This window comes from Polyodon spathula, chromosome 8 (assembly GCF_017654505.1).
Source record: "Polyodon spathula isolate WHYD16114869_AA chromosome 8, ASM1765450v1, whole genome shotgun sequence".
Lineage (NCBI taxonomy): Eukaryota > Metazoa > Chordata > Actinopteri > Acipenseriformes > Polyodontidae > Polyodon > Polyodon spathula.
In genome coordinates this window covers 5,232,304-5,304,392 of record NC_054541.1, presented here as the reverse complement: position 1 = coordinate 5,304,392, position 72,089 = coordinate 5,232,304, and the positions used below count along the sequence as shown (strand labels likewise).

Sequence of the window (72,089 nt, the reverse complement as noted above, 5' to 3'; positions counted from 1 at the left end):
CTCCACAAGGAAATTCAAGATGTGACTTCAGTTAATCCGATCCCCACTGCGAAAGACATTAGGAAAATGCCTTATCTTAAAGCTTGTCTGAAAGAGTCTATGAGGCAAGTCACATTCATTTTCATTTTGGTTTACTTCTAAACTGTTTTAGTGCACTGTAAGTTATGTACAGTAAAGCTATACTTTTTTATGTTTTTCATGTATGAGAATGACAGCAGACAGTAAATAACCTTTTTCAGACAAAAAAGCTGGCTAATTCAGTAGAAAACCTTAATACAATTCAGCCTTTTTCACTAAGCAGAGGGGTATGGAGCCATCCCCACCAGTATATTAATTAAAATGACATTAAGCCAGGCTTGCTAACCTTTCAGCAAATGTATGCAATTGAAAACTTTGGAATAATACTAATAGCTAATAAAACATGATGACATAGTCAAAGTTACTCATCAAACTGAACTCTTGCAGGTTAACACCATCAGTTCCATTCACAAGCAGGACATTAGACAAAGAAACAGTGCTGGGGAATTACATGCTGCCCAAGGGGGTAAGTACAAGGCTGTTTTATAAACCGGCAATGAGAAGGCACATATCTGCAAATATGCAATTTTCTTTATTGTAAAATGGATCGATATTGCTCAAGTACATTATTATACAAACAGCACATCAATTATTTTGCTAAAAAAAAAAACCCTGATTGAAGGACACTATTATACATCACGTTATACATGATCAAATGTACAGCTTTTATACATTTCAACTTATTAACCCTTTTCTTTATAGACCGTCTTGATGATAAACTGCCAGGTGTTGGGATCCAATGAAGAATACTTTGATGATGGCAAGCAGTTTAAGCCTGAACGCTGGCTGCAAGACAGGAATTCTATCAATCCGTTTGCTCATGTGCCATTTGGCATTGGAAAGAGAATGTGTATTGGGCGACGACTGGCAGAGTTACAGCTGCAGCTAGCACTGTGTTGGGTAAGGATATGGTTGCTTATGCCACCACATTTTAATTTTAAAGGACATTCATAGTGGGGGGGCGACAGGGGGGGGGCGACGGCGACACTTGTGTATTACTTTTTCTATATACTTGTCTGGATGTGTCATTCAAATAAAAAACATAGAGATGTCCGACTGATTGATTGTACTTACAGAAGCCATGTTCACATAGATGGTTTGAGGAAAGCTTTTGTTAGGTCTGTATAAGGTACTCCCCCCCCCCATGTTAATATAGATTGTACTTGCTGCATTGCAGATCATAAAAGAATTTAGAATTGTGCCTACTGATCTCGACCCTGTGGAAATGAATCATTCAGGAATCCTCGTCCCCAGCCGGGAGATACCAGTTGCATTTATCAGACGATAAGGTACTACATGGATCACTCCTTTTATTACACTAGCGATATGGTACCCATTAAAATAGTTCATATCTCAAAAGAAAACAAAAAAACGGAAACCTACTGATAAAAAAATATATTTGTTTTATAATAAAAAGAACAGAATTGTAAAGTGGACAGTAATAAGCAAGATCTATTTCTGTGCATTATACAGTGCTCCCCTTCATAAAGAGACCCTTTACACCACAGAACCAGTAATAAGACAGCATGGTTGTGCCTCTGTCTCAGACAATAGGGCCCTAGATCTTTGTGAAAATGTATTTTAAGTCACCTGAACTTACAATGTTTCCAAGACTGATGTCCCACCCTGCCCTCGGAATATATATATATATATATATATATATATATATATATATATATATATATATATATATATATATATAAAGATTCAACTTGAAATGAAAGATGCCTAATGTTTGTTTTTACATATTGTTAACAGGTAACCCATGCAAGACGTTTTTACACTTTCTCTAAAAAAACAGAAGAGATACAGTACGGCAGTTCAGTGGCCCTCTGAAATCTGTACTTGGTTCTGGAATTCACTAAGGAAAAAATAAAGCAAAAACATACCTGGTGTACTACATTTGACAAGGTTAACAGGACCACAATATTGATAAGAATATAACAGTGTTGGACCAAAAAGCCACTAGCAGAGTAGGGTGTGTCCTCTACTTACAGATAGCACAGTTGGTAGGCTTGAGGAGCACTCTTAGACGATGCACTTTAATTCAGACATTGCCATTAGATCATGTTTTTAAAAAAAAAAAAAAAATTTAACTCACACTTTATTTAAAACCTGTTTTTAATGCGTAAACTGCTTGGAGAGTTCAAATGAAAGAGATAAAATAATAATTTAGCTTTGACTATAGATGACGGCTCCATAGTTCTTCACTTATTGTGCTTTGCAAAAAAAGGCACTTTTTTGGTTGTTACCATAGTAACCTCTTTACATCCTAGCAATAAAGGAATACACAGGATTTATGCTGGGCAATAATGATCAATGGTGACTGCTGTATTACAAATTCATGTTGTTACCCTAGGCCCAAAACCAACCATAACCCAATAACCCTAAAGAGTTAGTACACTTTACAGACGACATAACAATTAGCATATTTATTCATCTTCAATTCACCTTGTCACAAAACAAAGACTGTGTTGTGACTGCTGCTATATTTATTAATTACTAAATATGAACTTGCTTCTGTATATTTTTACTTTGTGTCATATTTAGAACTGTGAGAATATTTGTTTATTGAAACATATAATACATGTTTTTGTCTATCATATCCCTGGTTATAAAAAAAATGTAATTATATGTAAACATTAACATCAGTGTCTAAATATTAAATGCATCATTTCAAAGCCTCTTTGTATTATTATTATTATTATTATTATTATTATTATTATTATTATTATTATTATTATTATTATAAATAAAGCCTAGTCAATTTAATGTGCATAGATCTTAAACATTTTGGAGGGCTGAACCTACTGTCAGCCAATATGTGAGGTGAATGTAATTGTTGCTTATGACACCCTGTACTGTTTTAGTGTCGCTAAATAAATTCTACTGTATATTGGGAACAGTGTTCCAATTTGTCTAATATTGTCAATTTTAAAAATGACACCTGACTCACATGTGTTAGTCAAGACTCCACTGCACCTGCTTCCTTATCACGCGCTTTCCATTTCCAACACATTTTATTCACTTCAAAACTCTCTGCAGGTACAGTGCTTCCCTCTCCTCCATACTGATCTACTATAGACCTTTATGATTTACTTACTTGACAAGAGTTTCTTTCCCTTTTGCACATGCATGCCACTCTGCTCTACTGAAACCAGAGGACAGTTTCAAATCTATAAAGAAGGGCACAAACAGAACTGAGGGACATGGATGAAGCATGAAAGGGAGCAACATTTAAGACTTTCCTGCAGCTTAATAATTGGCATAAGTGTCCAAAGAGTTTGAGGTCTTGCCATAACTTATGAACACCCCTGCTTGCCAATCTGTCCTAGGGCTTTCTCAAGCAGAGAATGTGTGGTGGGTTTGTAATGTGGACACCGAAACCCAATGAGGACCATGTTTAGTCCAGCAAACTTATTTCACATGCTAACTCAGTCGATTCAAACCCCAACTACCAGAGATGAAAGGCAGGAGTGATTAGTGAATACTAAGGCTATTGAACCTTTAAGCTACTGGGATAAATACAAATCTTTTATCTGACAACTTAGCCAGCAATGGAAAATTCCTGTTACGATAATGTACACATTTTATCTCAGTGCAGGCCCTTCATAAAGATAGCAATGCCTGATTAACACTACTGCCCTTGGGGAGGGAAGAAGAAAAGTACAGTACACAATTCATAATCATATATTAATCTTTGTAGAGCAGTACATCAGAAGGGACTATGTGTTACTGAAGCAAGGCAAGCTGGCTATGGTCAGTTCCCTGGTTGGCTGGCGTTGGGTATGTCAGTCTGCAGGAAAAGTACATTGTCAGCGTTATTGTCTGTTGTTGCATTTACTGAGAAGTGTTAAGAAGTATTGTTTTTTTTTTATTATTATTATTATTTATGTCTCAATCCGAAATTCTAGGTAATGAAAAACTTTTGGCCATCGTTGTACATTCACACTGCACTCACCATGTTTTTGGACAGAGTTTCTAAACCTTTTTTTTTAAGTGGTTTCAGTCAGATGACTGATACTCCAGGTACATGTACACACATACACTTGATATATATCATATATATATATATATATATATATATATATATATATATATAGATAGATAGAGAGAGAGAGAGAGAGAGAGAGAGAGAGAGAGAGAGAGAGAGAGAGAGAGAGAGAGAGAGAGAGAGAGAAGAGACGAGATCTCTCTCTCTCTCTATATCTATATATATATATATATATATATATATATATATATATATATATATATATATATATATATATATTGTGATGGAGTGTACATTCCGATGCAAAATTGGTCAGCCATGAGGCCGTGGCTCTAAAGAATGCACACTCCATCTGGGTAACGGTTGTGGTGATGGGTTCAAAGAAAACTAAAATAATAAAATGTGACGACAACATAAACTGGGTAGTAAACAAACTGTGAAATAATGTAATGTGTTTAAAAGTAAAATTACAGTTAATAAATTAAGTTCCCATGAATTGATGTATTGGGTTAAATCAGAGATTTAGATTTATGTTATGTTTTGTTGAAAACAAGGTATTATGTTACAAAGGATATTTGAAGGTTTTCAGACCCTGGGGAGCATACCCATGTCAGGAGTGATCATCAATTGGTCTTAATTGTTTAATTACCTAATTGTGTAGCAGTTAAAGCTGGTAAAGTTAAGATGGTGGGGGAGGGGAGAACAAAGAGAAGAGACCAAACGCTCAGGTAACAGAGGACTTTAAAACTGAATGGATAGTTTGTTTCAGGGTAAGCAGAAATAGCCTGCCCCTGTTTAGTTTGGAAGGGAAAATAAGTGTTTAGTTTAGGACCCAAGAAAGGGTTAGGTTTTGTTTGTTTATTTTATTTTGTTTTTCTCAAATAAATACAACCCACAGAGGGTAATTGTAATACTGTTGTCAATGTTTGTTACTTAAACACACCTGGTAGTGTGTGGAAGACTATACTATACAGTCATAGAGTGCAACCAGAAGCAAGCAATTCACACACATATAAATATATATATATATATATATATATATATATATATATATATATATATATATATATATATATTTATAAAATCTATATCCGAATCGAGAGGAGCCAGTAGAGGTGGTTCGCCCCTGGGAGTCTTCCTTTGGAGATCTTCCGGGGACGCCTCACTGGGAGGAGACCTCGGGGCTGACCCAGGACATGCTGGAGTGATTACATCTCACAGTTGGCCTGGGAGAGCCTGGAAATCTCCCAGGATGAGCTGGAATCTGTTGCTGGGGAAAGGGAAGTCTGGTCCTCCCTACTCAGCATGCTGCCGCCACGATCCTCACCAGGAAAAGCAGAATAATAATAATGGATGGATATATATATATATATATATATATATATATATATATATATATATATATATATATATATATATATATATATATTAGTGGACCAGACTCACTCTCCATGGTTCATTGCCCCTTTAAAAGTAGACCCAGGACACAGGAACTTGTTTTCAAAAGCATTGACGTGCTATTTTTAATACACAAAAAAGAACAAATACTAAAATAAACTAGTTCCTTCTCAGAGTACGTAGTAAACTTTTCTCTAACTAACCCACTGGACGGCTAAGCTGTTTACTACACACACACACACAAAGCATTCCACGCTACAAACACAATCCAAAAGGTCTTCACTGAGGTTTGTTCTTTGTGACAGCCTCGCTTCACACACACTTGAGAACTGCCCAGACCAAACATTTTTGCTGGTTAAATACCTAAGTGCAGGCAGGTGATATCCATTATCATTTGGAGCCAGGTGAATCTCATTCTCGAAATGTAGTCTTTCGGAAACCCTCCTGGACTACATTTTTTCTATGTCTCCCACCCTGTGCCACTATATATATATATATATATATATATATATATATATATATATATATATATATATATATAAATAAACGGCATGTCCTACATAGCCTATGCAGAGGAAAACAGCAAGAATGGGTTTACCTGTGCCTAACACGTACATCTCTAATCGGGTACAAAACACAATCGATAAGACAAAAACTGAAAACCTATTATAGACTATATTATTACCGATGGCTGTTTCTTTGCCTGTTTTAATAGTACATTTCTCACATAATTTGGTAAAGGCTTGTGACAGAAATACAAATAAATCTCCCTCCCGACACTGTGAGGGCGCTAAGCAGCGAGAACAAAGTTCTTTGGGCGGGCTGGCCTGACAGTCCTTTCCCTGGGTCGGCAAGTCAGTCAGTCAGTCTGGAAGAAGGCAAGACTCTGTTGCAAGAATATATTGACCCGGAAGGGAAATTATGTAGCAGCCACAGATTGTAAAGGCACCTGCACTCGTTTACCAAGGGGTCATGTGTGACAGCATATAAGGGGATGGAGATTCGTAATCTGTTCCTTCGCTTTGGTTACAAAAAATAACCCAGAAGGACCTGTGCAGTATTTGTGAAATATTGTAAGTGTTTGTTTGTCTTGTCTATAATTGTTACTTGTGTTTTCATAGATGGCTAACACATTCCAGAGCTGTCACTAAGGGCCAGCATAAAACCCTGAACAGCACTACACTATTGTCATGCATTAAATTGTATCACCCACCACGAGCACTACAGCACGCACCCAGGACTGATGATCTGTGTTTATTGCTGTATATTGCTGGGAATCATTGTCGGTCACCAGACCTGGATTATAAAATAAAGAAACACTTTTCCAAACCGGATTACAATCTCTGTCTGTTTTATTCCTGCACTGCATCACCTCTGCACCTGTACACAGTAAACCACTTTGCCACACGTGGTGTCAGAAAACGGGATCATGGACCGCAACACACTGACAGAGCTGCTGGAGGCACTGGATAGCGGAAGGGAGACAGAGGAGAGAATGAGGGTGGAGCGCTCCACTGCGCTCATTGAACAGGTAGGGCTGATGTTTTCCACAGCACCAGCCCATACAGGAACATTAGCAATGTCGGCACCAAAGGCTCAGGCGATGAAGATGTCGGTGGAGGTGGACCCAAAGGATTACCTGGTCGCGTTTGAGCAGATGGCTACCACCACGTCATGGCCGTGGGAGTTTTAGGTGAGCTAGCTGGGACCCTGCCTGATCCTCGATCTGTTGAGAAAGGGGTGGGAGCAGTCCAAAAGCTAATCCAAAAATGTAGTGAAGCATGTGCTCCTACTAAGAGATCGCCTGGATTTGGTCGGTCGTTTGGCCCAGGACAACCTCAAATTGGCTCAGCACTGACAACAGCAGCATTACAACAAAAATGCACTAATTCGAAACCTTTGACCAAGAGACACGGTAATGCTGCTACATCTCTCATCAGAATCAAAATTGTGTGCTAAATGGCAGAGACCATATGAAGTGATTCGGGCTATAAGGAAGGTGAGTTATGAAATTAGACAGCCCGATTGCTGTAATGAACATGAAATTTACCATATAAATTTGTTAACCATTTGCAGTCAATTTATTCAGCACTTGTCAAGCTCGTCAGGTCCAATTTATTTCCACATGCACTGTTTATTTTACACGTGCTATTTAAAATATATATTTTTTCAAAGTAAAACAGGTTTAAAAGGCAGTGCATGGCAAAAGGACATCAGTACTGTATCTCCAGTCAAGCCCCACCCCTTGTTCGCTGTGTTTTTCACATACCTCTTTATAGACGTGCATACTGATAAATCGTCTCCTGATCACCCATTTTATCACCAAACTCCTCAATTATGCAATCCAAGTCATTATTTTATTACTATAACATCTCAAAAAGCTCTGCAAACGTCTGTGATATTCTTTGAACTCTGGATGCGGAAGCAGCTATCACCTTTGTTTGTGTCTGTGTTATATCTGTGGTGCATGGGGCTACTGTATTGCTCAGATATGCCCTTTTTGTTTTCGGCTCCTATCGGTCTCACTCGGCCATTGAAAGGTTTTCTCGGCTTTTTCCTATAAAAAAAAAAAACGACTAGAGATCTATGCTTTACATCTTTTTGATGATGTCGGACAGGGTCCAACATCGGACTGGAAAAGGAAAATTGTAATGTCGGACTTGGTCTGACACAGAACCGCAAAGGGTTAAACTGTATCACCCACCATGAGCATGACCATGTTTGTATATTGTGGGAGAGATACCTGTGATTATTGTTTGGGACTTTAAACCTGTTATTATTTACCCTGTGCATTACACATTGCTGTATATTGCTGGGAATCATTGTTCGGTCACCAGACCTGGATTATAAAATAAAGAAACACTTTTCCAATCCGGATTACAATCTGTCTTTTTTTATTCCTACATCACCAAATAGTAATAATTTTCAAATGCCAAAGACAATCAGAAGGATTTGCAATGCAGTCAGTAAAGCACTTTGTTCAAGAGGTGGAGCATCTAAAGAATGTGGTTAATTTAGGATATGCCCCCGAGCTTTTTGCCTTTTTTTTTTTTTCTTTTAACAGAACAGAAAATGTACATTTAAACTAAACTACAATTTGTAGTATGCATTCTTAACACCTGATTGTCATCTGAGTTTACGCTATTACTCCTTTTCCCCAGTGCAAAAACCACTTGATTGTGTAGCGCATGGTTCAGGCTTAGTTAATCGAAAGGCCGTGATTGTGCCACGGTTGGATGCAAGAACTATTATGAAATTTAATGTTGAATTTGTTTTCCTTAATCTGTGATTTAGTTTACCCTCATGGGGGCCCCCTTTGGCGTGGGGCCCTGGGCAATTGCCTTGGTTGCTCCCCCCTAAACCTGGCACTGTTTATAACGGCATGTGTGTGTCTCTATAGTATATTGCTGTCTTTAAAAAAGTAAAATTCCAGATTTGCTCCTGTTTTAAATGGTGGTGATATTTAAATGTATTCTTTAGATGAACTGAAAAGGCCTTAAGCACTGTATCTCCGAACACTGTTGCAATTTTTGTGTTTACTTCAAAGATTATGAAAAAATCAAATGTCATTGGAAGGTCATTGTTGTTAAACTGATGAATTGTTAAAGATTGCATTAGTCATGCTATAATTATAATATAGTCCTTGTTCAGTTTGAGTTGTGTCCTTTTTTTGGTTGCAGGCTGGTTGTGGAATAACAGTTTCTCTGAAAAGCCAAAAAAGCCACAGAGTTGACTATGGCCATTGTGAACCTGATGACTCCTGTAATCTCACCTGTCTTGTTTTCCTATGAACGTTGTAATTGAGGTGATAGGGAAAGGTACACAATTGCCCACATCCATCAGTGGTGTCAATTACAGAGGGTAGAAGGTTCAAAGCTTTTGACATTAGTGTAAACTAATGATTTATAAATACTACCAGACAAGGAGTAAGACAAGATGAGAAGAACACAAATGAGTATCTTCATTAGTGATCTCCCTTATAAAAGTTTACCACAGTGTTTTTTGCAGTTTTCCCATGCTTTTCCCATGTTTATACTATATGCACCATAGTTTGCCCAGGTTTGCCATGTTTTTTAAATATTCTTTACCTTACCTAGCTGGTCTTTACAATGCTTACCTATGCTTTCACTATTGCACTTTGCTGTGCTTTTATATAGGTAAACTTTTATAAGGGCTTATACTGTAGTCTTTAAGTACATAGAGCTAACAAAATAAGTCTTGCCTAACGTGCATTACCATAATTTGCAGATCTTACATTTTCCTATAAGAATGTTTTTTAACAAAATTTTGTTGAACATAATTTTGGCAAATACCTTTTTTTCACTTATTTCAGTCCTGCATGTGAGTTCATCCATAACTATCAAAAACTCAGTGGTACTAAACTTAGAAATGCTCAAATAAACTCAATCAATTCAATGACTAACATTTCGACTAGATTTGTTTTTTCAAAGTCTTCTTGAAGGCACTGAAGGTAACTTCTGGTCAAAACGTTTCTCATTGCATACACGAGTTCTTCTGGGAGTTTGCTTTCTTGTGAAATGAAAAAGTGGGCAGAATATTTCGTTTTTTCAGACTATTTCCTTTACTCTCAAACTCCCAGGAGCTTTGTGCTTTGGTTGGCATTTCCTATGACTGACGTATTTTCAACATCAATGGCGTTATCACCTCTTGAAGCTGAATACTATGAACTTCAGTACAAGTGTAGCATTGCAATGTCAAGTTGTGCATCTTTCATACAGGAAAACGTAAGACCAACAAAGTGATAGCAATAAACACCAGGTAAGAAATGTGTAGAAATAAGCAACCTGACCTTACTTAACTGTCTGCTGTCGTTAATATTACTCAACACATAGGTTGTATCCAAATGTGATTGAGGTTTTCATAAATAAGGTGGTGTAACAAATGCTTTGGTAATACAGCATTATGCATTAAGTAGTATGCACCAATAATGTGCTATTTATGACCCAAGATATCACCATTGCAACATCTGTCTAAGCTTCTTGCCAGACATTATCCATTCCAACATGTCTAGATCTCGCAATTGAGTAATAATTCCCTTGGTATTACACTTGGAAGGGGTGTTCAGTATATGTAGTCAATTTGAAGCTTCATAGAAAATGTGTGGGTCTTTACAACATGAGTCTTATGCAATTATAACAATTCATGCAAGTGTAGAATTACTTAAATTATTTTGGGAGCTCTTTGTACTTTAGATGGCTAACTGGACATTATCTCCAAAGACAGCTCAGTGAATAACCCAGGGCATGTTCAATATCAAGCAACTGAGAGTGAACCTGGACAAGAGGCTACAGTTCCCTTTTTCTATTTTAGACCCTTTTCAGGCAAGAAGTCCACGGTTTACCTGGTGGAGGTTTTGTTGGTACATTCACAGTTTGATTATTGCAAGGTGTGGGATTAGCAGGCATGAACCAGTGATGGATTACCATGGAATTTCAAGAGACAACAAAAACAACAATTCACATTTCTATAGCACAAGGATCCCAAAGCGATTCACACACACACACACACACCACACGTTTGTGTTTCTATATTTGTGGGGACTTCTCATTGACTCTCATTATATTTTTATTTACTAATTCTAACTCCAGTCAGACAAAATTCCACACAGGGTGCAAGTCGACAGCAAACTAAATATTTTGGCTTTTTTTTTTTTTTTTAATTTTTTGAAGGCATATTTCCTTCTTAAAAACGTGTTTTACAAAGTCACAATGTCTTTTTTTTTCAGGAGTTACTATCTTTGTGGGGATATTTTCTCAAATTGTGTCTGCACATTGATAGTAATACCCGCCCACACACACACACACACAATAACAATGAAAACATTACATTTCAAACACCCTAATATAGAATTTGATAAAAACAGAAATAAAAAGTAGATACAAAAAAAAAAATTGTTTTAATTGTAAAATGTGAAAAACTAAGATAGAAAGCTAGTTTGTAGAAATGGGACAATTAAAAGTGTCTAAAACAATAATGAAATAAAATTGGAATTAAAAAAAAAAAGTGGATGAGGAGGACTGAGAAGGGGTGGGTGCCTATTGACCCAATTAAATCACCCTTAGACTTCTGGGTTCAGTTCTTCGTAGTAAGACCTGGTCTGCATTATGGGGCCTGGGTTCCTCTCAATGAGGGTAGTTATTAGGTATAATAACTTGTGACAGAATGTCTTCCTGGTATCTTTCACTAAGAAACCAAACTCTAAAAAGGGTGATTACCATTGGAAGACCTAGTACAGTACAATTCATTATTTACTGGATTTAGTCTTTCAAATAGTTCGTTAGTTAGGTTCAGCAATTCAGAACTCAGTATCTCTGTACAAATTATGCTGACTCAAGACTACCGTAGTTGACGTGTGTTTTTACAGCGATAAATGTGTTTACCCTTCAAATCAATTGTAGTATATCTTCTAAAAACATTTTATTTGGAAAAGACATGTGTCTGAAATGTGTGCAGTGTGGTCTGCACACAGCAAGCTCATGAAAACCACTCAAGAGACAGGTAACAGAGTGCAGCACGCTGGTACTGTCCTCCTGAAAGAACTCTAGTAACCCCAGGAGAGGTTTACTGGCCAAAACTAGTACCATGTGACCTTGATACCAACAAATGCACATCAAAGCTGAATGAATTAATGTTAAGCATGGCCAAATGTTTTCCCTCAGATTATATTTTTGTGTAAGTCTGCATTTTTAGCCTTTGCGATATGAAAGCAGATTAACCCTTTGACTCGATGCTTGAAGCAACAGAGTCACACAATCATTTTTAGCTTTATACTAAAGATTATTTGGTGTCGATTTAATATGTTCTTCCATTGTTCAGCCCTCTGTGGACTCAGATTTTTACCAAATTACCAGAAAGTATTTTATACTACATTGGCTAGAACTGCATTATCACTTGACCGCCCACTAGCCACATGATAGCAACATGTAAGCATCTAATGTTTCTATTCATTTCATTTCATTCCAGTAAACCATGCGACCAAGGACCTTAAAGTTACTTAAACAAGTCTTCTAACGTAGAGTCGTGACAGTTATTTCTTATTCCTGTGTGTATGTGAATGATCTACACAGTAACACCACCGCCCTAAAGATTGGTATTAATCCTGCTAATGTTTCCCCACATGACTAAATAATACAATTATGATAAAACTTGATCTGGATGTACTTTAGCACAATTGAGAGTATCGTAATTGGGGGTATAAGGACTTGTTTCCATGTGTATACAGTGGATACAGGTCCACTTTTTCATGTTTCTACTGGCTATTTTGAATTTACAGCTTTGGACAGGCATAAATGTCAATGAAATGCTTTTAAAATATATTCAGAAAAATAACAGAGAAAACCGGCAGTTTGATTTTGGGAAAAAAAGGGATTTGGTGTCTGGCTGCACAGGAAGACACAGTAGAACTTCCACTCTCAGCGTTGTCAAACGTTCATTTCTTTTTTTGCCTCCTTTGTGATTACAGTTATCTGTTTTTCAATCACTATGCCTTGTGCCAAGGACACTTTCTCTTAACCCTGTGTTCTCGTGTATCAGCTTTGAACTTCTGATATGCCTATCTCTAATATATTTTCAAGGTTTATATGCCTTTTATTGAGAGGCCACAGAACATCCCTGCACAGACGTTGACATCCATAAAAGAAAAAGATCTGTTTGCACTGGAAAAACCCCACAGAACAAACACACCAAGTTAACTAATATTATTCATCACAGATCTTGTATTAGTGATGTTCTATTTCCTTGCAGGTCATGTTCTTTTCCATTAAGATTTCATTTGTGAATAAAAGGGAATAGGGAATATTAATTTGTAATAAATGGAAATTTCTGGGGCATATGTTAAAAGCATTTAACCCTCGTCTTTAATTAAAGGCTATGTTTTTAAAGGTGACACAGAACATCTTCATTGTGCTAATCGATCTGCCAGTGAACAACAATGGGATCTCATTCATTTTACAGTCATCTTTCTTGGATTGCATCAACAGCCTATTTTAAGAGGTGCCCCTGGTATATTCACAGATAGTTGGTTGATGTTATCCTTACTGATTCCCCAGTGCTGTAAAATGTTCTAAAAAAAAACAGCTTTGGCTTTACCCAGTGTGCAATAGGCTGATCAAACTGATCCCTTTAGTAAGTACAGTACTGAGCACATGTATTAGAACACCCCATTGCTTTTGTATATAATACAGCAGTGTGCACATGTATTCGAACGCCCCATTGCTTGTGTATATAATATAGCAGTGTGCACATGTATTAGAACACCCAATTGCTTCTGTAGTTTTGATTTGTTGTGCATATGAAATCAAACCACTGTAACTGAAAATGCTGTAAAATTGTCAAAATAGGCAAATTAGTGATTTCTTAATTTAATTGTTGACTTTATTAGGCCACATGTGCAATTAATTTAAAATAGTAAGAGAAAAGGTACACAGCAACAAATGGTAACATGCATGAGACTTTTTAGAAGTTGTTTAAGACGCCTGTGATGGGGTATGCTCCCCCCTGTATTGTTTTTGTATTATTATTATTTATTATTATTATTATTATTATTATTATTATTATTATTATTATTATTTTATTTAAATGTACTGTTTTGTGTTTGTTAGAAACAGTGTTTTGTTATTGTTGTTTGGCAGCGTGAATGAGGTTAAAAGTCTCTAACCCTGGTCCTGGAGAGCTACTGTGGCTGCTGGTTTTCGTTTCAACCAATCTCTCTGTTACATAATTGTAAATGGAAAATGCTGTTAGTATAGACTACCTCATTTGTGAGGTATGATAATTAAATATGTTCCGTTCAGTGAGGGTAAAACATTATTTCACATCTACCACGCTGCATTACTTCTCATGCCTTGCAGAAGGTCAACCTCCAGTGGTACATTAGTTCAGCAGTTTTCAGCCACTGTCACAAGTATGTGTAGATATTCATTGTAACAATAGTCACATGAGCGGTGCGCACATGCAAACGCAGCCCTGGCAAAGCAGTTGGAAAGACATTTTCTTACTCGTGACATTAAACTTACACACCCCAGTCACACACCCACACAGCCTCGTGGCAGCAGGCTTTAGTCATGCCAACTTTGATGCTGTGTAATTAATGCAGGGCCTAAAGTCCCATATCACATAACATATTTAACACTGTGAAAGTGTCCGTTCAAAAAAGGGGCAGTTGGTTAATGTCATGACTTTCACCTCAGGAGGCCTGTGTTACAAAACAACATGAGTTTACTGTCAAAAAGCTAATATCTGTGTAATTCTCCTAGACAGTAAAAGCTGTGACATGGGTTAGAGAAACAAGGAAAATACTAATTATAGTTTGCCCTGTTATTGATTGTAAGTGTGTATGTGTGAGTATACACATTTGTGTATCTATTCAAACATTAATGTGTTTGTGATGTCATTTACTACAGTTATATATATATATATATATATATATATATATATATATATATATATATATATATGTACACACACACACACTGTGTATGTATATGAGTGTGTGTGTGTGTATATATATATATATATATATATGTGTATATATATATATGTATCTGTTAAAGTTGAATTGCATTTGGTATGCTTTTTAAAGTACTTTGGCTGCCATCTAGTGCACTTCAATGAATATGTTTTTTAAAAGATCCCTTTTGTATGTAATACAAACCATCACAAGACATGTCAAATTATTATGGAAATGGAAATGTAATCAAAGGTATTGCTACGCACCCACAATAAGCATTACGTTAATGTTCTTCTCAAACAATGCTTAGAATTCTTGTCTTCCATAACAACCAATTTATTAGTAATAAAATATGCAGCACTTAATGTTTAATATCCATGCATGAAGATCAATATTCATGCTCACTAATTGAAAGTGACTTGTTTACTGTGTTAGATTTGAGGTTTTAAAGAAAGTGTATTAGTCTATGTTGAGCACAGCCTCTTAGTGAATAACTCTCTATGGATAATTCTCACTGAGGCTATGCTCCACTGAGGGAAGAAATGTGCACCTCGCTATTTTTAATAGAAACGGCTTCTTATTTCAAACCGTCGCTTCCGATTATATATATATATATATATATATATATATATATATATATATATATATATATATATATATGAAAATAATAAATTAGATATTAACGTATTTGTGTTTGAAAGGGTTAATTTGCGACTTGACAATTGAAAGAAAACCCCATACAGTTCTTCAAAAAGCAATAGAGAATTAAGCTAAATATAAAAGTTAATAAAGTACAGTATATTATGCTGCTTTTTTAAAAATCCAAAACAAAGTGCTATTTCAAATCTTGACCAAAAGAGGGTACCAAAAACTAGATTTTAGTTTCTTTGCTGCTTTAAGCAGGAGTGGGGGGCAGGCATATTCCAAATTCCTTCACACCATTATTTTGAGTTGCATTATAAGAGCAGCCTTGTAGAACAACATACTCCAGAGGAATGTGTGTATCCATGATATGAAAAAGTAATTCCCAGAACATAGCACATTTGCATTTTGTGCGTTCCCATCACAGTTTTTTAAAACATATGCAAATGATACCTTTCTTATCTTGAAGTGGACATCTAGTCAAACAATCACAGACAGTCTGAGCACATTTCTAAAACACACACAAACAGAATTGACAAGAATACACTGGACAACTCCTGGCTCTTGAGTATATAATTAACTCTCGTGTAGGTATGGATTTTAATGAGTCCAGGATTACCAGTATGTAAAGGTGTGTTTTTAAAGTGCATTTTAACTATTTAAAGTGAATGTAGCTAACAATATAAGTCAACAAATATTCTCTGGTTTGCTCTTCTATTAGCTACTGTACAATGTCGTTCAGGGATACCATCTATGAGTATGGGAGTGAGCGGTTTGTAGAAGAAAAGAAAGGCTTGCAGAGTAGCCAAGCGTACGACCAGACATGCATTCAAATTGAAAGATATGTTTACTATCATTTCTTAGAAGACTGAACATGTGAGACTGATGAAACAGGTGGAAGTGCACAACAAGTAAGAGGGAAGAAATTATTCTGTTTGCTATCCCGACTTTAACAGAGATGCTATCTCACCATTTTAACATTAGCGTTTTAGGTGTATACAAAAACACGAAATAGGTTAACAAAAGGAACACATTTATATTTGTACCCTTTGTTAACGTTACTGTTTTGCTTCCCTGAGCAAAAAACAATCAAAAATATGACATTTATAGCCACCTAGTTTGAAGCCAGAGGTTGACTTTTGTAGTTCACCGAGTGATTGAGCGTTCAGAAAGCTTAAGGGGGGGGGGGGGGGGGGGGGGGGGGGGGGGGGGGGTTGGGGGGGGGGGTGTTTGAAACTTTACCTTTATCTACTTATGGGGGGGGGGTGGGGGGGGGGGGGGGGTGGGGGGGGTGGGGGAAACGGTGGAAATAGATGCGATCTCCTAGTACTTATTATAAAGTGCAATAAGGGTTGAAACTGTAACTAGATTGCGCAGATCTCTCCCTAGGACTTATTATAAGCGCAAACATACTGCAAATTGCATTTTTGTTGTGACAATTCGCAAAGTATGCATTTTGTTGTACTAAGAGAAAATACGATAATGAAGAGATCTGCAATATACTAATTTAAATATTTGTTGCATCATCTTAGCAAGATCTCCAGGATTGCGAGAGTTGTGAGACATTTTATCGAATAAATAGCAGGAGTTGAGTTGTGGTTTTCTGTAGCAGAGAGTGCCCGAAGATAATGTCTATACACCACTTACCTGACACTGTGTTTTTCGATACTTGGCTACTACATTTGTGATTAGTAACTGAATCACAAACCACCTGCATATTAATAGAATAGGTATGTTCCCTATTCCTGTACAGATGTTCAGAATGAGCTGGAGGGGTTAGTGGCACATGTGTGCGGTCTATTGCTCTCAACACATTGAGGAAACCAAAAATGTCATAGATATTTGTTTTTAAGGCTTGTAAGTACACCCTGCTTTTAGGGAAACATAGGCATTTGGGTGTTTGCCTCAAAAAGGCATTGAGCACAACTGGCAATGCATGAGAAAAAGCGGACTGGGAAATGCCAGCAACAGCTGCCACAGCCCCCTGAAAGGACCCAGAGGCAAAGTAATACAGGGTGGACAATAGTTTGACCACTGCAGGGATAGCCTGGCATCTCTGGGTGACAGACTCCAGGTCATCTGTTAAATCAGACAGCAGCTCAAGAATTATGTGGCTGCCGAGCATGTACTTGTGCTGTTTGGTCTTCATTTAAATCATAGAGTGTGATGTGGGTACGAAATACCCTTTCTCTTCTCAACCTATAAATCACTCGTTCTTCCTGAAGCCGATGTCTCCTTCTTGATGCAATCACAGCGGCCATGCTTAGGCGATAGTGCTTTTCATGCTGTCTTTTAAAGGTTTGCTAAATGCGACTGTTTAAAGCATGCTTTCAAAAGTTCTTAACAAATTGATGCAATTGTAAGTGTTGCAATTACCAGCAGCTTTAGTACATCTCATTATAATCTCCACGCCATTTTTCCTAATTTTTGCAGGAACGCCCTAACAGCATTGCACTTGTTTAATACATTTCACCCTAGACTTCTGACTGGTTTGCGACTGGTTTGCGACCATTGCGACAGCCGCAACACTTTAGTACATCTACTGCTGAAAGTTTAAGTCATGCTAAATCTACTGTCTTTTTTTTTTCATTTTACCTCTCAGTAAAACTCATACACTTATAACATGATGAGACTCTTGACACCCCAAGCAAAGCACATGCACTCATTACAAAGAAACCTTTATCTACCTTCACTATGACAGACACTACAGATGCACTTTACCGTTATCAAACTCCATTTAAAACCATTTCGGAGTTTGTTGCTATGAGCTCCAAGTCATTCTTATAATTACTGGCTCTCAAAAGGTGATGGATACAAAGACAGCTTTGTTTACCTGGCTACATCACATCGCACCTAATGACATTTGAACATCTGGTACATGCTTTTAAGGCACTGAATCAGTGAGTGCACAGACAGGAAATATCCATATTCTTTATTGCTGCTCATCGATCATGACCTTTATACAATCTGGAAATGAAAAACAAAACAATGTGCAGTGCAACATCAAACCAGGCTAATGGTGTAGTGTAGGTTAGCTTGACTCTCACCCTGACAGTAACTGCAAAGCAGAAAACTCTTTGTATCTTGAAAAATCCAATTGGCTGATCTAATACATGGTTAAAATTAATATATCCATGTTTATTGGGACCAGGCAGTAGTTAATTGACCATCCACTTCACAGGCTAGCAGATAGCTTGATTGTTACATCGGATTTGTTTGTATGATCCAAGTGTAAAGGGCAGTGTTGTGTGATGAACTGCCGTTACAGATTCTGTCGGTGAGATGAGATTTAAAACTCTATAACCACGAATAAAGATGAGCACGGCTCTTTTGCAAAGTGGTTAAGGCAGTCGCTTAAGTGGTCAGATACTGCCAATATAAATATTCTATATTCATCCAGCTGGGGTTTGCTTTATTGACCTGTTTTTTAACATTACTACATAGGATTAAAAAGAACAAGATCCATGAAAAATCTATTTTATAAACTGAAGGGAAGTCAACACTATTTAGATCATTTAAAGGTACCTGTATATTTTCACAAAGCATAGTGAAAGCATGGTAAAGTACAGGCAGGAATGGGAAGCACAGATACAGTACATACTGAAAGCATGGTAAAGTACAGGCAGGAATGGGACGCACAGATACTTATGGTAAAGCATGGTAACCTTGGTAAATGTAAACATTATGGTCTTAATGAAGGAGTAGACAGTACACCTTGCACTTGCTTGACAATATGTAAGTGATTCCCTGGCCTAAAGATTACATTTCTATATCTGGAGACAGCAGAATCTGTCCAGGTTGCATCAAGATAAATATATTTATTTTTTCTTTATATTCAGTCTTGCCGAGTTTAATTGATATGGTTTTTGGAAGCATACCACCCCAATTTAAATTAACTAATGCCCACTTTATTGACTGAGCTCAGTGAAAGCCCAGGGGTCAGGACCGTGGAGGGAATACACTGTCATAAACAAGGGTGGGTACAGCAGCTGGAGGCCAGGGTTGAGGCAGGCCTTCATTGCCACTCAATATAATAACATTTCTGTGCTTTCAGGAGTGACTGGTGTGGGTGTGAGGCAGTTGTAATGCTGCCGCTGAAGAATTCGATCTCCGCCCTAAACAGTGAGGCTTTGAGGGGACAAAGAGACGGAACCTTCTAGAAAGTATGACATTTATGATACACTATAGACTGCTAAAGATATTCAGCCAATCTGAGCAACAGTATCACATACCACTACAAATCACAAAGAAACTACACCGAAGCCACCATATTGAGTTTCTACGGTGCTTTATTCTCAATATCAGTACAGTTAAGCCTCCTGCTCGAAAAATTCTAAACAGTGACATCAGACATAATGTTAACCGTTTCCATGCTTTGAATAAAAGTAAAACTACTGCACCTAGTATTAAAGAAGCAGTCAGTTGAGGGTTTAAAATGATGTTTACTCTGAAACATCAAGCAAATTCTCCTACTTTACAATTATAGCTTGTCCTTGCTTTCACCTCTGTTATTATATGTGTTGTTTGCAGGCACCATCTTCCCTGCCTTTGAGTTTCTCCCATTGCTATAGAGTCACATGTTTCTGTCACTTCTTTCGATTGTGTGTAAACAGCTTTTGCTTTCAAAGTTGCTGCTGTTCCCTTTGTCTCTTAAATATTGCCTTTGCCAAAAGTTGGCTGCTCTTCTCATACCATAGCTGCCATGGCATCAGACCTTGCAGTTGTCTCTCTGTCACTGTGTCATGAAAATTATCATAACAAAAACATGATAAAATGCAGGCTTTAAAAGGATCCCACACAGCTTGTTTACCCTTGCCCCCACCCTTATTAAAACTAACCCCAGTTAAGCTTGAACAGCCAAGTATTTGAAATACTAGTACATGGTAAACATGTACAGTAATTCGTCGCATATCCTACTGCACTTGTACCAGAGTAAGGGCTGATATATAAAAATTCGGATGAATGAATCCTGTTTTAAATATCATTATACATAGCTGTAACAATTACTATATTGACACAATTATTGTTTTGAGATTCAGCTTTAAATTAGGGAGCTCCTCTAAATCCCTTGTTTAGAAAGATACAGGGTATAATGCTTGTGACAAGGTAGCCGTCTGCCATGTGGGTGTGTGCTTTCACTGCTGAGTGACAGGCAGGAGATCGAGACGGAGGTTAAAGTTCATACACCCCACAGACGGACAGGATTTATTTACATATCACACTGAACAGCTCACGTGACACTAGCAGCAATGGCAGTGCACGGAGCACATACAACACAGTGTACGAAAACTTTGGTAGGAATCTCTGAACTAATCTTCTCTGCTCAATAACAAACTAACGTTGCTGAAGAGGTTGATCATAGCGGATAAACGGCTAGGGTTGATATGTGACGGGCAGATACGCAAAGGATTATTGTATTTTCATCTTAAAACTGTATATCTTGGGGCTCCCGAGTGACGTATCCAGCAAAGGCGCTCCGCATGGAGTGCAGGATGCACCCTATAGTCTGGATGTCACCAGTTCGGGTCCAGGCTATTCCACAGTCGACCACTGATGGCTCACCGTGCACCAGCGACCCCTGTAGTCTGGCCGGGCACCTGCGGGCTTTCCTGTAAGCTGTCCAATGCTGCATTGTCCTCCGACGCTGTAGCTCCTGGGTGGCTGCATGGTGAGTCTGCAGTGTGAAAAAAAGCAGTCGACTGACGGCACACGTTTCAGAAGGCAGCGTGTGTTTGTCTTCGCCGCTCCCGAGTAAACGCAGGGGTGGTAGTGGTGAACTGAGCCTAAAAAAATGTAATTGGTTATATCAAATTGGGAGAAAATAACTGGCAACGACTAAAAAAAAAAAAATTATATCTGGTGCTACACTAGATTTTAAAAACTCTCAGTTTGCTTTCAGATTGCACTTTCTAAGGTTTTACCTGGAGAGTGAAATTGTCCCCACCCCTTATGCCTCCACAATTGACTGACATGTTTTCAACCAATAACACGCTTTGTCCAAAAAAAAAACAATACTGAGAGAAAATAACTAAGCAAAACAGTAATAAACTCAATGAGCGTGAGGCATGGAACTGTCTTCATGAAATCATGATTACATCAGGAATGAAAAGAAATGTTTGCTGACAATGTGTTTCTTTGTTTCACATTTTAGACCGATGTAGCAAATGGCAGAACACAACAGATTGCTGTAGTGTGTCATTTACAATCAAGGAAAAGCACAACCCCAACCTGCTATAAAATGACAAACACTTTGTAAACTTCAAGACTTTCTACGTTTCAAGCACTTCAAGAATGAGATGTACAGGGTGATTAGAAAGTACGTTTACCACATCATTGACATCATACAACTCTATTGTGATAAATATTTTTGAAGGCAGTGCTCCCTGTATTTAATGAAGTATTTCTAGTCAATGCATATTTTGAAGTAACATTATTAAGGGCCAATTTGAAAAATATATTACATGTCGACTGCAGTTCCACAGTGTGTAAATTCACAATGCTCTGCTGTGTCAGTCTGTACACTGCAGGGTTAAGGCAGAGGCACCATTTCAGATTTCAGTAATGGGAGGGGGAAATTTAAGCGGTAAGGCACTATTGTTGTAGATGAACACATACTATCAATCTGCATTTCTAATGCAATGTTGATGCTGAAATTGTAATAGAAATGCTCTTTCACTGTTTGTGTGACTTTTAGTCTTTCCTGCAGAATACTTTGCAATATGTGAGTGGGAACATGTCTAGTACAGATTTACTGAACTAGTCACAGCATGTAAAGGTCTCTGCGTGTGTAGCTTTCTTGATCTTTGTTTATCTGCTTTGGCAATTAAAGGTGTTATTGAAGCTCTGGCTTTCTGACCATCACAGGCTTTTTGTTGTTTTTATGATCTCTCGTGCTTACCACAAACATCATCATATGTGTGTGTGTGTGTGTGTGTGTTTTGTACCGGACGAGGAGGGTTTATTGCACGCGCAGACATCATAGATGGTCAGCTATGTGAGCTTCCCTTGCACACTGACTGCATGCGTGCCACAGGGCTCTGCTGGGTTTTAAACTGTGCTAGGTACAGACAGGGACTGCAGTAACCATAGATGGTACATGCCTTTTGCAGAAATTAAAGGTTTGCTGCCATAAATGTGGTTTAACAGTGGGGTTTCGAGCAAAATAGGAGAGAAAATCTATCTTGTGAGAAGTGTCCAAAATTGGAAAGTCCTGGCAAATAAGGGATAATTGATAGGTCTGCATTAATGTGTAGTGTTCCTAAAATTAGGAGTGATGTGAATCGCATACATGGGGGGTTCATGCATGCAACAAACACACTGTCAAGTTTTGATGGAAATGGAAATGCAAATAACCATTTTCAAAGAGGAATTAAAATCATTTTAAAAGTATTAAGTGAGCAAGGAACTAGTTAGAGAAAGACATGAACTGCTTTTGCCAGCAGCTTATTTCTTGTGGTTTAGTGTTACAAATGTTGAATACACTTCAGAATACAGGTACATTAACTACACTATGCTTACACTTTTAGCACATTATTTAATACAGCAGATACAACAATATCCTAAGACATTTAAACAGAACAGACCTTTTCTGTGTCTAAGAGTGTATTTATTTATTTTGCATGATCCCATACATTTTGATTACTTAACATAAAAAATAAAAAAATGAAATTGCAAGATATGTATTTAAAATTGAGCCAAAAGGAGTAGACAGACTAATTTACTAAGTGAGCTGTGTCTATGAGATGAGATTTGTTGGCAGTTTATAATTGGTTTGCTTGTTGTTTGTTGGCTTTGCTTGCAGTCTTTTAACAGCAGTACTGAAAGACAGGGACAGTATTGTTAAAGACAATGTTGACTACAGCGAAGTGCAATAATAGTGGTTGTATTTCCATTCAGAAATTATGCATAGAAGGTGGGGTCATATGTTTCACAAATGGGATTGAAGTTAATGAATCCCTTATATGTTTGGATATATCCCAACTGGATATGTGGTTTTTCAGTTATTTAAAAAAAAAAAAATACATAAAAAATCATTTACTTCAGTTGCCATGGATTCCTTCCCCAGCCAGGGGATTTTTTTTTTTTTTTTAATACAGAACACTGGTCATATTTGATCTATATTCTGTTATATTAAAATAATGCACTAGAATGAGTTACATGCAAGCTGGCATGAAGTACAGCATACATTAACTGGGATTTAAATTTCATTAAACATTATGCTGTTGCATGAGGTCCTGCATAAGATTATAATCAGCTTGGTTATTGTAGCTTACGTGGGAAGAAATGTCATGTGAGATGTCATGGAATTTGGTTATTTGCATAGATATGGTATTGCTACTGCTATAACCCTAGCACCATGAGTTTAACAAGAGATGACAAACTCCACCACACTGTCATTAAGTATGAAATCTTGATCTACAGCCTGACACACAATGTCAGTTGTTTTTAAGATACACTATGGCCGCTGTTTATCACAGCTTTTTTTCCACGGTGCATTTTTCACTAGTGTCAAGGATTCGATTATAAAGTACATGAACAGCAACAGAAATGTTTTTGATATCATTAGATAAGCAGAGGCTGCTGAAACCTAGTTGTGTGTAACAGGACAGAGGCTGGATGCAAAGCGGCAGTCATACACACTGCTAGTGAGCATATTAACCACTGTGTAAAACAGCAAGGTACGTCAGCATGTGTGGTTAAAGAGCTGGTAACCTCGACTCACTGACAGGGGTCTGGAAATGACAGCAGCAGTGCTTCACAGGACACAGCACTGTTACACGTACATGTGCTGCCCGTTCCCTAATTTGCTCCTCACCGTTGAGCTTCTTACTCATCTTCACCTGGTAGGAAGGTCCAATCATCTTCACACTGTTGGTGGAACTGGAATCTACTTGTAATGTCATTTTCAAGTTGGCCCTTAACGTTAACGCTAAATATGTATTGGCTAAAGATCCTGCATTAATACAGGCAGCTCTGCCTTCAAAAATATTTAGCACAATAAAGTTGTATCGTTCTGTCAATTCTGAGCTTGTGCTAAATCTAAAGCTGGAAATTTAGAAAGTCTTGAAGTTTAGAAAGTGTTTGCTTCCCATAGCAAACTGTGATAAAGCTTAGTAAAAGCATGGTAAAGCATACGTAAGCATTGTAAAGAATAGCCAGGCATGGTAAACGCATAGTATAACCACAGAAAAAGCATGAGATAAATGTATATAAGGGTGTATACACTGATTCAATTAGGTGGGGTGTAATCTGAGAAAGTACAGGTGTTTCTTACATGCTGAACAAGGGGTGGGTGCTGGCTTTGCATAGACTGGATGACCAGGCTTTAAATATCCAGATATTGAAAAGCACTGAGACAATTGTTTAATCATTTTAACCTTTTCTCTACATCCCCAAAAAAGAATATATATATATATATATATATATATATATATATATATATATATATATATATATGATATGAATACAGCATAAAAAGAAAATATGCATCTTGATATTTAGCCCTGATAAACTTCAAAGCTTACTCTATGACAAAGTGGAAGCTCCAAGAGAAATATGGTAACACTGAAATGGAACTTAGAACGACTCAACATAACTGCATCAGAAACTGGGGGAAAGATGACCACAGTCATACAACGACATGTGCAGCTGCTGCACTTCCACTTTACACTTTGTCACTATTCACCATGCTTTACCTCAGGACTTATTTTCAAAGTCTGTTTTTATGAAACAATATGAATATTCCTGAAGCTGTTCAGAGAAAGAGAAGGAGATGAGATACCTTTTATTGGACTAAACAATAATTATGAGGGTCCAGTTGAGTTTTGGATACTGTTGAACAAGGCAGCTGAAGTAGTCAAAGAGTGTTTCAGAGCACAAGGTAAAGTTATGGATGATCAAAGTCTAATGACTGCAGTTACGTTCATTCGATATTGCCCAGATGAAGAACTGGCCTATGTTGTTTAGAGCCTGTCAGCAAATGGACAGCTTGTGAAGTTCAGGAACACTTGATGAATACCAGCCTGGTAGAATGTACAAAGAACATCAGAAAGTGCAAGCCTGTTTTACACTGATGTAGCATTTGGTGCCTCAGTAAAGTTAAGAGCAATGATAGATAGTGGGTCTACGGCAACTACTTTGAGTGCTGCTGTAATACCCAAGTTGAGAGAAGCAGACATCCTCTCCAATGCAGTTTTACATTTGAAGCTGTTTGGAAACACTGATGGTTTCATTAACAACAATAAAGAACAATTCCATCAACATTAAACGGTATTATATTTATAGAAAAAAAACTCAGATGAATTAAAGCTTGTCAAGCCCATTGTTTTGTTATTTGGTTTTCTTATAGAACAGATGGTGTCCACTGCTGGAAATGTAGTCAATACAGATCAATGGTAAAAGCAATAGCTGCTGAATCAGCAAGCCCCGCCCCCTGAATACTGTGTTCCATATCTTACGGACAGGTGAGGTGTTTAAAGCAGACAGTCATTAAATCAACTGGAACCACCAGAGCTGCTAAGGGACATGAAAGGCAAATAAACACTCCCACCTTCCAGCAAAGCAAACCCAGCCAAGCCTGCAAGCTGCTCCTTATGGTGAAATGTGCTAGAGAACTCACCCAGGAATCGAAACAAGGTAATAAAACCAGTTCTGTAATGAATACAATATGCATGCAACTTCGTGTGATTTTCGTTAAATAAACACCTGAAAGTTTGAATAAGTACAAGGAAGTATGGTGCCTATTTTAAATCTTAAACTCATCAGCCTGCTCAAAAGAGTGTAACATTGTATGATTTTTTTAATGATTCAAAACGAAAATGAACTGTGCATTTGTCAAACGTGAACACTTAATAATAGTAAGAAATAAAAAAAAGCAACATATATTACTATCTAATGTTATTTTAAAGATACATTGTTTGAAGTGTGGGTGTATTTGTATAACACATTTGTATTAAACCTGGCTTTAATACTTGTGTTACCTGTTTAGAAGAGGATCTAAGAAGGCTGACCCTGGCATTATTTGTTGTAATGGTTTTGCGGGGAAGCACATGGAGAATGGAATGTAACATTTAAACAATGGAAAGCTGGTTGAAAAAATAGATACAAGTATAATGCTTGAGCAGGGTAAGAGTGAAAGAAACTAAAGGTACTAAAGGCCCCAGGATACATGATTAAAGAAACAGTGTTCTTTCTCTGTTAACCTAAAGAGAAACTTGGTTGGGTCTGAACTAACACAGTAAGCTTAATTAACATAGCATATGTCCCAAGTTTCATGAATTGGAATGCGAGTCCAGACTATTTCAGCAGGAAAGTGGGGTGTTCGGTGTAACCTCCTTCCCCGAGGAAATGTTGGATTAATCTGCCCTACTTTTTTTAAATTACATTTAGAATCAATAAAAGAAAAAGAAAACATTGGTTAATTTACTTGAATTAAGAACCCATACCCATGAGCTATTACCATTGAAACATGTGATAATACATATAAAAAACTAATAAAATAGCAAAACCATGATGGTTCAGCAATTTTTTTGTTTCTAATTGGTACAAAAATGAAGGCTGAATTGGAACAGTCCCAATTTTCCCAGGACGTCTGGCAGTCCTAAACTGGTACATCAGAGTGTCACCATTAACCTGGATTTCTAACTGTAATGGGGACGTCTTCACTGCTGCAACACTCTGCCCCTTGTGGATACAAGTAACAGAAACGTTAGGTTACTTACCACAACCCTGGTTCCCTGAAAGAGAAGACCACCACCAAAGCATTACGATTGGGATATGCCTGCCTATTGGTATACCAGAGCTGCCAATAGGATGACACTCTTGTTCCTGCCTACCAAGGGGTTAAAACCGTCATTCCACGGAAGTCATTTCTCTTTTTGCATCTAAGCCGAGAGGGCAACCAATGCAACCTTGCATTATGTATGGGAATGTGTACCAGAGCCGTCGCAAGGGAGAAGGAATGGCAGCTTAAAAGGGACACATCAGAACCGCTTACCCCTAGGTTAGCGGTGCGAGCGTGCAACCTCAAGGACTCTCCTATCTATTGAAGGTGAAGAAGGGTCTGCCATTCAACTGGTAGAACTTTGTGAATGTATGTGGCATAGCCCAGCTAGCCAGATAGTGAGGCCCCTCTGAAGAGGGCACAAGATGTAGCCAACCCTCTAGCAGCGACAGCTACTCTCCCAGGTGGGGGTAAGCCAGCATTGTCATACGCCGCAGAGACTGTATCCACAATCTAGTGGGACAGTCACTGTTTTGAGAGGAGCTGTCGTAGGGTCCATAATCCATGACAAACAAAGAGCTGGTCAGAATGACAAAGAGCCCTTGTTCTATCCAAGTAACATCTCAGCGCCCGCACTGGGCAGAGGAAGTTCAATCTCCTACCCTCCTCCAAAGAAAAGGTGGATGGAAAGACTCCAGTTCCACAGACTGATTCATGTTGAAGGCTGTGATCACCTTGGGGAGGAAAGCAGGATTTTACGCGGTGACACCCTGCTGCCATCGTCCCAAATCTGCATACAGGAGCTGTGCACAGACAGCGCCTGTAGCTCACTGACCTGTTTTGCAGAGGTGACAGCCAAGAGGAAGGCTGTCTTCATAGGCGTGTATGGGCTCAAACAGGGCCTTTGTGAGAGTCTCCAGTAAAACATCAAGGCTCCATTCGGGGAGAACGGCCCTCCTGAGAGAGAGTAGCTGCCGAGCGCCTTTAAGAAACTGGGTAGCCAAAAACTGTGTACCTGGAGATACTGAATCTACGGGGGCATGACATGCAGAGATAGCCACTTCAATGTGGAAGGTGACCTACCAGCATCGAGCAGTTCTTGCAGAAACTGCAAGATAACTGGAATGGGACAAGAAACTAGGTCATGACTTATAGTCAGACACCAATTCCGAAAATACTTTCACTAATAGGCGTACAGTGACCTAGTGGAGTCTGACCTAGCACTCTGCAGAGTACCCACAACTGTGTCTGATAGCCCTAGTCCTGTTCTGGGGCCAGACCCATAATTGGAACCTGCCCAGTTCCGGATAACAAAGAGTGCCTCTCATCTGACTTAGGAGATCCAAGCGAAGCAGGATCTCCAAGGGCTGGCCTGGCATGAGCTGGCATAGGGTCGAGAACCAGAATCTCCTGGGCCACCGAGGGTCCACTAAGAGAACTGTCGCTTACTCTAACATGACCTTCTCCAAGAAGGCCAGGAGCAACGGTACTGGCGGCAACGTGTAAAGGAGACACTTGTGGGCTAGGGCATCGACACAGAGTGGACAGCCTAAGCGGTGGAGGGAATATCACAGGGGACAATGCGTTGTCTCCCCCGACGTAAAGAGATTAACCGACGTCTTCCCAAACCATTCCCAAATGCGCTCTACCACCTGCGAGCGGAGTCGCCACTTTGACAGATGTGCACCGTCCCTCAACAGGAGGTCTGCTGCCCAGTTCGCCACTCCAGAAAGATGCATTGCCCGTAGGGGCAGCAGGTTCCGTTGTGCCCAATTCAGGAGGCGGAAGGCGATGCGATGAAACCCCAGGGACCGAAGGCTACCCTAGTGGTTGGCATACGCCACCACTAACGTGTTGTCCGTTCGGACCAGCATGTGTGTTCCGTGCTGGAGAGCCAGGAAAACAGCCTGCAGCTCTAGCACATTTATGTTCAGGGCTGTCCAATGTTTTATACATATTTAAAATGCCACATGGCAGCTAACTTAGTCTCTCAACAACGGGGGTATGGCAAAGCCTAGTCCCGGTGGAGGAGGTGCTCCCACACGAGTGAAGGCTGGAAAAAACTACACTCCTTCAAATCAATACTGCACCAGCAGTCGACTCACATACCACAGACAGGAAAGCAGCAGCCTGCAACGTGAGCGCACGCAGGTTGCTGAGGATAGACAGAGAGAAAAAGGCAAGCCAGCTTTCACACTGAAGGCAAGGGAACTGCAGTAGAATCAAAGTTATTTTTCACAATACGCTCAGATAACAACACAGGTACTTACTTTACCGTCTTGAGAGGCAAAAAGAGAAATGGCTTCTGTGGAATGACGGTTTTAACCCCTCGGTAGGTGGGACCGAGGGCGTCATACCAGGAAGGGGCCTATCGGCAGCTCTGGTGTAGAGCTCAGAAAAAACCTACCAATAGGCAGGCATATCCCATACGTAATGGTTTGGTAGGCATCTTTGAATTGAAAGGGATCTACAGAGACAAATGATATAGTGAGTCCAGAAGAATACACTAAGTTATAGTTAAGGTAACTAGTCATGGTAATTGTGATATATGAAACACAAACTCAGTTTATAATTAGATACTTCTTCAAACTTGCCTGCAAGATCTGAAAATTCAAAATCAAGCTGAAATGAAAAAAAATAGAATTCCAAAAAGGAACTGTTTCTTAAAATAGAAAACAGGTGGCGAACCCAACAACAAAATATTGATCAAAAAGCAGCTATATTGTGGTATGAGCCCTCGGTATAATGGTACTACAGTTGTAACATTTTCATATTTTAACACACCAATGGTATCACATGAACAACTTATACACAGTAATAATTTGCATCTCAATAATGGTACCAATGTGCTACTGTATGTAGACCATTGTTTAGTATTTATTCAAAATCCATTGCGATTGCTGGTAATGTTGTGGTCTAATAATTATATTTAATGTCATATATATATATATATATATATATATATATATATATATATATATATATATATATATATGACATATATATGACATTAAATATAATTATTAGACCATATATATATATATATACATACTACTGCCAGTCTGACACAGTTTTTTAAATTGCTTTTAATTGGTGAATGAAGAAAACAATGCTTGTGGTAAATATCCTTTGAATGAACAACACACTTTTCTCAAAGTATCTCAAGCTAGTGCTTTATGAATTTTAATGCTACAGGCGTTTCTTGCAGGACCGCATTTCAAAGATGGGGAATGAATTATCAGCTACAGAAAATGCAGAGGGCATTGAGGGCGAGGCTTCTGAAATACAGGTATTTATGAAAGAATATTTGTATTTTCTTAATGTTTTTCAGTGTTAAAGGAATATTATGATTTGAAACCCACATTTTTTAGTATTATTTTTACTGCTCCACTTATCATTGTGCAGTTGAACTTTTAATTTCAAATACATTTTCTTCTAAAGTCTTTCCATGTGCAACAGCAAGAACAGGCCCCCAGTGTTGGTTCACATGATTTCTTTGCAGAACTGTTTAAACATGACTAAACTATAACTGGATGCAACATTTATTGCCCCACCCCACTCTGCGATAGGCGAGTGAAACACAAGGTAAATATTTCCTCTGGAAATTGACTTTAATACCTGCGGACCAACATGAAATAGATATACTTTCTACTGTTTTATTTTCAGGTTTTAAAGCTAAGCGAATGAATCAGACAACAAAGGCTAAAGATGGATTAAGTGGGCAGTGGTGAGGGTACAAAAGTTAATTTGTGTGAGAAAATGCATATGCATATGTTGAGCTGATATGCAGATAACTGTAAAACACATTTAAGAAGTTAAATTACTGAAAGACATTTGTTAAAATGTAATGACATTTTCTCATTAGTAGTCTATAGTTCAGGTGAAAAAATGAAGTCTCCATGTTGGCAATACTGTATTCCATATTTGTCTAGTATTGTAGATGCCTCTAGTCACTGATTCAGCTTGTCAATTATCAGCTTACGTTTTTAAAAAGTTACTTTTACCAATACTCAGTCACATCCAAAAGCCACAGTCCCACAAGTTGCATGTCTTCGTATTTAAAATTAACTTCTCTGTTTTAGGCCGAGCCTATTGCTGGGAAGCTTCAGAAAGGAGGTGCACATCTGCAGCCCATTGAAATTTCAGTGAGCAACGATGTTGGTATGCATGTTTAAAATTGCAATATATTAGAAGTGTGACATTCTATTACCACCATGCCCTGAAGCAAAGTTCTGCTAAGGTTACTAAAATGTGTTTAATATTATTCATATATATATATATATATATATATATATATATATATATATATATATATATATATATATATATATATATATATATATATATATATATATATAATATTAAATATGAAAAGAAATAGCCTTACAAACTACTGCAAAGCACTATTGCCAACATTTGACATGCATGTTTTTGACAGTAATTCAATTAATTAAATGTTGTGTCTTTGACAGTTGATGTACTTTGATTATGAGTTCAGGAACTGCACATCAGAGCTAGCTGCCTGCCACAGACATGTGTAATACAGGCTAGATCTTCAAAGTGTCTTTATATTAGCAAGTGCCATCTACTGCAAGGTGGTGTATTTCTGGCAACACAAAAGGAAACATGATCCAAAGTGACAGATCACTGGCTTCTATAAAAACACTGGCTGATCTAGAACTGAAGTGCAACTCTTTTTCTTGGGTGATAGCAACTTAACACAAAAATACAGCATTTGATACATTGCAGAAGAACCAAGAATGATTGCCGACATCATAAAACTGTAACAAATACCTGAAAACAATTCAGTTTAAAGCTATGTGTTCTTTAAGATGAAGTCCTCCAAGCACACATGGGAAAAGCAAGGATTTTACTTTGTAAACGTGATGGTTTAAGTTTAAGGGAATGCAATTTTGCAGTCCTGTTTCTGTAGTGTTCTTTTTATTAAACACCACTCCCTGTTTAAAATGGGTTGTATTCTTATGTAAAGGGAAAATTGCATGGGTGGAGTTCTTTTTCTCTGCTCTCAGTAATCAGTAATACAGTAGATCAACACCATTATGTGGACAATGAGGGTGTTACTGTAACTGTATTTGTAAGAACGGATGTTTGACTTGCCTCATAATTGACATGTGTCACTTCACTTTAAGTAAATATTTGAATTAAATAGGAAACATTTCCCCTAATAACAGCTCTTATTAGAAAAAAGTAAAAAGCTTCATTTTATTTATTTATTTATTACTTGTTAATTTTCCTTACCATATTTGTGTTTCTTTTTGCAATAACTCAAATATTGGATTTATTTATTTATTTTCAATGTTGATAGATCTGAGTTGCTTTGACTGTGAATTGAGGAGCTTTCTAAAGCTCTAGTTGACTGGCATAGACCAGTGCTTTTATATCAGTAATTGCCAGCATTTGAGTAATTGCAATAAGACCAACTCTGAATTACACCCAACATCACAAAAAGGGACAGCTGGTTAAATACTTTACATTGTATACATTGTTTGCCCATACCAAAACCCTGCACTTCACAATTACCAGGTAGCATTGCACTGTCATATAAGTGTTTTACATCCTAGTTATGATAAAAAGTGCATAATAAAAATATTTGTATTGCTGCCAGAAACATTCAGCACCTCCTTTGGTAAAGTTACAGAAATCAGTAAGAAAACTGGGTTTCTAGTTTTCACAGGAATATTTGGTTATGTACTTCAATTTCATTTCTAAAGACACTTCCATACAGAACTACCTACAGGCCAGTAGTGGTGGGTTGGTGGGGGTTAAGTTCCCCTCTTAATTTTTGAAGGTGTTGGCACACCCTGCTTTAGGACTTTTTAAACAAGTTGTTACCTACAACACCCCAGGACTCATCCACAGCCAGACTAAAAGCCTCAAACCTCTCTTGAGTGACACTACGTTCACTGTGCCTACTTTAGATTCCATGTCTTTCCCCTCTCGAGGCCTGTGTTCAAGTACAATTTTAGTGACGTTAAAGTAGCTAACACAATAAGTCTATCAATCTTACCTGCCATGCTCTTTCTCTTCACTGTACATGTCGCAAATGTGTAGTTTTGAAAGAAACACATGTTACAGCAAGCATGTCTCTTCATTTTAAAACACACTGGATACTACACTAGCAAAAGAAGGTTTGCTTTGCCTTACTCTCATGTATTTTACTGTTTTACTTCCTTGGTGAAAGCATATTATTGACTGCAACTTGATTCTCCAGGTGGAATGACCAAGTAAGTGCAACATTGTCCGAAAACAAGCACACACCTAGATAGTTATATATATATATATATATATATAATATATATATATTAATATATATATTATATATTATGTTTTTAAAATGAAAATACATGTTTGCAATAATAAACCATTACTAGAATGTGTGGGTGTCAAAAGGCATTAATTTAAAACAGTAAGAGAAAATGAACACATAGCTACAAATATTAAATAATCAGACTTTTAGAAGTTGTTTAAAATGCTAATTAAAGTACAGAGTGGTGTAACATTTCCAAATTGTAATTCTATATTACTGATTGCTGACAGAAAATTGAAATTCTCACACCCAAAGGTTGTCATGCAGGTAGGTATAAAGGATATACAAGGCAAATACTGAGGAGTTCTAATAAAGTTGCACAATGCTGTCTATAACATACATTCCTAAATCTCTCAGAGCACCTATTAGATAGATCAGTTAATAAGCATTACTGATGCATTACAGAATGCTGTTATAATTATATGTTCACAAAGTCCAACAGAAATGAAAGAAATTAAAGTACAAAGAGGGAGCCAAACAACAGTGCTTTAATAAGTCCTGCTAACTCAGATAATGAACACCCTTTCTATTGCAGCTGACTGTAAAGCAGATGTCAAACAGAACACAGAGCTCTCCTTATCACAGAAGACAATGGAGATGAGTTCCAGTTCTGTGCAGGATGGGAACAATGCAGGGAAGAACGCCAAGAAGATAATGCCAGCTGCCAAGTCTAGTTTCCCACTGTCATTCTCCAAACCAGTACCAGTCCGTTCTGAAGCCCCCACTGCCAATGATTCATCACCATCAGAGCCGGCCAAGTGTTCCAGCGGCCCAGAAAACCCTCCTGCAAACCAGTTCACAGCAAAGAAGACTGTGCATCCCCAACTGTCTGCCCCAGAGCGAGAGTCAGTCAAGGTAGAAGAGAGTCCCCCGAGCCAGTCCTTGCTTCTTGATGTGCCCTTGAAAGAATCTAAAGAAGCTCCAAAGCCTAAAGAGATCAGCTTCTTTGACAAACTGTTTAAAACGTCCGACAAAGAGAAGGAAAGCAGCAAACCTGTGGATGAAACCCAATCAGAGTTGAACACTGCGGACAGCAAAGGGCCAGCTGCTACTGGGACGGTCAATGAAGTGGTTCAAGTACAACTGAACAATGTGCAGAGGACTGTGAGTATGCAAACTGCAGTCATTATCTGTAATACAATCTTACGTGGTCATGCTTAAAGGGAAACTGTTTATAACATATTAACCATTTTCAGCATACAAATTGTTGGCAACTATAGGGTTATGGTTAGTTAATATACAGTAAGCGTTTGGTAATAAAAATAACAGTATAACTACAACCCAATCGCACTAGCACAATGTACATGCTGTACAGCTACATTTTATATTGCAATGATATGATGGACTTGGAGTTAATATAGGTGGGGAACTTGTTTTAATACTTTGTAAACAGATTATAAAATATAAAAAAATAAAAAAAACATGAACAACATATGTTAAGATGCGTGTCTTTAGAGTAATTAAGGTCATTATGTTTCCTGTTGAGATCCTGTTACATATTAATACAAGAAGTAATTGAATCACCATTCCAGGTTTGCCAGCATTTCAGTACAGTACATCTCATCCTGTGTTAGAGATGCCACCTGGCCAGTTTTTAATTAGCCTTGCCAGTTGCCAGTGAAAAGATTTAATGTGCTGGTTTTTTTGGGGTTTTTTTTTTCTCCACTTGGGACAGTTAAGCACAGCAGTATGTATAGCTGGCCAACTGAAGCTATACAAAACATTTACAGGGACAATCTACATGCAACAGTTAACTTGCAGAAAGTTAAAAAAAAAGATGAATTTAAAAAGTAGAAAGTATTGTTAGAAGTATTGTTTAGTACCAGTATCATCTACAGTCAGAGTCTTTATTTACCAGAGCAAAACAACGAACATTTTTCACACACTTTATTAAATATTATTATTTCATATTATTATTCTTGATCTGAAAATAGAACCTGAAAACCTTAAAATGGCACCGCCCCTCAACTCCACATTAACAGCGCTGTGTTTGATTAGCTAATCCTTTTCTCTACATGCTATAAATGTACAGTGGGATAAGGCTGGTGGTATATCTGGGTTCTGAGTTTAAGAGCTGCTGTAATGTTTATTCTACTAGTTGGCCTACAAGCAAATGAGCGCACTTACAGTATCATGGGGTCTTTGTTAATAAGTGGTGCCTGGAGCTCTTTATTGCAAGCTGTGGGAAGAATAGTATACCTTGTATTGGCAATAAAAAGCCAAAACACACATCTGAACCTGTCACTCATTATCTAACAGAGATATCCAGAAACAAGCCCCTTTGTATATTGCTCGCTTAATGGTGTCAGTGGTTTTGAGAAAGCATACCCAATGATCATGAAGCATTGCTTGTGAACATGGTTTAAAACAATGAATGCCAAATAAAAATTACAATATACCGTGGAATAGCAGTACTTCCTGCTTTATTTAAACACCAAGATCAGAGATTGAGTTGCTAGTAAGTGAAAATATATATATATATATATAATATATATATATATATATATATATATATATATATATATATATATATATATATATATATGTGTGTGTGTGTGTGTGTGTGTGTGTGTGTGTTTGAAATCCACAATAATAACGTGCTTGTTGAAACACAGAGTCTGTGATACAGAGATAGCCAAGGCTGGAAGACAAAGAGGAGATTAACAGTTATTTTACTGGGCGCACAGACAGTGTCTCTTTAATAAAAAATAAGCATGTTTACAAAAAGATTAACAGTCAGCTTACTGACAACATTAACCTTTCATTGCCACCATTCCTTAAATGGGGCAAGCTCCAGTTCTGTTCCCATGTGGATAAACAATTTATGATACTCGTGCTGATGTTTCAAATTGTGTTTGTCCATCTGCTGAGAGGGAAAAAAAAAAAAAAAAGCAAACTCGTCCAACACAATAGGAGGAAACATGGAGCTACTCTGTGGCTTGGAACTTGGTTTCAGGAGACAAGGTTTCAGGCTACTGAATGACACACAAGGGGATACTTGGGGTTTGATACAGCAACCTCAAACTAGGTCTCCCAATCTCCTGGAACCAACGTGGCTTTGTGCTCCCTTTGCTATAGAATCAAAACATTTGCCTCAGATAGTGTCTTAGATTTCTGGGAAACCTTGCTTATAACAAGAGTGACTCTTTAAATGTGAAATGTGTTGTAGAACTAGGAGATATATCTACATTGACAAATTAAGTCAAGAATTCTTCAGTGATTCAGTATAATTAAACCTGCACTGTATCATGATTCGTTTGAATATTGCCTAGACATTGCAATTTAATGACTATTAATATTTAATCTCAACCGCAAGGCTGTTCATATTATGCAAATTACCTTTGACTTCTCTTCAAGAATACCGTAATATAAACTAATAAATCTAGTTAAACTAAGGAATATTTTTTTTTGAGTGGTTTCTTGCTAGTTTGATACCATTACAATAATTTGACTGCTGTCTTTGAGCTTGCTAATATCATATGCACTTGATATGTGTGTTTGGCAGAAATACACACATAATTTAACATGGTATATTTCAATACACTATTTGTTTTAGTTTAGATGAACCAGTATTCATGATAACTTCCTAGATCCCTATGTATACTTAGAAATACTAAAAGAAACTTAATTAACACACACACAAAAAAAGTTTGTCACTGAATTTATTAATTTCCTTTTAGTATTTCTAAATGTATCACAATTCAGTGTTTTATAGTTATGGATTTATAGATTTATATGTACTCTTTATTCATTTTGTTTCCTATGCCTTTTGTGATAATGAAACCAAATTAAATTCAACAATATAGTATAGTGTATAGTGACTGTTGAGAAAATGTTCCAGTTTTTTTTTTTTTCCTGCCATTGGTTTAACTCTTTAATGAGAATCACAGCATAACTGTCCAAATTGCAAGCATACCATACATTCCTTGCATATTAGTTTGCAACTGCATAGCATATTTCAAACCCTGTCCTTAAGTGTTACGCACAATAATAAGCCTTAATATTTCATAAATATAAATAAAAAAAGAAGAAAGCAATTTGGCGCTCTAATACATTATAAAAACACAGTTTTGTTAGAATCTGCCACTTCGTAAAGCATAAAGGCATGCATGGAAAGTCTGCAATGAACATCACTGAATACCAATTGAAAGAAGGCAACCCATACATTTATAAAGGGCCGATTGTTGCTGCCCTGTGTGGGTTGTAGAATGGATGGAACACTTGTGCTCAGAATTCAATGCCATGATTAACAAATGGAGATAGCAATCAGCTCTGTAGTCCTTATGCAATTCCAGCACTTATTATTTGTGCTTTACAGGAGCCTGGAGAAGGCAGCAACATTTCTGTAAGGCTTCAGAATCCCCAGAGTGAGGCTACCGATAGAATCAGTGACTCCCCTGAGGATACAGAAAGCGACCAGGACAGTTCAGGAGACGTGGCTGCCTCAGAAGACAATCCAGTCATGAATTTTTTTAAAACCCTTGTAAGTTTTCTATATAATCTTCAAAGCAGGATGGTTTGTTAGTGGGGTTGTGGGGCCCAAAAGCCCATGATCCTTTTTTAATCCCACACCAAATGTGGTCAGAAATAAGTTAATGGGTACATTTGTAAATGTGATTATAAAGTAGATGTTGCTCTACAGCGCTTTATGCATATATTTTATTTAATCTATTGTGTGCATAAATATTGCTGAATAAAAACCTTTAAAATCTGATATATTTTTAAATCTTGTGTGTTAATCTAACGTTTCACTTAACTGGATAGTTTTTAATTTTAGAAAAAAAAAAATGTTGGCAAGTGTTAATGATGCCATACATACAGAAAGACGTATACGTGAAATACTATACAATGACGCCCCAATAAAACACAAAGACAAAGCACAATGCTCATGCTGTTATAAACTGGACACTTCTGCTTTCCTGATTTAGGTTTCTCCAAGTAAATCATCCAAATCTGATTCTGAATCTCAAGTTTCTCCAAAAGAAAAGGTAAGCTACAGCATGTTTAATTTACTTTGATATGCTTCCATAACTTCAAAACACTTTATTATTATTATATTATTATTATTATTATTATTATTATAATGAATGAATTAGTCATTTAGCAGACACTTTATCCAAAGTAATTTACAGAGACTAGGGGGTAAACTATGCATTACAACTGCTGTTGCAGAGTCACTTACAATAGGACCTCGCTCCGAAGGATGGTACACAAGGAGGTTAAGTGACTTGCTCAGGGTCACACACAGTGAGTCAGTGGCTGAGCAGTGATTAAACTGGGAACCTCCTGGTAACAAGCCCTTTTTTCTAACCACTGGACCACCAAACCACTCAACCACAAAGGCAAAAGAAAGTCAAGTAGACAAGTGTTTTGGCTAGAGCCTTCATCAGTGTGCTAGTATATGCTGCTGGAATTCAATGCATGTCTTTTTACTGTACGGGGGCCTTCCGTCAACTGTAAATAATAAAGCTGAGAACGTTTACCACTAATTATAAAATACTTATTTATGATGAATGTTTTTGTTAAAAGGCAGCATTTCTATAAAACTGGTGCATGTTATTAGCAGTGGTTGGTGTTTTTGTTATAACCCCTAATAGTGCATCTTCAGATAGATCAGGTAAGGAAGTTTCCACGCTGATGAACCTCTACGTTAGCATACCTTTATGTCACATTGTTAATCATCCAACCCACTACACCCTCCCACTGCAGCTGGGCTTGTCCTAGACAGCCTCTAATAAATAATGCATGCATTATTCAATCAGTAGAGATGTCTCTGAACTCACTGGACAGTTCTTACACAAAGTGCACGCCATAGCTATTAACCAACTGGGTTATTCTACTATACATACCCGTGACAGGCGTAAAGCAAGATCTTTCGGCCTTCATCAGATAGCATTTTAACAAGCCACTGTAGCTAATTATTAAAATAGTGAGTTATCTGTAAATCAATTACTTTGTTTAAGGATCCATTTAAACCAATATTATTAAGAATATGCAATAGCATTTTCACAACACATTCCTAATGTGAAGATTCATGTTTTCAAGTAATTATAGGGTGGCGTGTTAAATTGTCTGTTAACAATGTGGTATTATAGTGTGTCATTATTGTTAATAACTGTATAATATACAGTGTTGTCCAAAAGTTTTGCATCATTTTAGGATTGAGACATTATTAGAATATATATATATGTGTGTGAACATGTTTTATTTAACATCATGTAATCAAAGAAACAAAGTTTGTTTAAAGAAAAACTCGGTCAATAACGCCTCTTAAAAAAACAGTTTACTGATACATTTGCATATCCTGCTGAAGCTGCACTGCACTGTTATATTTACTTTCTCATATCTGTCACCATTCTCAGTGTTTAAGTATTAACCAAGTTACACTACTTGACAACATTCTTTTAAATACTGGATAACCAAATGACAGCAACAAGACATACCGCCTGACAATTTGTTATTCCTCTGTCCACAGAAAAAAGAGGTAGACTCTAAGGAAGCGATGGCCGAGAAAGAGCAGAAAGCAGCAAAAGTGGAAAAGGGGCAAGCTGGCCTGTCTGTCGCTCAACAGCCTTCAGCTAAACCAGAAACACAGCCTGCAAAAGAGCAAGAGCCTCCAGGGAAACAGAAGACAGACAAGGAGTCCTCACCCAGTCCATTCAGTAAGCTTTTCAGGCAAAAGGTATCTACATTTGTCCTCTATTGACAAACCAATATAGTGTTTGCCTCATAAAAGTTTACTATATTAAATCTACTATATTAAGTATTTTTGCAGTTTTTCCCAGGCTTTTGCCATAGTTATACTACGGTTTTACAACATTTACCATTGGTTGCCTTGTGTTTTGTTTTAAAATTTAAATAAATAAACAAAATAATTGTACTTGAATATAAACTGAGTGACAGTGAATACTTTACTCTTCTCTTATGTAAGTTGGTATCCCTGAATATACATCTTCTATCTATTGAAACGATACTTTTGGCCAACATTTTATTTGTTATGTACTGTGTATTATTTTCTTGTGACATTTATCATTTGTCAATATTTGTTGTATATAGAACCACAAATGAACAGATATTTAATATCATGATGATTATGATTAATATTGCCTACATACTATTACATGCTGTATTTATTTACTTTTAAAGTCCACGAAGGAGGGGTCACAGGCGGCTGATACCAAAGCAAATGTGAGTCAATGTTTTTGATATTATTAAAAAGCATGAAAAGTCACAATAATACTATTAGAGGTGCACTCCACTTATAACAGATCCTGGTAGAACGGAGTTCCGTTTACATCGTATTGAGCAGGCAAGTGCCTGTCAAACAACATGGGTTTCAATGGGGAATGACTGACTCGTTTATAACCTATACACTGTTTAACACGTACAGTTTTGAGATGTTTTGAGTTTAATACTTACAGTAATAATAAGTTTAATAATTAGTTGAATATTTTAATACTTACAGTAATAATAAGTTTAATACTTTCATTCTTGCAGGTTGTTTTTTTTGTTTTTTTTTTAGTCAATAACCCTTGTTTTCGTTTTTTATTTTTCTTAAAATTTCCTGGGAATTTCTCAGTGTTTATTACAAGAACAACAAAAATGAGTGAAAATCGGTGCAAAAAAAATATGCACCACATTTCTCTGGGTAAATTATGGGGAGTTGTTTTAGCGGACGGGAGGACAGCTAAAAAAAAAAAAAAAAATAGAGAAGTATTCAAAGTAAAAGCAGTCTAATGCTGTGGTAAGAAACAGAATTCAAACTTTTCTTTTTAATAAACAGTTTTACTGTTTGTGACTTAAAACCATTTCGCCTGTAAACATTTTCATTAAATAATTGCGCCATACTATTAGACAAAATCTACATTCATTACAATGATATATTTAAATACATTTACCTGCCTTAGGAAGCCCTGCCTGCCACTTGATATAAGGGGCTTCAGCTTACATTCCACAAGTCCTGCGTAGCGTGGGCTTGCAGCGTTTTTTTAAGGTGTCTTTTCCGAGGCTTGTTCTCCAGCAGTCTTGGGCGTAGAGGAATTTAGAAAATACTCTCTCCTCATCAGCTGAGCCAAGCGAGACACTGAGGGTGAGAGAAGCATCACGGCTCAAATCTGGAAAGTCGTAGGTACGGTGGTTTTTTCAGAATAAGCCCGGCATAATTTATGCCGTCGTCGTCTGGAGAAGGCATTGCAACCTACACTTGCTCGCTCTATACTGACCTTCTCTAAGAAGGTGGGGAGCATCGGAGTCGGTGGAAATGCATATAGGAGGACTGGCGGCCAATCGTGAGCCAGTGCGTCGACTCCTAGGGGGCTGTCGGGATCCCTCACCAAGAACCATAGGGGGCAGTGCGTGGTCTCTCGCGAAGCGAAGAGATCTACCTGCGCTCTGCCGAACCATTCCCAGATGCGCAAAACCACCTGAGGGTGGAGATGCCATTCTCCTGCAAGAGGGCCTCCTCTGGATAGGAGGTCTGCTGCGTAATTGACTCTGCCCAGTAGGTGAACCGCACGCAGAGAGGTCAAGCGCGGCTGTGCCCATAGATGCAGCGTGCTCCGGCCGATCGTCGATGGGCTGAGCATCGAGCGCCGAAGCGAGTACCGAGTACCGAGCGTGGAGACGCTAGCACAAGACGCCTAAATGTCAGCTGACCCGCAGAGCGGAGACGCTAGTGCTGGTACGGTGTTTATATAGTGTTTATATCCCTACCTTGGTGCTGGGGAAAATGTGCTTGGTGGTCGTCTTCTTCTTCTGGTGAAAGGGATTTTTTATTTTTTTTTTTATTCTGGAACACTGCAGCAAGTGCTTGGTGTACTGTAGATGGGCTGTAGGGCAAACCGTACAGCTACCACGCGGTGGGGAACACATAGCAGTGGAAGATAATAGCGGGCTGCAAATTTATAATTATTAAGTATTACTTCTACTGTGTGTTTTTGGGTTGTATATATTATTTTTCATATATATATATATATATATATATATATATATATATATATATATATATATATATATATATATATATATTTCATTGTTTAGCACTAGGAAGCGCGTCGTTGGCCTCGGCCGCGCGCATATTGCAGCCTCGGTCTTGCGTGACTAGACCATGTGTGTGTGTGTGTGGAGTCTGCTTTGCAGCCCGCTATTTTCTTCCACTGCTGTGTGTTCCCCACCGCGTGGTAGCTGTACGGTTTGCCCTACAGCATCTACAGTACGCTTGGTACTTGCTCTGCGTATCAGAAAAAAAAAAAAAAAAAAAAACTTCGGCGCTTGGTGTAGCGCTTCCAACGCTTGGTGCAAAAAAAAAAACTTTCACCGTACCAGTCTTCTTCTTCTGCTGACCACCAGTAACATTTCGTGGTTCCACCACGATAGGTGGGTATAAACACCATTGTAAACACCGTACCAGCACAGAGGCTCGCTCCTGAGTCGGTCAGCCGCGAATCCGTCATCTTGTGCATCTTGTGTCTCCACGCTCGTACGCCTCTCTCTGCACAGTATCAGCACTTCGGCGCTTGGTGTAGCGCTTCCGGGCTTGGTACAGCGCTTTGCGCTTGGGGCTCGGTGCACGACATCGACGCACGACGCATGTCGCGAAACGCTCGTTACCCCGACGCCCGTGCTCTGGTAGCTTCGAACTGCGTACGTACTGCGAGCCGCTTCACGCTCGACGATCGGCGCTTCGACACTGCGGTGCATGAGCGCTACTTCGACGCAACCACGTATGCTCGCGCTATACGCTCGGCCGGTCCAAGTCCGAGCCGCTTTTGGAGGCAACAGCACACTGACGGTTGTTGTGGCAAGGAGCAGCTGGCACAGCACACAGTGATGGTTACGAACCATCTTCAGCGGCTGGGTCTGAAGGTCAATTCAGAGAAGAGCCGCCTCGTGCCAAGCCAACAGACTGAGTTCGTGGGGTTGCGTCTGGACTCAGTGTCCATGGAAGCGACCCTGTCAACAGAAAGAGTTGCCTCACTGGAACGGTGTCTCTCCCTGAGAGAAACAATCAGCATGGAGCTGTGTCAGCGCATGCTGGGGCTGATGGCTGCTGCCTCACAAGCCCTTCCCTTGGGCTTATTACACCAGAGACCTCTACAGGCCTGGTTCAATGCCTTCGCATTACATCCGCGGAGAGACAAACATCGCAGGTTGACGGTATCCCGGACCTGCTGGGAAGCACTGCGCTGGTGGAAAGTACCAGCAAACATCTGCCAGGGCGTTCGCCTGGGTCCCATCTTCCAGAGGGAAGTGGTTACGACCGACGCTTCCAACCTAGGTTGGGGAGCAGTCTGGAATGGCTCAGGGACCCGCAGAGTGTGGGTCAGGACCCTGGAGGTCAGCCAACATCAACGCTCTAGAACTCAAAGCAGTGGACCTCGCCCTTCGGCACTTCTTGCCAGTGCTTCTGGGCAAGCAAGTGCTGGTGCGGTTGGACAACACCACGGTTGTGGCGTATATCAACCGCCAGGGCGGCCTACGGTCCCTCCGCCTTCACCGAATGGTAGCACGGCTGTTGCTATGGGCACAGCCGCGCTTGACCTCTCTGCGTGCGGTTCACCTACTGGGCAGAGTCAATTACGCAGCGGACCTCCTATCCAGAGAAGGCCCTCTTGCAGGAGAATGGCGTCTCCACCCTCAGGTGGTAGAGCACATCTGGGAATGGTTCGGCAGAGCGCAGGTAGATCTCTTCGCTTCGCGAGAGACCACACACTGCCCCCTATGGTTCTTGGTGAGGGATCCCGACAGCCCCCTAGGAGTCGACGCACTGGCTCACGATTGGCCGCCAGTCCTCCTATATGCATTTCCACCGACTCCGATGCTCCCAGCCCTCTTAGAGAAGGTCAGGGTAGAGCGAGCGACAGTGATTCTGATCGCTCCTCTGGCCTCGGAGAGTATGGTTCCCGAGCGTGGTGCAGTTACTGCATGGTCAACCGCGGGAGCTTCCCCCGTGAGCAGACCTATTATCCCAGGCCAAAGGTCGGCTTTGGCACCCGAACCCCAAGCTCATGCAGCTATGGGCTTGGCCCCTGAGCAGGAGCGCCTGTCAGCCTTAGGGCTTTCGACAGCAGTGATCTTGACCATTCAAAGTGCCAGAGCGCCCTCTACCAGGTCGCAGTACATGTACAAATGGCAGCTGTTCCAAGATTGGTGTCTGGCGGGGGGCCATCACCCAATATCTTGTCCTATGGCAGTAATATTACAGTTTCTGCAGAAACTGTTAGATGAAGGGAAATCTCCCTCTACACTTAAAGTGTATTTAGCCGCCATATCAGTCTGCCACGTACGCATTGACGGATTATCACCGGTTCCTTAAAGGCAAGACGTTTGCGACCCCCAAGAGTGACCAACTTACCGTCATGGAGCCTTGACGTAGTGCTAGAAGTTCGAGCCTCTCCACTCAGTGGATATGAAGCTCATGTCTATGAAAACCGCATTTTTGCTGTCAGTAGTGTCAGCAAAACGCATCAGTGAATTACATCACCATGAGGCCAACAGAACAACTGTTCATATGCCATGGTTCTAAGACGCTGGGTCAGCCATTGTCAAAACAACACCTTTCCCACTGGATAGATGTCATTGCGAGCATAGACACTGAGGCACAGCTCCTCATATGCCTAGATGTATTGCCTATGCAACTGCGTTAGTTGACTGACGTAAGTCTGTCCTACTGCCGAGAATCCTCCCTCGCGACAGCTTGGGTACACTGTTCCAATACCTTGATGGTTATTTTCGACTTGAAAGGGAACAATAGGTTGCGGATGCAACCCCGGTTTCCTCAAAGAGAAAATAACCTTCAAGCAGCGAGGTCGCTCTGGAAGCCTTCTCGGCCCGAAGAGCAAAAGAAGAAGAGAGTCTCCGCGCGCTGCGTATAGTAAGCTCCCAGGGGGGCGGGCTTACACGGCTGCTCGCGCAGAGGCCTATCGGCAGCTTTGCTATAAAGCTCAGCCGATCCCTACTGCCTGACGGCAATGTCCCATGCGTTAATGGTTATTTTCTCTTTCAGGGAACCGGGGTTGCACCCGCAACCTATCGTTGACTAACATCAACTGTAACTGTTTTGAAAGCTGTTAACTATCCATGCTGCCTGTAAAGCAGGAAATGTGGACGTGGTGGACGTGAGAATAGTGAACAATACGAAACAACTACGTACTTTGATTTCCATTGTCCCCCGGAGTCTGTTATAACCTTGTTCACCTGTATAATAAAAAGAAAACACAACAGCATTAAGACAGACCCCCCCCCCCCCCCCCCAAAGGTAGCAGTAACTTTTGTATAAATAATTAACATATAAGAGTGCATGTTAGGTCAAGCTTTATTTTAAGGGGCACTCTGACTGGATGGACGATGAACAATAGTCAGGCTGATAAAAATCAGGATAAAAAAGAATATATTTAACCAAAATACTGACGGGAGACATAGCTTTTGCTACCCTGTCATCCTGAAATCAGGGTTCTGTAGCCTTTTATAGACACACCTGTATAGTTCACTGATTTGATTCAGTAATTGGCCAACCAATTTTAGGTGGCAGTTTAATCCATTCCACACTCTCACATGGCTGGAACGGAGGTAGCCAGGGACCAAGTTACATGTAGAGATTTTCACTCTATCCCTTCTAAACAGCAACAAAATAAACAAATAAATCACAATTGTTTAACACAAGTCACCTTAGCCTGTCACTGGAATGTATTTATTTTTTTTAAACTGATTCCAAAAAGCAAAAAATAAAAGCTGGTCTCATTTGCTTAATGTGACTACAGTAATTCAAAGATTAAAATATTTAAATACACTACTCTTACTGTACATTTTGACCATGGGTAATGTACTGGGTGCCAATAGGCCAAGTCTGAAAAGCATTATTCAGAATTGTGGTAGCTCAATGTTTTTTAGCAAGGGGTTGAAATGAACGACTTCTAATATCTTTGTTTACAAGCAGGGAGAGCAGGAAGCAGAAGCAGCCCCAGATGTAAAAGCTGTGAAAGCAGTTCCGTCACAGTCTGCCAAAGGGGAGAGCAAAGGGATAGAGTCAGCAGCCAAATCCCAGAAGAGTGGCCAGGCCGAGGGGCAGCAGGAAGGACAGGAGGCTCAGACACAGCAGAAACCAGCTAAAGAAGCCACAGCCAGCCCCTTCAGCAAACTCTTTAAACAAAAGGTCTGCTTAAAAAGCATTCAACGAAGGGTAACAAAATATAGAATAAGCACTGTTAAAAATACCAGTGAGGCAAATATGTAGGAGACATGTCACTGTGTATTAAGTCAAATACAGCATGACCTTCTTTTGCACACATTTAAAAATGTACCATATATTGTATGCCGAGTCATATCTTCCCTCTTAATTTATAATGGCAAGGACCAGACCTAAATCATCTCAAGCAATCTGAGTAGAAACTGTATTAAAAGTGTGTTGAAATTGCTACATGTAACTACAGAAAGGTACAACAATGAATGCTTTACTATAGTACATCCTGATAACATTCTCACCTTTTTTCTTTTGCTCTTAATATTTATGTTTTACTGAGTCCGTTAGATGAAGCCCAGAGATCCTTCATATCCCTGATTGAGTTTTCCAGTCAGTAGTCAGTGATATAGAAACAATTGGCACTCATGTTTGAAAATGTTGGACTGCTTTTTGTTTAATTAGGAATCTTAAACAACTAACAGCTACTAAAAAGTCTCCTGCATTTTACCATTTGTGGCTTTGGCATTTTAAAATCACACACATATTATATATATATATTATATATATATATATATATATAATATATATATATATATATATATATAGATATATAGATATATATATGCTCAGTTTAATTTCTAACTTTGCATTTCTAAAAGTAACTACATTTATGGCAATTGTATTACTGTGTTTGTCGTGCAGTGTTCTCCATGTGTTTGTTTATGTCACTAAACCTTAAAATCCATCCCTGAATTACCTTTCCTACAGACAGTAGAGGAATCACAGACTGCAGATGCAAAGGTATGTGAAAACGCTGTTGTGTTTTGCCCAAACCCTAGCTCTGGTTTGCTTACAGTAGTTCCCCATTTGCTCTTTCGTTGCTTGAATTTATCATTTCCCAGAATATTCGTTCCCATTTAAGATATTACCACTGTATACCCCAATGTCTTTTCAGTTCAGTTTGTACCTTTTTTTTTTTTTTTTTTTTTTTTTAATTACTAAGGTTGAAGTTGACGCTCCAGCAACCGTGACTGTCACTTCAAATACTAAAACAGCAGATAACTCAGCTACAGCAGCCAAGAAAGAAGATGAGAGCAAACCTGCCAAATCATCCTTCATGTCTTTCTTTAAACAGCTGGTAAGGAACCCGATTCCTGTTTACACACATTCACAATGCCCCTCACGTGTGCATGCATCATCTTTTTGAAACTTAATGTACATACTAAGGGTTTGGGTTCAGCAGCTTTATTAAAACAAATGCAGTTAGACTGTGTTTCAAACTGTGAGTGCTTTTAGTCTGGGCTTTTATACCGCACAGTATAATTGCTATCCTCACAAACAAGTACATGAAATGCATTTGTTGTTACTGCAGTTTACAGCTTGCTATTTAACTCTTAATTACACACTTGATATAATATATTAAGCACCTATGAAGTATTAATAAAGTATTTTATATAACAAGTGTTATGGTTCCAGTATTGAGTTTTATGCATGCATGCATTGATTGCCGCCTTGCAAATCTGTTTATAAAAGGAGTTGCAGTTAAAAATGACGACAATGTCACATACCCTTTGCATTCAGTGTTAAGTTTAGCTGATTTCTATAGTTTTTCATGAATAAATGAATAAAACCCAATATCGTTGGAATATAGCTCATGCAAGTAAAAAGAAGCCCATGTGAATGGTCGTTACAGCCATTTACACAACAGTAATGGATATTTTACAGTATCCTTTTTGTTTATTTGTTTTGGGGTCTTTTTGAATAATTTAAACAGTGGCACATCTCTTTTAGACCTAAATCAATTTTTATTTTATTTAATAATAAGTCATGCCTGATGAAAATTACAAGCTGGGTAAGTAATGGTGCCTGTATTTATATTTGAAACGATTTTAAATGGTTTAAAACATTTTAACGATATTCGAAAATGGATTTCAATGTATTTATTTAATTAACTGTGATAAACTTCTACAGAAAAGGAGATCCCTTAAAATAAATATTTGTGATTTTAGTCGATCAGAGAGGAGGAAAAAGTTGCTTTGGAAGTAAATGGAAAGGATTCGGAGCAGACAGTAAGTGTATGACTTGTGTGCTCAGTGTTGGTGGTGGTTTGTAAGTAAAGTGAACTGTTTTAGGAAACCCATACAGCCATAGCTATTCACTTCAAAACATTACTAGCAAATCACTAGTATTTGCAATTGAAACAACGTGTGCTAAAATGATGGCCGGCAACCAGAACTGAAGAGCAGCTCCATGAACACTAGTGAAAGCAATTTAACACACATTGTGTCAAAAAAAAAAAAGTAAAAAGTAAAAAGATATAATTGTAAGTTAATCATTTTCTGTGTGCGGTGAATATGAATGGCTTTGTTGTTACCAGCTCCTGGAAGTTTTATCATATGATTTATCTCACTTTTGAATTTATGGAAATTCAGGTGAAGTAATTCTTTCAACACGCTGCATTTGTTAGCTGCTTTCGTTTAGTGGAAAAGTGTTATCCTTCTGAGAAACTGTTTGCTGAACATGATACATTAAACCAAATTCCCATTCTATACAAAAATAAACCACAGAAATCCAGGCAACAGCAATACATCCCTGGAAAAGGAGATGGATACCAGGTCAAACCCCCTTCCAGACTGAAAAGGGACAGGTTTAATAGAAGTTTGCAGTTCCAAACATAGCACAGAGAGTAGGAACATATCATCATATTCTCACTTTTGAAGCTTTTTTTTCTCCTTTGAATAAAGCGCCCCAATGCCCTTTCATCCGACATTTGTTTGCTTAGTAACTTTCACATAAATGTTACCTAAAGGTCACAAGGAAGACAGATGCCTCTAGCCATCTTTATTTATTTTTTTTACTCTAATTTAATGAGCAATATAGTTAACTCTCATGGCAGTTAACTCTGACTCGAAAATATTACATGACATTTTCAACAGATATGAAGTGATTTTGCATATTAAGCCATAGAACCATACCTTAGGTATACCTGCAGCAAAGTAATATATGCCACACACCAACCAAAAAAGTAGTTAAATGTTCATAAGAGTCCTAACTATGAGAGAATTGAAAGGGACTGACAAGTGGTTGTCTTAATGGAGAGCTGACTTTTATAACACTATGCAACACAATTTTTGTTCCTGGGTAGTAAGTGTTATTTCCTAATTGCTTATGCCTCAAAAGTATAGAAAATGGCTATTATTCCCCACAAACTTTGCTTTTGTGACCAAGACAGTGATATTTTGAAATATCACTATTTTCAATGAGAAAACGGGCACTTTTGTGTCTTTTCGTTCACATAAAGTCAGAAAAAAACAACATATGAATCCAAATTAACATGTATTTGTACTAAAGTAATACAAAAATGACTACAAAAGATTTAGAAGTGAGTAGTTTTTCGAGGTTTACGATTATACTGTATTTACAGTATCTCGAAAAACTACTCACTTCTAAATCTTTTGTAGTCATTTTTGTGTTACTTTAGTATAAATACATGTTAATTTGGATTCATATGTTGTTTTTTTCTGACTTTATGTGAACAAAAAGACACACATTTGCCCGTTTTCCCATTGGAAATAGTGATATTTTGAAATATCACTGTCCTGGTCACAAAAGCAAAGTTTGTGGGGAATAATAGCCATTTTCTATACTTTTGAGGCATAAGCAATTAGGAAATAACACTTACTACCCAGGAACAAAAAAATTGTTACACGGTGTAATCAAAGGAGTTTACTGGATTTACAAATCCTGTTGTATTCTAGTATCACTTTACATTAAGTGTCTAATTACTCTGTATTTAAGTAGTAATTTCTTAGTAGATACATGTATATGTACACATCACTACATTGTTATTATGCATATTTACAATGTACTTAATGTTTTTTTTGTTTTTTTTTCATGATATAACCCTAATCCTAACCTTAACCTTAACTCTAACTCTAAACCTAACCCTTTTCGGATACAATTGTGTACTTACATATATTAGGTAAAAAGATCTCCATGTTAAGTAGATTGCAACTATGCATAGCAACTATGCAACTATGCATAGCAACGTTGTAATTATGTGTAAGCCACATGTATTTACTATTTACTACTATGCAAATACACAGTAATCCGAGACACTTCATGTAAAGTGTTGCCTGTTTTCTTCACCTTTTAAGGGACTGGATTCCAAAAGCAAAGCCACGGCGCAGGAGAAGCCGAGCGCAGTCCCAGAAGCAGAGGAGAAAGCCCCCCCGCCCGAGGTTAGCAAGAAGAAGAGTGGGAAGCAGGAGAGCCTGCAGAAGCCCAAAGCCCTGGAGGCTTCCCAGGACAGCAAGTCCCTCTCGGAGGCGTCCCAGAACGGGGAGGAGATCACTAAGGACACCCCCAGGAGGCTGGAGAAGAGACCGTCCATTGGAGGCTTCTTCAAAGGCTTGGTGTGTGCACAGCAGTTATTCTACAATGTTCATGTTTGTTTTTTTGTAGAGCAAGGATCTGATCAACCTAAACGCTGGATTTTTATTGCATTTTACCTCATTGCTGAGTCACCCTGGGTTGCATAAACTACCTGTCTGTCTAATTTAGTGCTTATATATATATATATATATATATATATATATATATATATATATATATATATATCTGGATATATAGTACCTTATATATACTGTTGTGGAATTAATGTCAAAGGCCAGTTGGGAATTGAGAATCACTCATTTAAGAAAAGAAAGATCCCATTGTATGTTTTAGTAGCAATAACATAGTAAACCAGTAGAGGGCAGCAGACAACTCAGGTACAGCAATACACATAATATACCCAGTCAAGGAAGGTTGATTAAGGCTGATCATACTGGGGTCATTTTTGGATTTTGAAAATACACATTATGTAATTGTGGGACACAATAAATAATAAGAATGTGTGTACAGAGACATCTATATAAATATTGTTGTGCACTTGCGATTCACAGTATCATTAATATTATTATGATTATTTTTCTTCACAGAGTTCTAAAAGGATGTCGGATGTTGGGGTACAAACAGACCCTGTGTGCATTTCTCCCGCTCAGAAATCAAAGTGAGGAGAACCCAGGGAGCTGCTGAGAAAACCCCAAGAGCATGCAGACTGTGAACTGAATCTGTGCTGTGCACATCTTTACTGTATCAGATGACCACTGAAGTCAATAAGCAGCAGGGTTAAAGGGATGTGATTGTCGGATGATAAACGCAGGATGCGGTTCATTTTTAAAAAAAGAGGAAGAGAGAGTGTTTTTTGAAAAGGTAAAAAAATATGATTGTCTCAAAAGAAATGCAGTTGATTGGTGGTCTTGATGTTGAAATTGATGGGCACACAATTATAATCAAATATAAAACAATTGATTTGGGGGGGGGTTAATTCATTTTTAATTCTATTAACATTTTCACATAAGTCTAGTTAAAATAAGAAAAGTAACAATGTGAAGAAATCGTTTTATTCTTTTTTTATCTCTGATATAGCAAATAAGTTATTAGTTTTGTTATATATTCTGTATCACATTCATTTGCAAAAAAGTGTAACAAAAGCAGTGAAATAGGTGCAGTTCTGAGTTGTGTTTTTATTTTCATTACAAAATGAGACTTGTTTGTAATGCTCTTTTAAACGGTCTCAGAAAATGAATAGTTATATCGCACTTCAGCTAACCTAAATAAAATGCTAAGTTGTAGTGCAGCTGGTTATTTACAGTAATATAAAAAACACTCTTGATGTATTTTGAGTCTTTCTTTTAGATTTGGCATGTGGCTGAAGGAAACGCAAATGAGCAGTACAACTCAAATGAAATGACACTAAAAGTGATTACTTGTAACTGTCTTTCAATACAATGTCATATCACTAGTAAACAGGTGTGAGTAATCAATTCATTGAGCGTAGATCAGATTATTAATTGATCAATATAAAATGTCAAGAATAAAAATATATATACATATTTGCTTTATTATTCAAAAGTAAGATCTAAAAATACTGTGGATTATATAGGGCACCATGGTGATTAATCAATTAATGCTTAATTGACTCTTGTGAAATAAAACCTACGGCGATCAATAATTATCAGTACATTGTTGCATCTCTACCAAACACTTAGTGGTGGTCGTGAGAGAGGTGATGAGCCAGAACGACAGGGAGTTACGCAGTACTGAGGAGCTTGGAAACATGTCCGGCACACAAGAACTTCAGCACACACTGGGTAGTTATTGCCTGTTCTGCTGTTCCTTCCTCACATCCACGTTCTTCAATAGCTGCTCTGGAATGAATATTTGATTGAAAAAGAAACTGTGGTTTCATCAAAGAATCCACAGTAAACGATGCACTAATTGCAAGACCTCTAAATACAGCATTGAATAGGAAGTCTGTTGCAATCTGGCATTCGAGAGGGGAAGCTAGTTTTCCCAAAGATTTTCATAAAGTGGAACAATTCTTACCACAGCCTTCTAAAGTTGGAATGGGCTAGTTTAAGTGCATGATTTGTTGCTACAGTTCTACCATGTTGTACAATGTTTTCAATTCTAAGGTATGAGGGGCAAAACTACAGCCCTCCAATACTTTTGATACAGTGCTGATAGTAGGTTGGCGTCCATATCTAAGACTGCACAAATTACTGATGGAAAAGTGATAAGAAACATACACCTTTTTTATGATCTCAGTGATTATGACATTCTAAATAAAACCAGCTTGTAATTCCATTTCTGTCACATCCTCCCACTATCTTTTAGTAATCACTGAAGTGGCCTTTTTTTCTAGTTTATATGACTTGGAACTAAAATGTGTCTGATTGGTTTCCAATACTAGAGGCTGTGAGCAGGAAAATATATCACAGATATCACAGGTGTTTGTTTTTTTAATGCAAATAATGTAATTCTAGGTAACCTGACCTTTAAATTACCTGCAGGGCTCGGTTCAAGGTTGGCCTACCTCTAGTTTTCTCAGATCATTGTAAAGATCTCCTAGTCAATGAGGATTTCTACTACCTGTGCACCAACGGCATCTTCTTTATCTGATCACTTGAAAAGTAATAGGTTTGTGATGCGCAAGCTGCACACCTGCTAAAGGTATGACCTTGTGAAGTAGGGCGTAGCTGTGGCGAAGGGACTTCATTGGACACTCCTAACTGGGGAGAAAAACGGGCAACATTTTTTTTTTTTAAACGGTAATGGGTTTAGATAGTCTCTTCTCATCTTTTTGTAATCTGAGGAGCTGCTTGTTTCGGGTGTCATGCCGTTTGTTCAAGATAATAAAAAACAGACTAGAATAGCAGCTACCCATCTTGAATAGCTGGTACAGCACAATTGGTTAATAAGACTCCCGTCTTCCATAATAAGAAAGTGTCGAAGTGCTGGAAGTCATTATTCACACATGTTTGCACTGGGCTCCAGTTGTAGTAGTAAACTTAAATAAATATATAGATAGATAGATAAAAAGCACAATCATGTGGCACCACAATGTATATGATATGTTATTAAAGGTTACTATATGTGTCATTTTAAATGAATCCATATTCAAACCATTATTGTTCTTGATTTGGCTTGGATTGAAGCAATGCAATTTGTCATTTAAAGTGACTGGGTTAAACGACTTTAAAACTACAAAATAAGAAAGTTAATAATGATTTGGTGATTAGTCTCTGAGTATTAACTAGCTTCCATCTCTTAAATATTATATCAATATGTTGGTAACCAAACACATTAGCCTTGTACTGTACTTGCAAAGAAATACAACATATATTAAGTGCAGTTTACATATGCTTCCACTAGGGGGAGACTTCAGGAACGTCAGTTGACTCCATTGGCAATTTTGAGAGGGCAGACATGTCATCAGGGAAGTTAGAAACCTCCAGCATAAATATGTACATAGTTTTAATTGCAACTGTTATAAATATTTCATATTGCATGGTGTAAAGAAATAATATATATGTTTACTGTAACTAAGCAGGTGAGTTACAAGCCCCATGTTATTTCCATGTACCTTGGAAACATTCAATTAAGCCTTCCAGAGGTAAGGTATATACAGTCCACACCCCCTTGAACTTTTTTCACATTTTGTTGTGTCAGTGCCTCAGAGTTTCATGCATTTAAATGAGGTTTTTTTTTTCCACTTATCTACACACCATACTCCATACATTGTTAAGGGGGAAAAAAAGTTTTTATTGAGAAAAAGCAATTATATATTAAAAATACAAAGCTGAAAGATAATAATTGGATAAGTCTCCAAATCCCCTGAGTTAATACTTGGTGGAAGCACCTTTGTCAGCAATTACAGCTGTGAATCTGTTGGGATAGATCTCTACCAACTTTGAACACCTAGATTTGTAAAGGTTTATTCAAGGCCTTTGATATTTTTTTATACCCATCCCCTGATCTATGCCTTTCAACAACTTTGTCCCGGAGTTCTTTTGAAAGCGCCTTGGTGCTTACGGTTGAGTCTTTGCCTTGAAATGCACTACCCAACAGAGGGAACCTACAGGAACTGCTGAATTTATCCTGAAATCATGCGAATCACTAGAATTTAACACAGGTGGGGGCCACTTAACTTGGTGTGTGATTTTGAAGACGATTGGTTACACCTGAGCTAATTTAGGATTGCTATTATAGGGGAGTGGACACTTACCCAACCAAGCTATTTCAGTTTTTATTTGTAATTAATTTTCTACTAATTTCTAGAATTTTTTTTTCACTTGGAAGTTGTGGGGTAGGATGTTTAGATAAAAGAAAAAATATATAAGACTCAAAACGGTCAAAATTTTGAAAGGGGTGTAGACTTTCTATAGGCACTGTATGTGGCTTAACAAACATTCACACAATTTCACTTTTTTTCCCCTCCAATTGCAATGCTGTTCCCTGTTAAGTTCAAATTGAATGCTAAACATATACAATATAGCATTCTATTAATCCTGTAAGTACTCATATTAAACCTGTTATGAAATGATACTTTAGCTTGGCTTTTTCATTTGTCTTGTTGAATTGTGGCTTGCCACACATTTATTAGAAGTTCTACAAGCCAAAGGGGTTATATGAAGGGCTTATATATTACACTATACTTTAATTGTAAATTGTGTTTTTGTTGTAACAGCCCAGGACTAATTTTGAAATAAGATTGGTTCGTGTTCTAAAAACAAAGAAGAAACACCTTCAGTCCTTATAGAGGTTCCAGTTGTGTAAAATAAACAGTTGTGTTTGTATCCTTTAACAGGAGTTAACGAAGGGAGGGAGCACTTTAAAAATGTATGTATTGCATTGATCAATAAAAAGGAGTAATCTCTACAAATGCCAAATATTTAATGAGCTCTGAAATCTTTTCATCTCAAATTATTCACTGTCTTTGCTGCTAGTCAGCATTTTAGTTTTTAGTAAACTTGGTGTAAATAGTTTAAATTAAAGTTTGCTTGTTTTTCCTATAAAGTGATCCCTCAGTATTTCTCAATGCAATAACTCATGGTTAGTCCATATCGGTTGTCGGTATGGCTAGAAAGTGAAAGGTGATCCAATTTTAAAAAGCCTGAATGACACTGAATGCTGTATATTTTGAATGGGGTGTAGTCTTAGGACGGCTTCAAAGGGGAAGCCTGTATTTAAAAAGCTCACATTCCTGTTGCCAATGCTTTTTACATGTTTTGTGTTCCTTTGACTGGATGCAATAAGGGCATGTCTGTAATAATACAACTCTCACAATGGAAACCGCAGGACTGCTAGGGCTGTTGAAAAGCTTCAGGACTGGCTGTGCATTGATGAGCAGTGACTGGCAGCATTGTACTCATTACCAGAACCTATTAAGCAGAATAGAGGTTATAATGGGCACTTCATTTATTATTTTTTTCTTGGTATGTTTTGATAAATTATGTTCATAATAGAAAAACCTCCCATTAATACACTAAAGACTTGTTCAGTACTCAGCGGTACCCTTATTAATAGTCCATAGCCTTGAGCTTGTTTATTTTAATATTTTTATAAACTATATAGTATTTTTGTTGAGATACCTATTATGATATAATTAAATAAATATATTGTTAATGACTGTTAATTGCCTTTATCTTAAGCAAACACTAAAAATAACACTAAAAATGTTAAATTAAACTATATGGTCAATTTTAAGGGGTGTGCTCTTGTCAAAATAAGGGGTTACAGTATGACAGGAATAAGCGTTATTAAATTAATTATGTGTGTGATGGCAAGAAAGTGGTATTTTATTTTTTTCTTCTCAACAGCAGCCTAGATTTTTACCCTTGCCAAAATATGTATAATATAATCATTCCATTACATACTGATTACATACATATATAAAAGAAGATTATGTGTAAATAAAAAGTATTTTCAGTATTTGGTTTTTATTTAAGTCTGCTTTTATGAATAAATGAAGTGTTTCCTGTTCTAGTTGTTAGCGCTAACACCATTACACCTGGTCCACCGGCTATTAAGCAGCATCTTATACTTCTATAACACTGTCTTCCAGTTCTCTAAATATTGTGCACTGTATGAAGCAAATAAACAAAAGACTACATTGCAAAACAGTGATAAGAAGGTGGGATTTTAACTAAGGTTAACACTCCTTTAAAGACAGCAACAGCCGTGAATATGACAATGTATTTTATTTACACATACAGACTTGTTATAGCAATGAATTAAAAGCTCAAAATGCCCTTTTTAGTGGTGGGTGAAACTTGCCCTTTGAGTATCTCTTGAATAAACGTGGGCTTGGGCGCTCTAGCTGACTCACTGAATTTGTACAGAGTAGTCAACGGGAACTCGCTTATCTTATACAGCACTTTGTAAGAAACATACTGAAACTGAAAGCAGCACACCATAAACAGCCTTGCCCCTAGACGTTGTGGTTTGTAGATCAAATACAACCATATGTTCAGTATGTGTGTGTGTGTGTGTGTGTATATATATATATATATATATATATATATATATATATATATATATACACACACACACACACACACACACACACACACACACATACACACAAACACACACACACACACACACACAGTGGTTTGCAGAAGTGTTCACCCCCCTGCAAAGTTTTCATTTTGTTGGCACCTGAGCGTACTCCATGACGCCTTCAAATTAGACTTTACATGCAGAATCTAAACAAACTACTCCACACTGATAAAGTTATAAAATGCATATAGAATAGAAATAAGTAAGATTTACAGAGAAAACCAGATTAATCTCAGTTGCATAAGTATTCAACCCCTTTGCTACTGCAGCCCTAAATCAGCTCAGGTGCAAAGGATTTGTTTGAAAGGTCACAAAATCTGTGAAATGGTTTCAGCCTGTGTGTACAAAAAAAGGAACAAAAGGACAGGTCAACCCAAGATGGAGAGGGGATGAAGGTAGGGGTACGGTGTTGACTTAGTTATGAAACAGCTGCATTTCCAATCTCAATCAAAACAAACTGTCATTTCTTGTTACCAAAGCCTCAATTAAATCACTATGGTGGGTGTGGCAAAGTGCCCCGCCCCTGGGTTATTTATTTGTGTTGTATGTTACGTGTAGTGTGTTAATGTTGGTGTGTAGTCATTGGTACACGGGATATAAATGGGTCTGTGAAACACGAGTGTTTAAAATGTATATTTGCATTTAGGCATGAGGATTGCACAGCACTTCAAATGTAGTAATATGTGAGCACGGGGAATTAATTGCACTTTATTAATTCACGTGCAGTTGTACCGCGACTCCAATTGAATGATTGATTAGCAGTCGAGTCTCGGCACAGCTGCATAAAAGCAACATGTTTTCACCCACTCGGGGTTCTGTGTTCCGTAAGTGGAGAATGGGTATGGGGAAGGAGAAAGTAAAACCTAAAGTAAATAGTTGATTTAAACTCATCGTGTTTGTCTGTTTGTCCACTCATTTGTCTGTTTAGTGTTAGTACGTTTTGTTTGTCTGTTTGTTTTGGCTACTTTGTTACTTACAAAGTGTTTTTTGTTTGTTCAACCTTTTATTTTTCTGTTTATTGATTAAACTTCTGAGTACTGAGTGTTTCTTCCGGGTCTGACATCACCACACACGCCATCCTGTTCCATGGCGCCATAGCCGTTATAAGGTAGAACTATGGTGCTGCTATACATTTGGATTTGATTCTGGCCCAAAATGATCTCCATAGTAAGTGTAGTGACATGGTACCACAATTGTAACACTATTTTGACATAACAGAGCTTTAACACATTACCACCGTGCTACTGCACTGCAATAATGCTGTGGTCTGCTAATGGTTTTGCTACGGTTATAAACTGGTATTATAATGGTATACCAATTGTATTGGTCTAAGGGAAACTAGCCTATGCAAAGAACAGTCACATATACACTTAAAGAGACTTATATAATAAGGACAGTTGCTCTTGAATGGAAAAATTAGATAATATCACAGCTTGGTGATAAGCAGGATCCCCAAACAGTGGTTTTTAAGACCCACATAGTTCAGCAAATAAGTCAACCAAAGTTCAAGTCTACTTCTTACCACCATATACTGATAGAGGGCAAAAATCTACTGGCGGCGCTCAGCACAGATGAACGAGTGTGTGTTGAGAAGGAACAGCGTTAACAGAGGGTTTAATGAAGCAGGATTGTAAGGATGTTCACCACCAGAATAACAATCAGGGCACAATCCTAAACCTTTGAAACAAAGTGTCAATTGCCTGATGATTTTGCTGAACATTTTTTATATTTATTAGCTTGAAATTGAAAGCCCGCGACCTGGAATGAAAAATCCTCAGCTGGCAAATTAAATGAAAGCAGTTTTGCATTGCCCTGCCAGGAAAAATGCCTCTAATCTTTTAAAACTCATCACATTCATTTATATGATTCATATCAGTTAACATCATGAAGCCAGTCACTGGAAGAATGTGTTTTGAATAGTCCTGTCTGAGCTCATTCGCTAAAAGTAATGAACCAGAGACACAAGCTGCACGTTTTATCCACTGTTATTTGCACTTGTATTATTCCAACAATAGGTGTGACAACACAATGTTTACTCAGAAACACACTGTGGCAGAGCAAAGCTCTGCCGTTTAGAAATTGGCAGGGATGGGGTTAATTCCCCTACCTGCCTGGGTTCATTGTGTTCAGGTGGCTGGGGTTGATTAGTTGATTAGATGATTAGTTTAATTAACTATCAATCAGCGCCCAGCCACCTGACATAAAAGTAGGCCTCTGCTTCCCATTAGGAGGAGGGAGCTGAGGAAGCAGGTTGGTTTTTTGGTTGTTTATATTTTTTTGAAAGTTTGAATCCAGTGAAGGCATCGCCCAGCCTGGAAACCTTAATTTTGTAAATTTTGTTTTGTTGTCTTTTTTTTTGTGTTTAAAGATTTTTATTTTGCCCTTGTGCATCTTTATTTTGTGTTAATTTATAATAAAAACATTATTTTTTTTGAACTGCAGTCTGTCTCTGGGCCTCTTTCCACTCGCCACCCTGCCACACACATCTACAGTAAAGGTTAAGAGCAAACATAAATTACCAGTGACAACCAGTAGATGGACCAGTTTCAATGTCATTCCTGTAAAATGTTGCTAGTTATTATATTCTGCACATTAAAATATACAGTCGCCTCTATACTATAAAATACTTAAAAGTTACAATTTGTAGATAGGTTTCTCCATCCATAGTTCTCTACATTAGTTAGTATATTATAACTTAACCTAACTGTGCCTCTCTGAAAAGTTTTGTAAAGGTCACAAAGACCCAATGTGAACAAAAAAAAACTGAGATTGTTTTTTTTTTGTATTTCTATTTGGTTTCCATGCGCTACAGGAATGCATAAAGATCGCAATGATTTTCTCAAGGAAGGATTATGAAAGAATATAGAAAACGTTAAAAGCCATGAGGCCTGTATCAAATGAAAATGACAGTCTTTGTTTTAAATGTGACACCTTGTAAATGTAGAAGCAGAACACCTGAAGAGGACATTAAGGGTTGGGATTAGTGAACAGGTGTGTGCAAAACCAAATGCCTATTGAAGTATAACAATAAAAATGTGTACCAAAAAACACCAGAATATACAGTGCCAAGAAAAAGTTTGTAAACCCCAATGATAATTATAGAAATTCTACAGTTTTACCATGATAAAAAACAGTCATGTCTTTTGAAATAAAATGATGTATGAATTAGACAAACAATGAGTAATTAAGATTCAGGGTATGTATAAAAGTAAGTGAACCCCTGGTTTTATCAGCTCAATTAAGGGGATAATTAGAATCAGCTGTTTAAATAATTAGGTAGATCTTCAGGGGTGGGTTTGGGAGGCCCCACCCTATATAATAAAACACGTCATGCCATGATCAAAAGAAATCTCTGAGGACCTCAGAAAAACAGCTATTGATGCTCATCAGTCTAGAAAGGATTATAAAACCATTTCTAAGGATTTCTGTCTCCACCAATCCACTGTCAGACAGATAGTCTACAAATGGAGAAAGTTCAAGACCACAGTCACTCTACCCAGGAGTGGTCGTCCTACCAAAATCTCTCCAAGAACAAACCGAAAAATCATCAAGGAAGTCACAAAGAACCCCAGAGTAACATCCAAGGATCTGCAGACCACTCTCACCTTGGCTAATGTGAGTGCTCATGACTCAACTATCAGAAAAACAATAATGGTATTCATGGAAGGATAGCCAGGAGGAAAACAAAAAGAACATTGCTGCCCATCTGAAGTTCACCAAAGAGCACATAGATTATCCACAAGACTTCTGGAACAATGTTCTCTGGACAGACGAGTCTAAGGTAGAACTTTTAGGCCACAATGAGAAACGTTATGTTTGGCAAAAACCAAACACTGCGTTCAAACAGCAGAACCTCATTCCAACTGTCAAGCATGGTGGTGGGAGTGTGATGGTTTGGGGCTGCTTTGCTGCCTCAGGACCTGGATGGCTTGCCATCATTGACACAACCATGAATTCTGCATTGTATCAGAAGATTCTAGAGGAGAATGTCAGGCCATCTGTCTGTGAGCTGAAGCTGAACCGAAAGTGGGTCATGCAGCAAGACAATGATCCTAAACATGCAAGCAGATTTACAAAAGAATGGCTGAAGAAGAAGAAATTCCACGTTTTAGAATGGCCTAGTCAAAGTCCGGACTTAAATCCCATCGAAATGTTGTGGCAGGACCTGAAGCGAGTTGTCCATGCAAGGAAGCCATCAAATGTCATTGAGTTGAAGCAGTTCTGTAAGGAGGAATGGGCCAAAATTCCTCAACACCGATGTGAGAGACTGACCAACAGTTACAGGAAACGCTTAGTTGAAGTCATTGCTGCTCAAGGGGGTGCCACCAGTTACTGAATCTAAAGGTTCACACACTTTTTCACACATGGATATTGAATGTTGAATCATTTGTGGATAAATAAATGCTGAAAAAGTATCATGTTTTGTGTCATTTGTTTAATAAGGTTATCTTTATCTATTATTAGGACTTACATTAAGCCCTAATAACATTTTAGGTTTGAAATATGTGAAAATCCTAAGGGGTTCACAAACCATTCCTCAGCACTGTAAAGCCTGTGTAATTGCTGTTCTTTCAACCAGAAAATAGGTGTTTAAATATACAGCAGTTAGCAGGTGATCTTCTGCAGTATATACATGGACAATTGCAGTAGGGTGGCTGGCATTTCAACTCTGATGCAGTATTTGAGGATCTAATGTCCCCTAGTGGAGGATAAATAAAGATCTAATTTCTCTTTAAACTAGAGAACAACTTTATCATTCCATCGTCTACTACTTTAAAATTTAGAAACCCCATTTTTCTTTTCCTTTCCTTTGGTTGTTTACACCCCAGTGGTAGGTAATAAGTCAATCAGCTCCTATTCATTCATTCAAGAACTTTGTCGTGCACCATCTAGACACTAAATTGAGTTCATTTTTTTTAAAATGTATTCCTGTGTTTTAAAGCTATTGCTTTAATTCGTTAGAATAAAGAAAATGATAATATTGGTGGACCCAGCCCTTTTGTGTTTGAACTTTGTGTATAACATTGGAGATGGTCAGACCCTCACAAACAAACTTCATTCTCAGTATAGAAAAAATTAAATAATTAGTGGTGAGAAAGCAAGCATGAGGCTCACCATCACATTCTTTCACATATTTAAAGTCCAAACGAATTTATTTAAAGCTATACATCATCTTTAAATAACATTTAGTGTTTGGGAGACTATACAAACGAACAGTCTAGAAATATATCCAACTAATTATGTACTTAATCAACACATAATTAATGCATGGTTTGAAGCTTTGTAAAGAGACCGCAGCTTTGTATTGTTGAATGCAGGGTAGGACCCTGTGTTTGGCATTATAAAGAACGTTAGCTTTCCTTCCGTAAACCTGGTTCCCTGAAAGAGAAGATGGCCACCAACATTGTTATGGGATACACTCCTGCCTATTGGTAGGTGTCACTGAGCTCTATCAAAGCTGCCGATAGGCCCCCTCCCCCCAGGGACCTCCTCGGTCCCGCCTCCCGAGGGTACTTAACCGTCACGCAGGGGGAGGAACATCCTCTTTCGCGATAAAACTATGATGTAGAACGAAGTGACCTTGCGGTTGGTAGCCATCTTCTCTTTCAGGGAACCAGGTTTACGGTAGGTAAACTAACGTTACATTTCAATTCGAAGATGGCCACCAAACGTTGTTATGGGAAACGTGTACCAGAGCCATCCCGAGGGAAGAAAGGCAGCATGTGAGGGATGCTGTCCTGCCTGACCAAGGTCAGAGGCGTGAGCATGCAACCTCGAGGACCCTAGTGCCCACAGAGGGCAATGGGGGATCTACCACGTTCAGGCGGTAAAACCTGGCAAAGGTATACAGGGTAGCCCAGCTAGCCGCATCACAAATTTCAGCCATGGAGGCACCTCGAAAGAGGGCCCATGACATGCCACACCTCTCATGGAATGTGCGGCTATCTGCCCAGGTGAAGGTAAGCCATCACTGTCATACGCAGCCGAGACTGTCTCCGCAATCCAATGCGACAGGCGCTGTTTGGAGAGGGGCTGTCCCAGAGTCCATGTTCCATGGCAGACGAAGAGCTGGTCAGACTGATGCAGCGCTCTTGTCTTATCCACATAACATCTCAATGCCCGAACTGGGCAGAGAAGTTTCAAATTTCTATACACTTCAGTCACAAATGGAGGAAGATTAAAGGACTCCAGTTCCACAGATTGATTCATGTGGAAGGCTGTAACCACCTTGGGGAGAAAAGCAGGTTTGAACGCAGTGACACTCTGCTACCACCATCCCAAATATGCATACAGGAGCTATGCACAGACAGAGCCTGCAGCTCACTAACCCGCTTTGCGGAGGTGATAGCCAAGAGGAAGGCTGTCTTCATGGACAGGTGCTTCAACTTAATGGAGTATACAGCCTCAAACGGGGCCTGTGTGAGAGCCTCCAGTATAATCTCAAGGCTCCATTCGGGACGAGTGGCCCTCCCAGGAGGGCGAAATCACTGAGCACCTCTAGAAATTGGGTAGCCAAAAAATGCGTGCCCGGGGACACTGAGTCAATGGGGGCATGGCAAGCAGAAATAGATGCTAGGTAAACCTTCAGTATGGAAGGTGATCTACCAGCCTCAAGCAGATCTTGCAGAAATTGTAAGATGACAGGCATGGGACAGGAGATTGGATCATGACCATTAGTACCGCACGAACCTTGAAAACCTTTCCACCTATAGGCATCCAATGACCTATAGGAATGTGCCCTAGAATTCTGCAGCATACCCACAACTGCATCTGACAGCCCTAAGGCTGACCAGCGGTCCCTTACAGGGGCCAGACCCACAGCTGGAGCTTGCCCGGCTCCGGGTGCCAAAGTGTGCCTCTCGTCTGACTGAGAAGATCCCAGTGAAGTGTGATTTCCAGGGCAGGCCAGTCAATAGCTGACACAGGGATGAGAACCAGATTCTCCTGGGCCACCTGGGGGCCACTAGGAGAACTGGAGCCTGACCAGACCTTTTCAAGAAAGGCCGGGAGCAATGGCAGAGGTGGGAATGCGTAAAGGAGCGCTCTGGGCCATATGTGGGTTAGGGTGTCGACACCGAGTGGACCGCCGCAACGGCAAAGGGAGTACCATAGCAGTGTGTCGTCTCAACCGAGGCAAAAAGATCGACCTGCGCCTTCCCGAAATGTTTCCAAATGCACTCCACCACCCCTCCGATAGGTGCGGGACCTCCTTCAAGAGGAGGTCCGCCGCCCGATTCGCCATGCCTGGAACATGCATCGACCAAAGGGACAGCTAGTTCTGTTGGGCCCAAATCAGGTGCCTGAAGGCTAGGTGGTGCAACCCCAGGGACCGAAGGCCACCATGGTGGTTGACATACACCACCACTGAAGTATTGTCTGTGCGGATCAGCACATGTCTGTTCCGCACCATGGGTAGAAAGTACTGGAGGGCAAGGAGCACCACTTGCAGCTTCAACATGTTGATATGCAGGGACGTCCGGCAGGCTTGAGCAGGGTCCACTGACTCCTCTGCCCTCTGCCTGCTGCCATCAGAGTCCAAAAGCGTGGCCTTATCAGCGTCAGGCACCCGTGCCTGTGACAGCCAGAGCTGTCTGCACGCGACCGCTAGGCCCGCCAGGCTCCGGCCCAGGGTCTGACTCTGCAGACCGGAGATCTGGAACAATGTGTGCGGCAGAAGTCTCAGTTCCGTGGCCACCGACCATCCTCATCTGAGCAGACAGCCCGGTCTATCTGCTTGCCCTGTACTCCCCCGGATGGGTCAGGGGGCAGCACAGAGATTGTGACCGGCTCAGGGGGTGGGTGGAGATGCCACATAGACCAATGGGGCCTGCCTCTCTAATAGCTCCATGATGCAACCGATCTGAGCTTTCATGTCCATAATATCCCGCGCCTGCCAGGACTTTTTCACCCGTCTAGCTGACGGGGAGCGGCTGCGGGTTGAAACGGACGCCTGAGCACAGGGAATCTCCCCGGAGCGGCTCTGTGACGTCGTCGGGAGGTGTGAGTGGGAGGGGTCCGTTGCGGGGGACAAAGAACGCCCCTGCGTGACTCTTCCAGGCGGCTCACGAGCATGTGGGGCTGAAAAGTCGTGCAGATGTCACAGGCACCTTTTAGGGCTGAGGCGGCATGATCGTGTCCTAGGCACCGCGCACACATGCTGTGCCTGTCCTCCTGTGGGATATTGGTCCCACAGGCCACGCAGGCATGGAAGCCAGCCCTACCAGTCATAACGCTGGGTTAGAAACCACTGCGCTGTAAACACTGTGTGCGCTGCGTGCACCAAGCACCGTAGGTAGTGTGGCACTGGGTTAAGAGCACCAAGTACTACCTACACCACGTGCACAGAGTACCGTGCAATAATAACACCGCGCACATCGCGTGCACCAAGCACCATGCGGGCCGCTTGCACCAGGCACTGCGTGCACCGAGCACCATGCGCACTGTTTGCACCAGGCACTGCGTGCACCGAGCACCACATGTACCGTGCAGCACCAGTCTAATATGCACCGCATGCACCGCTTGTACCGAGCACCGAGTGCACCAAAAATGAAGGCCCGCGCAGCCCGTTTATGTCTCAACCCAACAACGAGGGAAGCCTCAGTGAGTAGTATATGGCCTGCCCGGTGAAAACAGCCACAGAGCGGCTAGCGCTGTACGCGAGTACAGGGATGCGTAGCTACAATCAAAACAAGGCCCAACCTGTGGCCTGCAGGCAGCTGATGGGCAAACTCGACAACGGAAACAAGGCAAGCCCGGTCCCGTGGAGTAACAGTGCTCTCCAAAGTAAGAAAGGGTGAAAAACACATACAATTCCTAACAATAATACTTACTAAGACGGACAGACAGAAAGAAGCAACTTGACACGCAGAGAGTGCAGGTGCTGATAGTCAGAAATAGAATAAAAAGGCTAAGAATTTTTAAACTACTGATTCCGGGAAAGCGTCAATGCCAGCTTTCAACACAGAGTGCAGGGGAACTATCAGTAGCTTACACAGCACTTAAAGAGGGCTCAGTGCAACACAGAGGTCTTACCTTACTAATGTGAGAAGTGAACGAGGATGTTCCTCCCTCTGCGTGACGGTTCAGTACCCTCAGAAGGCGGGACCGCGGAGGTCCCTGGGGGGAGGGGGCCTATCGGCAGCTTTGATAGAGCTCAGTGACACCAACCAATAGGCAGGAGTGTATCCCATAACGATGTTCGGTGGCCATCTTCGAATTGAAACGGAACTGGACTCCATTTCCGACATCCTGTAATGATGGTGCCTCACTTACTAAGTAATGAGAAAAGAGATCCAAATTACACTTCCTGTGATTGCACCTGCTTCATATTCTCCTTTTACTTTTAAATGACATGTATTTTAATATGTCCCTTAAAGAGTAGCGGGATTCCGCAAAATATAACGTTATACATCCTCACGTGCTGCTACAACTGTTTAAATAACGTACCTGTGATTTCTCTTTTTATTGTTAACATCCCGACTAATTTCTACACTTATAACTTTCAAATTGGTTTCAGTCTCTTTTCAAAGTGGCCGCTCTAATGCACTGGGGTTTCAGATCACAATGCTTGCCAAGGTACTACGAAATGTTTCCGTCACTGTCAGGACAACTGAGGAAGTCAGCACCTCCGGCCACTTTTTTTAAAGTAACAAAAATGCTTCTTCACTGCCTAACATGAAGTACTTTAGATGTGTAATGGCTGCAGTATAGGATACTGACCTTAGGTTTAGGGTTTTGGTGTTGGGAGAGGATTATTCATTGTTTTATTAACAATAATAGGATAACCAAGCAGAGTGCAGTGTCCTGACAGGAACATTTGGTGGTAGCTTTGTGAGGAATCACTGCATGAAGAGCAATTGGGCAATAATGTGGGCAATAATCCTGACTTACAAGAGCGGCCAGTTTGAAAAGAGCTTTCAAACAGTCTTTGAAGTTATGTGTGAAAAGTTGTCTTTTATGTTAATAATGAATGGAAACAGGTACATTTTTTAAACAGTTGTAGCAACACATAGGGACGTGTAACACTATATTTTTCAGAACCCCGCTACTCATTAAACTGGGTCATTAAACCTAAACAGAAGAGCATTTTCAACTTGACCTGGGAGGAAAATCCACATCACTGTGCCTTTTATAGTGTCAGTTTATTTTGCACACTTTGACAGGTTTAAAAAAAAACAAAAAAAAACACTGTGATCTGTTTTGACATTCCCATTTCAAAATGAAGCTCTGATTTGCATGGGTTCTCCTGGCTCCTCAGTTCTAGCAGCATTAGTAGAGATAATATAGCTCCCAGCTGCTTAACAAAACAGGTGTTCAATCAGGCAGCTGCTGCATTGCAAGATCCCTGGTGGCTCCCTGTAGGAAAAGTGTTCCTGCACTTACAGGTCAGGTGGTTTGTTTAATAAGCAAACACAAGCGGATCCTGAAACTATGCTGGAGCTCTTTGGATCAGTCAGTGTCAGTGACACAGCTACTGGTTTCCTAGGCAACCAGTTGCCAAATCAGAAATCTCTTTCCCAAGTTCCTTTCAAGTATGCCGATTTTCATCAAATGTAAATTGAAATTTATGAAACATCAATTAAACAGATTAAACTTTTTGGACAGTATAAAGCAATACTTTTTAAGTAGAAATTAAAACATTTGGGAGGATGTTGGCATAGGACTGTACAACATTAAAAACTGTATTTTACATTACTGTTTTTTTCTTTGTTCTACCTGTATTATTCATAAATGTGAAGACATATCCTCGATTTACAATTGTCAAGGAGCTGTTATTAAGTAAAATGCCATGGTAATTCAATCGCTCTACAGTGCATGACACTGTACTTTAAGAAGTAAACACACATCTTACGGAAAGATTATAAACACATTAGTATTTATATACAGCAGTGTGCAAATATATTAGAACAACTCAAGATTTGCCATTTATATCCTTTATACGCCTACCTGCATGAAAACATTTGGGTGTGAGAATTACAATTTTCAGTCAGTAATCAGTGACATAGAAACTCTAGGCATTCATGTGTCATTTGTGCTTTAGTAAAGCGTCTTTAAAAACTTCTAAAAAGTCTCATGCCTTTTACCATTTGTGGCTACGTGTTTTAAATTAATTGCATGTGTAGCTTATTAACTAATTTGCCTATTTTGGCAATTTTCCAAGATTTTCAGTTCCAGTGGATTGATTTCATATGCACAACAAATCAAAACAACAGAAGCAATGGAGTGTTCTAATACATGTGCACACTGCTGTATTATATACACAAGCAATGGGGTGTTCTAATACATGTGCACACTGCTGTATTATATACACAAGCAATGGGGTGTTCTAATACATGTGCACACTGCTGTATTATATACACAAGCAATGGGGTGTTCTAATACATGTGCACACTGCTGTATTATATACACAAGCAATGGGGTGTTCTAATACATGTGCACACTGCTGTATTACAGAAGCAATGGGGTGTTCTAATACATGTGCACACTGCTGTATTATATACACAAGCAATGGGGTGTTCTAATACATGTGCACACTGCTGTAATACAGAAGCAATGGGGTGTTCTAATACATGTGCACACTGCTGTATTATATACACAAGCAATGGGGTGTTCTAATACATGTGCACACTGCTGTATTATATACACAAGCAATGGGGTGTTCTAATACATGTGCACACTGCTGAAATACAGAAGCAATGGGGTGTTCTAATACATGTGCACACTGCTGTATTATATACAGAAGCAATGGGGTGTTCTAATACATGTGCACACTGCTGTATTATATACAGAAGCAATGGGGTGTTCTAATACATGTGCACACTGCTGTATTATATACACAAGCAATGGGGTGTTCTAATACATGTGCACACTGCTGTATTATATACACAAGCAATGGGGTGTTCTAATACATGTGCACACTGAACTACAGAAGCAATGGGGTGTATATACAGAAGCAATGGGGTGTTCTAATACATGTGCACACTGCTGTATTATATACACAAGCAATGGGGTGTTCTAATACATGTGCACACTGCTGATTATATACACAAGCAATGGGGTGTTCTAATACATGTGCACACTGCTGTATTATATACACAAGCAATGGGGTGTTCTAATACATGTGCACACTGCTGTATTATAGACACAAGCAATGGGGTGTTCTAATACATGTGCACACTGCTGTATTATATACACAAGCAATGGGGTGTTCTAATACATGTGCACACTGCTGTATTATATACACAAGCAATGGGGTGTTCTAATACATGTGCACACTGCTGTATTATATACACAAGCAATGGGGTGTTCTAATACATGTGCACACTGCTGTATATTATATACACAAGCAATGGGGTGATCTAATACATGTGCACACTACTGTATTATATACACAAGCAATGGGGTGTTCTAAATCACACTGTACTTTACACGGCAACGTTTATATTTACAACACTTGTGTTTTCTGTGTGTCTAAAGTCAAGCTGCTGCTGCTAAATGATCTAAACCAGCAAAGCAAAGCCCTTTTGTTCAAAGACACGATGCCCTCTGGGGATATTTCATTGAAAAGTTACCCTAATCCCTGAGTCACAGGCTACAGACAGTTAGAAAACAAATATCTTTGTATGATTTGTTTCACTTTATCAAGAGAACAGATTGATAGAATAGTTTCGGTAAGATTAAGATGATAAACAAAAATATCTAAGGAATTTATATATTGTATATATTAAATATAGCATTTCACCTTACAAGCATTATTATATCTATATTAATATCTTAGCCAACTTAAACAAGCAAATGAAACAGCCCATTTAGTAGAAAAATAGCCCGGAAAATTAAGATAATTGTTATATTATTTAGTATATAATCTACTATAATAATAATAATAATAATAATAATAATAATAATAATAATAATAATAATAATAATAATCTATTTTTTTCCAAGTTTACCAACAACCACAATTCAGATATAATAAATAGTAATGTAAAAGGAATCTTGTTGTTTTGATAGTACCATTTTAAATGGTGAAGTATTTATACATACACTAGTCTTTAAATAAGAATTGGAAAAGGAAATGAAGACAGACACTGTTACAGGTGAGAGCTAAGAATTAACTGTATGAAAATGCGTTTTATTTTCTCGGTATTGAGTTTCTTAGCCCATTAAGTAGGGTGCTGGTAATTTTTGGTTCCTCTCAGCTGCATTGTAATGGAAACACTTGTTTTACAATTTAGTTCAGTTTAATAAAGTTCTTGTTTACCCAAGTAAGTGGGATCCACAGCTGTAATCAAAGTCAGGCTTTCTAAACTAAACAAATAGTTGAAATGTATATACTTCAATCAGGAAGCAATAATACAGACAGAAAGATTTCTTTGGTCTTGCTGTTGTGAAACCTGCTGTGAGATGGATGACTGAAATGTCAATGACACACCCCAACAGTTTATGCGATGTATCTTCTTCTTTCTTCTTCTTCTTCTTCTTCTTCTTCTTCTTCTTCTTCTTCTTCTTCTTCTTCTTCTTCTTCTTATTATTATTATTAATAAATATAATTTCATTAGAGTAACATCTGAGTAGCTTATACTGTAGGTGTTTTTTTTTTGTTGTTGTTGTTCTAAAAAAATACAAAAATGTTTAGGATTAACAGCTATTCTATCAGATTATTCTGACACTTTGATTGTGTGTGCCAATTATTATCATTATCATTATTATAATTATTATTATAACATGGTGATTTAGACTTAAGATTAAGAATACAGTCTTATAAATATTCAGTTCTCTGATATCAACATTTACTGAGATACAAAATGCTGTTTGATATAAAGAATTAATACAACTCAAAGGGATCCCAAAGCGCTTCACACACAGACACACACGCACACACACAAAAGAAATAAATTCAATTCTAATACAACATTTTAGAAAATTGAAATAAAAAATGTGGCTTTAATGGTAAAAATGAAAAAAAAAAAAAACTAAGATAAAAAGCTAGTTTGCAAAAATAGAACAATTAAAAAAAAGTCTTCTAACCATTTTAGTTTAGTAACAGTAATAGCAGCGTCCTCTTTTTTCAATCCACATTTTTGGTAATCATTTTCAGATACGTAATTACAATGTTAACCCAAGGTAATTTACCCCAATTATGTATTCATGTGTACTCATTTATTGCATCATTTACATAACAGATACAAGCACTGTATCTCTATTTATATAGAATTAAAAGAAAGGTCAGTAACTTGCTATGCTTGTTACACTATTAGTGTGCATATTCACTTATGATCCTACTAAATCAAGTCTTGACGAGAACGCTGTGCATGTAACTGTAATTGACAC

General features: G+C 38.7%; 2 protein-coding genes across 5 annotated transcripts in view; both read left to right on the top strand.

Annotated features, from left to right (window-relative positions):
- Nucleotides 1-2,973, top strand: part of LOC121319232 (1,25-dihydroxyvitamin D(3) 24-hydroxylase, mitochondrial-like) — a 9,056-nt gene extending 6,083 nt beyond the window's left edge. Inside the window, exons 8-12 of the mRNA XM_041256446.1 lie at nt 1-104; nt 466-544; nt 781-978; nt 1,256-1,367; nt 1,837-2,973. The exon at nt 1-104 is cut by the window's left edge and continues 63 nt beyond it. Of these exons, the coding sequence (XP_041112380.1) occupies nt 1-104; nt 466-544; nt 781-978; nt 1,256-1,366 (492 nt within the window). The 3' untranslated portion in view covers nt 1,367; nt 1,837-2,973. The remainder of the gene's footprint in view (nt 105-465; nt 545-780; nt 979-1,255; nt 1,368-1,836) is intronic.
- Nucleotides 2,974-26,076: 23,103 nt separating this feature from the next.
- LOC121319231 (breast carcinoma-amplified sequence 1-like) lies at nt 26,077-54,903 on the top strand. Of its 4 annotated transcripts, none has more exons than XM_041256441.1 (14): nt 26,077-26,216; nt 30,512-30,592; nt 31,386-31,464; nt 34,167-34,735; nt 37,950-38,114; nt 38,560-38,619; nt 40,107-40,313; nt 40,778-40,819; nt 46,563-46,781; nt 47,577-47,609; nt 47,812-47,946; nt 48,818-48,877; nt 50,966-51,223; nt 51,791-54,903. In XM_041256441.1, the coding sequence occupies exons 2-14, from the start codon at nt 30,527-30,529 to the stop codon at nt 51,863-51,865; spliced, it is 1,968 nt and encodes a 655-aa protein (XP_041112375.1). In that variant the 5' UTR covers nt 26,077-26,216; nt 30,512-30,526; the 3' UTR covers nt 51,866-54,903. The 4 variants fall into 4 exon arrangements, with proteins under 4 accessions (XP_041112375.1, XP_041112376.1, XP_041112378.1 ...); XM_041256442.1 differs by having other exon boundaries at nt 26,078-26,216; nt 46,566-46,781; XM_041256444.1 differs by lacking the exon at nt 47,577-47,609 and having other exon boundaries at nt 26,079-26,216.
- The last annotated feature ends 17,186 nt before the right edge of the window (nt 54,904-72,089 follow it).

What these genes read in the sequence shown, in the direction of transcription:
- LOC121319231 (XM_041256441.1), top strand. Translation starts at nt 30,527, where the DNA reads ATGGGGAATGAATTATCAGCTACAGAAAATGCAGAGGGCATTGAGGGC. An exon ending in TGAACAATGTGCAGAGGACT is followed by an intron (nt 34,736 to 37,949) that starts GTGAGTATGCAA and finishes TGTGCTTTACAG; the next exon opens with GAGCCTGGAGAAGGCAGCAA. An exon ending in GAGGCTTCTTCAAAGGCTTG is followed by an intron (nt 51,224 to 51,790) that starts GTGTGTGCACAG and finishes TTTTCTTCACAG; the next exon opens with AGTTCTAAAAGGATGTCGGA.